Source organism: Loxodonta africana, chromosome 11, assembly GCF_030014295.1.
Source record: "Loxodonta africana isolate mLoxAfr1 chromosome 11, mLoxAfr1.hap2, whole genome shotgun sequence".
Taxonomy (NCBI): Eukaryota; Metazoa; Chordata; class Mammalia; order Proboscidea; family Elephantidae; genus Loxodonta; species Loxodonta africana.
This window is the reverse complement of record NC_087352.1, coordinates 28,151,698-28,223,786: the sequence shown is the minus strand read 5'-3', so window position 1 is coordinate 28,223,786 and position 72,089 is coordinate 28,151,698. Positions and strand designations below refer to the sequence as shown.

The 72,089-nt window shown below is 42.9% G+C and overlaps 2 protein-coding genes across 2 annotated transcripts in view; both read right to left on the bottom strand.

The window, feature by feature from the left end:
* Positions 1-16,080, bottom strand: part of LOC100671634 (extracellular calcium-sensing receptor-like) — a 20,819-nt gene extending 4,739 nt beyond the window's left edge. Inside the window, 4 exon segments of the mRNA XM_064293204.1 lie at positions 75-287; positions 3,750-4,580; positions 13,711-14,002; positions 15,821-16,080. Coding sequence (XP_064149274.1) covers positions 75-287; positions 3,750-4,580; positions 13,711-14,002; positions 15,821-16,080 — 1,596 coding nt within the window.
* A 14,724-nt stretch (positions 16,081-30,804) lies between these two features.
* Positions 30,805-62,761, bottom strand: LOC100671350 (extracellular calcium-sensing receptor-like). Its single transcript, XM_064293203.1, is given in 8 exon segments — positions 30,805-31,479; positions 31,481-31,710; positions 37,923-38,046; positions 39,404-39,616; positions 40,285-41,097; positions 59,787-60,078; positions 62,501-62,645; positions 62,710-62,761. Coding segments are annotated over 8 exon segments (2,544 nt in total).
* Positions 62,762-72,089: the final 9,328 nt, after the last annotated feature.

The window sequence follows — 72,089 nt, the reverse complement described above, 5'->3', positions numbered from 1 at the left end:
ACCATTGGCCTCTGAGTTCCTCTCTGATTCTAATACCCCAGGACTGGGGTCACCCATGCACCCAGGTGACTCACCTGCGGCTCTTCCTTTGTCCAGTGGATGGTCACTCTGTCCCCTGAAGAGGATCTATGGTCAGTGGTGCCGATGTGGACAAAGTGGAATAAGTCCTCAGGGGTTTTCTGCCCTTGGAGAATGTCAAATTCTGTAACTATATCTCCATTGGCATCAAAAATGATATCTTTCCCATCAGGGGTCTTGAAATGCACCTTCCTGAGGTGATGCAGAATCTGAAGGAAGGAAAGATGATGTCATTGATGGGCTGAGGCTGCCCCTGGGGTCTGTCCAAAATGGCTTAAGGCACAGGAGACTCAGGGCCCATGAAAATGAATACTTTAGGGGGCCCATGAAAAAAAATTTTTTTTAACTTCTTTTATAAGCAGAAGAAAAAATGAATAAAGTAGTATATTTGAATGTATGTTAATGAATCTAGCTGGGATTATATCTGTTTTGTATCAAGACAGTGGTAAAGTAGAGCGTTTTATATTTTTTAATGGAAAAAGTGATGCCCAGTTAAATTTGAATGTCAAATAAATTAATTTTTTTTTAGGTGTACATATAGCCTATGCAATGCTTTGGATATTCTTATAGTAAAAAGTTATTTGTAGTTTATTTGAAATTAAAATTTTGGACACATATTCAAAAAAAGTGTTCACTATTTATCTGATCAGTAGTTGGAAAATATGGCCTTGGTGATAGAAATGACCCCAGAGATTGAATGATAGAATTTTGCCAGACCAACAACTTCGTCTTTGCAAATACCTTTTTTCAACAGCATAAATGGCGACTACACACATGGACCTTGCCAAATGGAATACACAGAAATTAAATCACATACATCCGTGGAAAAGAGACAACAGAAAAGCTCAATATCATCAGTCAGAACACGGGAAGGCGAAAACTGCAGAAGAGATCATCAATTGCTCAAATGCAAGTCCAAGTTGAAGCTGAAGAAAATCAAAACGAGTCCATGAGAGCCAAAAGACGACACTGAGTATACCCCACCTGAATTCAGAGACCATCTGAAGAATAAATTTCATGCATTGAACACTAATGACCGAAGACCAGATGAGTTGTGGAATGACATCAAGGAGATCATTAATGAAGAAAGCAAGAGACCATTAAAAAGACAGGAAAGAAAGAAAAGACCAAAATGGATGTCAGAAAAGACTCTGAAACTTGCTCCTTAACATGGAGTAGCTAAAGTGATTGGAAGAAATGATGAAGTAAAAGAGCTGAACAGAAGATTTCAAAGTTCAGCTAGAGAAGGCAAAGTATTATAAGAAAATGTGCAAAGTTCTGGAGTTGGAAAACCAAAAGGGAATGACACACTCAGCATTTTCAAGCTGAAAGGACTGAAGAAAAAAATTCAAGCCTTGAGTTGCAATATTGAAGAATTCTATGGGGAAATTATTAAATGATCCAGGAAGCATCAAAAGAAGATGGACGGGATACACAGAGCCACTGTACCAAAAAGAATTGGTCAACTTTCAACCATTTCAGGAGGCAGCATGTGATCAAGAACCAATGGTACTGAAGGAAGAAATCCAGGCTGCACTGAAAGCACTGGTGAAAAACAAGGCTCCAGGAATTGATGGAATACCAACTGAGACGTCTCAACAAACGGATGAAACGCTGGAGGTGTTACTCATCTATTGTCTATGCTGAAAATTTGAAAGACAGCTACCTGGCAAACTGACTGGAAGAGATCCATATTTGTGCCCATTCCTAAGAAAGGTGATCCAACAGAATGTGGAAATTATCAAACAATATCATTAATATCACACATTAGTAAACTTTTCCTGAAGATCATTCAAAAGTGGTTGCAGCAGTACATCGACAAAGAATTGCCAGAAAGTCAGCCTGGATTCAGAAGAGAACGTGGAAGGAAGAATATCATTGCTGATGTCAGATGGATCCTCGTTGAAAGAAGAGAATACCAGAAAAATGTTTACCTATATTTTACTGACTATGCAAAGGGATTCTACTGTGCAGATCATAACAAATTAAGGATAACATTGTGAAGAGCGGGAATTTCAGAATACTTAATTATGCTCATGTGAAACTTGTTCACAGACGAAGAGGTGGTCATTCGAACAGACCAAGGAAAGATGTGCATCAGAATTGAATCCTTTCACGATACTTATTTGATCTGTGTGCTGAGCAAAGCAAATAAACTGAGAGACAGGACTGTATGAAAAAGAACTGGGCATCAGGATCAGAGGAAGACTCATTAATAACCTGTGATATGTAGATGACACAACGTTGCTTGCTGAAAGTGAAAAGGACTTGAAGCACTTACTGAAGAGGATTAAAGACTACAGCCTTCGGTATGGATTACACCTCAACATAAAGAAAACGAAAATCCTCTCAACTGGACCAATGCACAACATCATGATAAACAGAGAAGAGATTCAAGTAGTCAAGGATTTTATTTTACTTGGATCCAGAATCAGTGGCCATGGAAACAGCAGTCAAAAAAATCAAACTACGCATTGGCATTGGACAGGGCAAATCTACTGCAAAAGATCTGTTTAAAGTGTTAAAAAGCAAAGATGTCACTTTAAGGACTAAGGTGTGCCTGACTCGAGCTATGGCATTTTCCATGGCCTCCTATGCATGTGAAAGCTGGACAGTGAATAAGGAAGACCAAAGAAGAACTGAGGCCTTTGAATGATGGTGTTGGTGAGGAATATTGAATATACCATGGACTGCCAGAAGAAGGAAGAATTCTGTCTAGGAAGAAGTACAGCCAGAACGCTCCTTAGAAGCAAGGAATGTCAGACTTTATCTCACATACTTTGGACATGTTCAGGAGGGACTAGTACCTGGAAAAAACCCTGTGCCTGGAGAAGGACATTATGCCCTATTGGTGTAGTGGTTAAGAGCTTTGCTGCTCACCAGAAGGTCAGCAGTGCAAATCCACCAGTTGCTTCTTGGCAACCTTTTGGGGCAGTTCTACTCTGTCCTATGGGGTTGCTGTGAGTCAGAACTGACTCAACCGCTCCTAAAAACAACAATGTAGAGGGTCTGTGAAAAAGAGGAAGAAGCTCAACAAGATGGATTGACACAGGGATGATGCACGGCTGGGCAGTATTTCGTTCTGCTGTACACAGGGTTACTGTGAGTGAGAAGTGACTTGATGGCACGTAACAACAACATTTATTTGAAATTCAAATTTGGGATGGCTTTATACCCAAAATTTAGGAAGCCCTGGTGGTGCAATGGTTAAAGCGATTGACTGGTAACCAAGAGTCAGTGGTTTGAAACCACCAGTGGCTCCGAGATAGAAAGATGTGGTAGTCGTCGTCCATAAAGATTTACAGCTTTGGAAACCCTATGGGGTTGTGATGAGTCAGAATTGACTTGATGGCAGTGGGTTACACTAAAAAATTATCCACTGTTTATCTGAAATTCAAATTTGTGGCAGACATATCAAAAATTATTTGCTATTTATCTGAAATTCAGGTTTAACTGGGCACCCTGTCTTTGCTAAATAAAATAACTGTAAATAGAAGTGACTTGTCTGAGGTCATACAGTTAGAGTGGACTCCTCCTCCTGCGCTCTTTCTAACATGCCTCTCAGCTGTAAACATAAAGTATTCTCGATGAAGAGCCCTATCTGTGTTCTACCTCTGTGTCTGGTACAGAGGGAGCGCCCACTCCCTTGCTCTTCCCTGAATCATCCACACTTTTCCCTCTTACTGCCAGGGCTGAAAGCGTCGAGAGTCTACACATCGCCCATCATCATGCTCACAGGTGATCAGGTCCTGCAGAGCGTGGGCAACACAGTAGACTGCTGGGTATGTGGGGTGCAAGTTACTCACATTCTGGAAAGGGTACTTGTGGCCTGTTAGACTCTCATTCCCTGAGCAGAATCGGACCCCTCCTGCAGCTGTACTGTTCTCTGCTGGCCCTGGGCTCCTGTAGGGCCATGTCCATCCAAAGGTGACCTCCCAGAACCTCTGGGTGAGTATGTCTTCTGGTGTCCAGGCAGGGTGTAGGTGAGCGAGGAATTCCAGGAAGCCGGGGACCTGGCGGTGGTGCAGCAGCTTAAGGCCGAAGGAGCTCTGTAGGACCTGGGAGATGCCTGGGATTGCCAGGGCCAGCATGCTGTGCAGTGTGTCCTGGCTGACCCATATCCGGCCCACAACCCCACTTCCCAACAGCCCCTGCAGAACAAGTTGGAAATTTTTATTACTCAGGAAGACCAGAATGGCCTTTGCAGTGCAGGCTTTCATTCTGTGGACGATGGCACGGGTCTTCTCCAGGGACTCTTGGGAAGGGACATGGAGGTTGAACTCAATACATACGTGGGCCTGAACCAGTTCCTGGGTCGCTAGAGCACTGCCCTGCTGGCCATAGTTATCATCCTGGGCCAGAATGCCCACTCAGGAGTGTCCGAAGTGGAGCACCAGCTGGGCCACCATGTGGGAGCTCGTGAGGTCACTGGCCACTGTCCGCATGAAGGACGGGAACTGGGTCTTGTCGCTGAGGCCAGCCAGAGTGGAAGCGTAGCTGACCTGGGTAGGAAGGGGCCCAGGCAATAAGGATAAGAGGTGAGTATGAGGATGGACCCTGGAGTGGAAGCTGAATCATGGTTTAATTGTCTGGTTTAAATGAGAGAAGGAAGGTAGCAAGAACAGAGCTAGGGGACAACTCTTCCCACTTTGCCTGGGACTTTCCTTGCTTTAGCACTGAGAGTACTGAATCCCAAGAACACCCTCAGTCCTGGGCAATGGGGATGATTGGTCACTGTTATGGATTGAATTGTGTTCCCCAGAATATGTATTGACATTCCTAACCTCTATGCCTGTGGCGGAGCCCCGGTGGTGCAGTGGTTAAGAGTTTGCCTGCTAACCAAAGGTTGGCAGTTTGAATCCACCAGCCACTCCTTGGAAACCCTATGGGGCAGTTCTACTCTCAGGTGGAATCGACTTGACAGCAATGAGTTTGGTTTTGATTTTCTATGCCTGTGGTTATAACCTTATTTGAGAATGGGTAATGTTATGTTAATAAGGCAGGATTAGAGTAGTGTGTATCTTGAGTCGATCTCTTGGGATATAAAAGAGATTACACAAGCATGTAAAAAGTAGTGATGGGGGAAGACAGATGCCAAGCCACATGCAGACTGCCCAGGAACAGAAGCTCAGAAGAGACAAAGATCTTCCTCAGGGGCTGACAGTGAGGGAAAGCCTTCCCCTAGAGCCAGCACCCTGAATTCGGACTTCTAGCCTTCTATACTGTGAGAAAATTAATTTCTGTTTGTTAAAGCCACCGATTTGTGGTATTTCTGTTATAGCAGCACTAGATGACTAAGACAGTCACCCTATTGGAACAGAGCCTGATACATGATCATCTCTCAAGAAACATTAGCAGTTGCTGTTATATTGCCAGCTCCCTGAGTAGTGCAAACAGCTGTGCTTGGCTACTAACCTAAAGGTTGGCAGTTCAAACCCACCCAGCAGTGCCTCAGAAGAAAGGTCTGGTGATCTGGTTTTGTAAAGATTATAGCCAAGAAAACCCTATGGAGAAGTTCTACTCTTTTACATATTGGGCCACCATGAATTGGAATTAACTAGACAGCAACAGGTTTGGTTTGATTATTTTTTCGTTATATTGCATAGTCCAAAGAGCCTTTGCAGGCCGTGGGTGGTACAAATGGTGGAGCCCTGAATTACTAATCCAGAAGTTGATGGTTCAAACCCATCTACAGGCTCCTCAGAAGGAAGGCCTGGAGATCTGCTTTCAAAAGGTGACAGCATTGAAAACACTATGGAGCAGTTCTACTCTGCACACATGGGGTCACCATGAGTTGGAGTCAATACTGAACCACAACTACCACCACCACCAAATTGCTTTCAAAGTTAATGTGGTCATAGATCCCCTGAGACCTTTTTAAAGTGCTGATGCTGATTCATGAGGTGGCTGGTGTGGCCCCGGAGTCTTGGTTTCCAACCTTCTCCCAGGTGACACCTGTACTTCTGGACCTTGGTCTGCACTTTGATTAGCGAGGTCCCACTCCACTAGAGACACAAGGGAATCATGTAGGTAACATTAAAAAATACTGATGTTTTAACCTACTTCACCATCCTATTGTTCCCTCACTAATGAGATTGAGAAACTTTTGGCATGTGTGCATTCTCTCCTTGCATGAGATTATATTTTCAAATTTTTGAAACTGTTGCTCTGATAGTTATGGAGGCTCCACCAAGATGCCCAGGTGGCCTAACTTGCTCTTGCGTGTGTCACGGGCTGGTTAAGCCCCAAAACAACCCATCAGTAAAATGGAAATGATCGCACATCTACTTTATAGGGTTCTTATAAGAATGTGATGAGCTAATGGATGTACCGTGCTTAGAGTAATGCTCAGCTTGCAGAAAAGAGCCAAGGGGTGTAAGCTCTTACTGCTTTCCCTTGTGATGAAAAGCCGAGAGTTCAGACCCAGAAAAAAGGGATATAGCTCCAATTTCACAGCCCAGCTTTGTGCTCATTGCACTTATTCTAAGGTTTTCTTGTATGTGCGGTGAGTGATAATCAATGGCCCATTAACCACTTAGACACAATGATTCCTTTGTAACAATATAACTTCAAGTTTAAAAAAAAAGGATTTAAATAGAAACTCTCATGCACTGGAACTCTTATATACATGCTGGTGGGAATGTAAATGGTGCAGCTGTTTTTTTTTTTTTTTTTATTAACTTTTATTGAGCTTCAAGTGAACATTTACAAATCAAGTCAGTCTGTCACATGTAAGTTTATATACACCTTACTCCGTACTCCCACTTGCTCTCCCCCTAATGAGTCAGTCCTTCCAGTCTCTCCTTTCGTGACAATTTTGCCAGCTTCCAACTCTCTCTATCCTCCCATCCCCCCTCCAGACAGGAGATGCCAACACAGTCTCAAGTGACCACTTGATATAATTAGCTCACTCTTCATCAGCATCTCTCACCTACCCACTGTCCAGTCCCTTTCATGTCTGATGAGTTGTCTTCGGGGATGGTTCCTGTCCTCTGCCAACAGAAGGTTTGGGGACCATGACCGCCGGGATTCCTCTAGTCTCAGTCAGACCATTAAGTATGGTCTTTTTATAAGAATTTGGGGTCTGCATCCCACTGATCTCCTGCTCCCTCAGGGGTTCTCTGTTGCGCTCCCTGTCAGGGCAGTCGTCAATTGTGGCCGGGCACCAACTAGTTCTTCTGGTCTCAGGATGATGTAGGTCTCTGGTTCATGTGGCCCTTTCTGTCTCTTGGGCTCTTAGTTGTCCTGTGACCTTGGTGTTCTTCATTCTCCTTTGCTCCAGGTGCGTCGAGACCAATTGATGCATCTTAGATGGCCGCTTGTTAGCATTTAAGACCCCAGATGCCACATTTCAAAGTGGGATGCAGAATGTTTTCATAATAGAATTATTTTGCCAATTGACTTAGAAGTCCCCTTAAACCATGGTCCCCAAACCCCCGCCCTTGCTCCGCTGACCTTTGAAGCATTCATTTTATCCCGGAAACTTCTTTGCTTTTGGTCCAGTCCAGTTGAGCTGACCTTCCATGTATTGAGTATTGTCCTTCCTTTCACCTAAAGCAGTTCTTATCTACTAATTAATCAGTAAAAAACCCTCTCCCACCCTCCCTCTCTCCCCGCCTCGTAACCACAAAAGTATGTGTTCTTCTCAGTTTATACTATTTCTCAAGATCTTATAATAGTGGTCTTATACAATATTTGTCCTTTTGCCTCTGACTAATTTCGCTCAGCATAATGCCTTCCAGGTTCCTCCATGTTATGAAATGTTTCAGAGATTCGTCACTGTTCTTTATCCATGCGTAGTATTCCATTGTGTGAATATACCACAATTTATTTATCCATTCATCCGTTGATGGACACCTTGGTTGCTTCCAGCTTTTTGCTATTGTGAACAGAGCTGCAATAAACATGGGTGTGCATATATCTGTTTGTGTGAAGCCTCTTGTATCTCTAGGGTATATTCCGAGGAGTGGGATTTCTGGGTTGTAGGGTAGTTCTATTTCTAACTGTTTAAGATAATGCCAGATAGATTTCCAAAGTGGTTGTACCATTTTACATTCCCACCAGCAGTGTATAAGAGTTCCAATCTCTCCGCAGCCTCTCCAACATGTATTATTTTGTGTTTTTTGGATTAATGCCAGCCTTGTTGGAGTGAGATGGAATCTCGTCGTGGTTTTAATTTGCATTTCTCTAATAGCTAATGATGGAGAGCATTTTCTTATGTATCTGTTAGCTGCCTGAATGTCTTCTTTAGTGAAGTGTGTGTTCATATCCTTTGCCCACTTCTTGATTGGGTTGTTTGTCTTTTTGTGGTTGAGTTTTGACAGAATCATATAGATTTTAGAGATCAGGCGCTGGTCAGAGATGTCATAGCTGAAAATTCTTTCCCAGTCTGTAGGTGGTCTTTTTACTCTTTTGGTGAAGTCTTTATATGAGCATAGGTGTTTGATTTTTAGGAGCTCCCAGTTATCTGGTTTCTCTTCGTCATTTCTGGTAATGTTTTGTATTCTGTTTATGCCTTGTATTAGGGCTCCTAAAGTTGTCCCTATTTTTTCTTCCATGATCTTTATCATTTTAGTCTTTATGTTTAGGTCTTTGATCCACTTGGAGTTAGTTCTTGTGCTTGGTGTGAGGTATGGGTCCTGTTTCATTTTTTTGCAAATGGATATCCAGTTACGCCAGCACCATTTGTTAAAAAGACTATCTTTTCCCCAATTAACTGACTCTGAGCCTTTGTCAAATATCAGCTGCTCGTATGTGGATGGATTTATATCTGGGTTCTCAATTCTGTTCCACTGGTCTATGTGCCTGTTTTTGTACCAATACCAGGCTGTTTTGACTACTGTGGCTGTATAACAGGTTCTGAAATCAGGTAGAGTGAGGCCTCCCACTTTCTTCTTCTTTTTCAGTAATGCTTTGCTTATCCGAGGTTTCTTTCCCTTCCATATGAAGTTGGTGATTTGTTTCTCTATCCCCTTAAAATATGACATTGGAATTCGGATCGGAAGTGCATTGTATGTATAGATGGCTTTTGGTAGAATAGACATTTTTACTATGTTAAGTCTTCCTATCCATGAGCAAGGTAGGTTTTTCCACTTAAGTATGTCCTTTTGAATTTCTTGTAGTAGAGCTTTGTAGTTTTCTTTGTGTAGGTCTTTTACATCCTTGGTAAGATTTATTCCTAAGTATTTTATCTTCTTGGGGGCTACTCTGAATGGTATTGATTTGGTTATTTCCTCTTCGATGTTCTTTTTGTTGATGTAGAGGAATCCAAGTGATTTTTTATGTTTATCTTATAACCTGAGACTCTGCCAAACTCTTCTATTAGTTTCAGTAGTTTTCTGGTGGATTCGTTGGGGTTTTCTGTGTATAAGATCATGTCATCTGCAAATAGAGATAATTTTACTTCCTCTTTGCCAATCTGGATGCCCTTTATTTCTTTTTCTAGCCTAATTGCACTGGCTAGGACTTCTAGCACAATGTTGAATAAGAGTGGTGATAAAGGGCATCCTTGTCTGGTTCTCGTTCTCAAGGGAAATGCTTTCAGGTTCTCTCCATTTAGAGTGATGTTGGCTGTTGGCTTTGCATAGATGCCCTTTATTATGTTGAGGAATTTTCCTTCAATTCCTATTTTGGTGAGAGTTTTTATCATAAATGGGTGTTGGACTTTGTCAAGTGCCTTTTTGGCATCAATTGATAGAATCATGTGGTTTTTGTCTTTTATTTATGTGGTGGATTACATTAATGATTTTTCTAATATTAAACCAGCCTTGCATAAAAAAAATTTTTTTTTTTTTTATCCTTGCATAAAAAATCCCACTTGGTCGTGGTGAATTATTTTTTTGATATGTTGTTGAATTCTATTGGCTAGAATTTTGTTGAGGATTTTTGCATCTATGTTCATGAGGGATATAGGTCTGTAATTTTCTTTTTTTGTAATGTCTTTACCTGGTTTTGGTATCAGGGAGATGGTGGCTTCATAGATTGAGTTGGGTGGTATTCCGTCATTTTCTATGCTTTGAAATACCTTTAGTAGTAGTGGTGTTAACTCTTCTCTGAAGGTTTGGTAGAACTCTGCAGTGAAGCCGTCCGGGCCAGGGCTTTTTTTTGTTGGGAGTTTTTTGATTACCGTTTCAATCTCTTCTTTTGTTATGGGTCTATTTAGTTGTTCTACTTCTGTATGTGTTAGTTTAGGTAGGTAGTGTGTTTCTAGGAATTCATACATTTCTTCTAGGTTTGCAAATTTGTTAGAGTACAATTTTTCATAATAATCTGATATGATTCTTTTAATTTCAGTTGGGTCTGTTGTGATGTGGCCCATGTGGTTTCTTATTCGGGTTATTTGTTTCCTTTCCTGTATTTCTTTAGTCAGTGTAGCCAATGGTTTATCAATTTTGTTAATTTTTTCAAAGAACCAGCTTTTGGGTTTGTTAATTCTTTCAATTGTTTTTCTGTTCTCTAATTCATTTAGTTGAGCTCTAATTTTTATTATTTGTTTTCTTCTGCTGCCTGATGGATTCTTTTGTTGCTCACTTTCTATTTGTTCAAGTTGTAGGGACAGTTCTCTGATTTTGGCTCTTTCTTCTTTTTGTATGTGTGCATTTATCAATATAAATTGGCCTCTGAGCTCTGCTTTTGCTGTGCCCCAGAGGTTTTGATAGGAAGTATTTTCATTCTCGTTGCATTCTATGAATTTCCTTATTCCCTCCTTGATGTCTTCTATAACCCAGTCTTTTTTGAGCAGGGTATTGTTCATTTTCCAAGTATTTGATTTCTTTTCCCTAGTTCTTCTGTTATTGATTTCTAGTTTTATTGCCTTGTGGTCTGAGAAGATGCTTTGTAATGTTTCGGTGTTCTGGATTCTGCAAAGGTTTGTTTTATGACCTAATATGTGGTCTATTCTAGAGAACGTTCCATGTGCGCTAGAAAAAAAGTATACTTTGCAGCACTTGGGTGGAGAGTTCTGTATAAGTCAATGAGGTCAAGTTGGTTGATTGTTGTAATTAGGTCTTCCGTGTCTCTACTGAGCTTCTTACTGGATGTCCTGTCCTTCTCCGAAAGTGGTGTGTTGAAGTCTCCTACTATAATTGTGGAGGTGTCTATCTCACTTTTCAGTTCTGTTAAAATTTGATTTATGTATCTTGCAGCCCTGTCATTGGGTGCATAAATATTTAATATGGTTATATCTTCCTGATCAATTGTCCCTTTTATCATTATGTAGTGTCCTTCTTTATCCTTTGTGGTGGATTTAAGTCTAAAGTCCATTTTGTCAGAAATTAATATTGCTACTCCTCTTCTTTTTTGCTTATTGTTCGCTTGATATATTTTTTTCCATCCTTTGAGTTTTAGTTTGTTTGTGTCTCTAAGTCTAAGGTGTGTCTCTTGTAGGCAGCATACAGACGGATCGTGTTTCTTTATCCAGTCCGAGACTCTCTGTCTCTTTATTGGTGCATTAGTCCATTTACATTCAGCATAATTATAGATAAATAAGTGTTTAGTGTTGTCATTTTGATGCCTTTTTATGTGTGTTGTTGACAATTTCATTTTTCCACTTACTTTTTCGTGCTGAGACGTTTTTCTTAGTAAATTGTGAGATCCTCATTTTCATAGTGTTTGACTTTATGTTTGTTGAGTTGTTATGTTTTTCTTGGCTTTTATCTTGAGTTATGCAGTTGTTATACCTCTTTGTGGTTACCTTAATATTTACCCCTATTTTTCTAAGTAAAAACCTAACTTGTATTGTCCTATATCGCCTTGTATCACTCTCCATATGGCAGTTCTATGCCACCTGTATTTAGTCCCTCTTTTTGATTATTGTGATCTTTTATGTATTGACTTCAATGATTCCCTGTTATGAGCATTTTCTTTTAATTAATCTTAATTTGTTTTTGTGATTTCCCTATTTGAGTTGATATCAGGATGTTCTGTTTTGTGACCTTGTGTTGTGCTGGTATCTGATATTATTGGTTTTCTGACCAAACAATTTCCTTTAGTATTTTTTGTAGCTTTAGTTTGGTTTTTCCAAATTCTCTAAACTTGTGTTTATCTGTAAATATCTTAATTTCACCTTCATATTTCAGAGAGAGTTTTGCTGGATATATGATCCTTGGCTGGCAGTTTTTCTCCTTCAGTGCTCTGTATATGTCATCCCATTGCCTTCTTGCCTGCATGGTTTCTGCTGAGTAGTCTGAACTTATTCTTATTGATTCTCCCTTGAAGGAGACCTTTCTTTTCTCCCTGGCTGCTTTTAAAATTTTCTCTTTATCTTTGGTTTTGGCAAGTTTGATGATAATATGTCTTGGTGTTTTTCTTTTTGGATCAATCTTAAATGGGGTTCGATGAGCATCTTGGATAGATATCCTTTCGTCTTTCATGATGTCAGGGAAGGTTTCTGTCAGCAGATCTTCAACTATTTTCTCTGTGTTTTCTGTCCTCCCTCCCTGTTCTGGGACTCCAATCACATGCAAGTTATCTTTCTTGACAGAGTCCCACATGATTCTTAGGGTTTCTTCATTTTTTTAAATTCTTTTATCTGATTTTTTTTCAGCTATGTTGGTGTTAATTCCCTGGTCCTCCAGATTTCCCAGTCTGCATTCTAATTGCTCGAGTCGTGCAGCTGTTTTTGAAAACATCTGGCAGTTCGTCAAAAGGTAAAGCATAGAGTTACCATGTGACCTGGCAATTTCACTCCTAGGCACATACCCAAGAGAAAAGAAAGCCCACGTTCAAAAAAACCTTGCACGTGAATGTCCATGGTAGCATTGTTCATAATAGCCCAAACTTGGAATGTGTCAATCAGGCTATGAATGTATACATAGAACATAGTGTATCCATACAATGAAATATTATTTGTTGGTAAAAAGAAATGAAGTACTGACACATGTTGCCACATGGAGGAAACTTGAACACACTAGGCCAAGTGAAGGATGCCAGACACTAAAGGCCCTGTATTACTGCATTGGTATAAAATGTTCAAAATAGGCAAATCTGTATAGACCGAAAGTAGATTAGTAGTTTGCTGGGAGTTGGGAGGGTCAGGAAGACTGGGGCATGACAGCTAATGGGCACAGAGTTCCTTTTTGGAGCGAGGAAAACATGGAATTAGATTGTACTGGAAGTTCTGAATTAGATTGTAGTGATGGTTGCACAGCTCTGTGAATATACTAAAAACCGTTGTGCTCTATACTTCCACAGGGTGAATTATATGGCCTGTGAACTATATCTCAATAAAGCTCTCAAAAACATAGGAATGCAAGGAGAAAGGGTAGCACTTGGAGAGACAACCATCATGGGAATGGCCCCAAACATCTGAACTTTGGGAAACACTTCAGGGTACAGTGAGGCTGGTTGACCTTGAGCCCGGCTGCCTGGGTTGAAATCCTGGCTCCAGCCCCTCCTGGCTGGGTGAGCTTGAACCCACCATTCACTTTCTCTAAACATGTTTCTTTATCGGAACAATGGAAATTGTGGTTTCCTCATGACAAGGCATGGCAAGGAGTGAGAATATTGTCAGGCATGCAAAGTATTACCAGGGAACCTGGCCCTGTGGAATCAGGGTCTCAATATCACCATCACTGGTGGCATTACCATCATTATTGTTAGTGAGGGAAAAAGGCTTTGGCAAAGGAGACTCACCTGGGGGAATTTGTGGAGCCCCAGCAACCTGGCCAAGGGGATGGACACGGCAGACCGTGTGTCTCTGACCAGGGCAACTCGGGGAGGGCTGGCCTGACACGTGTAGTTGGGGATGGGTTCCTCCTGGCCCGTGAGGAAGGCCATGGCCTCGTGGAGGGCTCCAGACACCAAGTCCCCGGAGTTCCAGATGGAGAAGCCCAGTGTGAGGTTGGGCAGCAGGCGGGAGTCTCTGTTGATCTCCTCAGTGGCAAAGACCAAGCCCTGGGACACCAGGTAGCCCCATATGTTAAGGCTGAGGGAAAGAGACGTCCCTGTTCAGCTTTTGCTACTAGTGCAGGAGGTGATAAATGTGAAATCTTTTCTTCCTTTTTCAGATTCGCTGGTCTTATGGGTTGAATTGTGTCCCCCCAAAATGTGTGTCGACTTGGTTAGGCCATGATTCCCAGTACTGTGTGATTATCTATCATTTTGTCATCTGTTGTGATTTTCCTATGTGTTGTAAACCCTGCCTCTATGATGATGTTAATGACCCAGGATCAGAGGCAGTTATGTTAATGAGACAGGACTCAATCTACAAGATTAGGTTGTATCTTTTGTCAATCTCCTGAGATATAAAAGACAGAAGTGAACAGAAAGACAGGGACCTCATACCACCAAAAAAGTAGTGCCAGGAGCAGAGTGTATCCTTTGGACCCAGGGTCCCTGCACCGAGAAGCTCCTAGACCAGGACATGGATCTTCCTCCAGAGTCAACAGAGAGAGAGAAAGCCTTCCCCTGGGGCTGGCATCCGGAATTCAGACTTCTAGCCTACCAGACTGTGAGAGAATAAACTTCTGCTTGGTAAAGCCATCCACTGGTGGTATTTCTGTTATAGCAGCACGAGATAACTAAGGCAACAGGAAACACGACTTTGGCAAAGGAGCCCTGACTGCCCAATGGTTAAGCACTCGACTGCTAATCAAAACATTGACAGTTGGAACCCACCCTGTGCCTCCACAGGAGAAAGGCCTGGTGATCTGCTCCAGTGAAGTTCAAAGCCTAGGAAACCCTATGGGGCAGTTTTATTCTGTCATATGGAATTGCTATGAGTTGGAATCGACTGGATGGCACATAACAACAAGGGCTTAGACGTATTCACAAAGACGCCGCACAGACAATAACCCTGTCTCTTCTGCCCTTCATCACATATACAAAACATTTTTACTGACACTTATCTTTAATCTGTGCAGGTGCTCCAATTTTCTAAGTTGACTCTCCTTCTGATAAATTTAAGTTTTAACTGCTACATATATTTTGCCTCTGCCTGACTTGATAGAATCATAAAATGAATGACCAGCTTCAACTTCAAAGTAAAACGGGAAAAAGAATAAAAATGATTTGTTCTGTTTCATTTCTCCTTATTTTCTGTTACGAAAAAATCCTAGCCTGTCTTTTGGGGGAGAAATTTTCCTAGTTACAGGGAAGTTGCTGCCCATTCGTAGATCCGTAAACCAAATGAAATTTCAAATTATAACATAGCACAGATTTTCTTTTTTTTGACGGAAGAGAACAGAATGTTGTCAGTGATTCCTAGGTATATATCTAGGGGAATGGAGAAAAATGTCCACATAGAAACTTTTATGTGAATGTTCAGACCAGCGTTATTTATAATCATCAGAAAGGACTGCAAAGACTATCAGGAAACCCACACAGAAAAGGGTGCCGTGGACAGAAGGGAATCCTGGGGCTGACTAGTTCTTGAAGAGATTTGTTCACTCAACAAACATTTTTTGGAGACTACCATGTGCCTGGTACTGTTATAGGCACTGAGGGTCTGGCACTGAACAAGAGGGAAGAGCATTCTGGGTCTACAGTGTGGGGACAACACTGGTGACAATTAATTAGCCCATGTTTAAACAGAGACAAATACGAGCAAGAAAACACAGAATAGGAGATGAGGTCAGGTAGGGACCAAGGGATGGACAGATGAGCAATCTGACAAACAGGATAAACCCTGACCATCCAGTTGGGATTCTGAGAAACAGCAAGTGTCTGAGGTTTTAGAGAAAGACCTCTGAAGGTGCCCCCAGTCTTCAGAGACTCCCAACCTACTACCCTAGCAGCCAGTTACTTTGAGGATGCCAAGGCAGCTGGTGGAGAAGTAAACTTGAGCAGGGAGACTTCATCAAAGTAGAAGATGGCGAAGGTGCCTCCAACCACCACATCCCCAGGCTGTTCAAAGCAGAGCCTCTTCCCTGCTGATCCCCAGCTTGTTGGCTTAGAAAGTGACACCCCAGAGAAGGACTCCATGATGGCAAGGAGCAGGGAGTACAGCCACATGCCTGAGAAGGTGGCTGAGTAGCACCTGCAGGTGGCACCTGCATTCGCCATATTTGCCATGCCTCAAGAAGACTGGGCTTTTATCTGGGAGTTCACCCTTCACTCCTGCGCCTGGGGCCATGGACACATCTGGACTCTACCCAGCCTCAGAGGAAACCAAGGCAACCAGAGTTTGGGAGGAACAGGGGTGGTGGGGCCAGGACTGAGCAGCCACTACATCCCAGGGCCATTAAAGGTTTCATCTCTTGCCATTTGACCCCTTTTCCTGCCCCTAGGCCATAGCTAACAGCTCTGAGGCCTCATCTGTTGTCTTCAGGGAGGGGTTGGATTGGTCCTCAGAGGCTCCTCAAGCCTAGAAGCAGCTGTGCTCAAGTCTCCTGGTCAAGGTGTTTAGAGAGAGGCCCTGTGTGGGGATAAGTGGTAAGGAGTTTCCTGACCCACTCCTGCCACGACTAACAGTGTATAGAGATGGAGAATATCCCTAGAGCTGCAGGTGTCCATGGGCAGGCACCTCCCATGTTAGGGACACCATTTTCACTGAATGGAAAGCCCCAAGCAGAGACAATGCATTTTCAACTCCAGAAGGTGGCTCGAGGATTAGCACAGTTATTTGTCAGGAAGGCTAGTTCCAGGTATGAGAAAGGGCTGGGCTGTGCAGTTTCACAGAGGAAGCAATGTTGGGGTTCACAACCCAAGACATGTGACTGTCACAAGCTGTGTAAGAAGTAAACATGCTCAACATCATTAGCCATCCCGAAAAAGTAAATGAAAGCCACAATGGGGGACCACTTCATACCCACTAGGATGGCTATAAGAAAGTATTAACAAATGTTGGCCAGTAAGTGGAGAATCATGAACCCCCGTAAACTGCTGGTGGGAATGTAAAATGGTGCAACCGCTGTGCAAAACAACTTGATGGTTACTCTAAAGTTAAACATCGAGTTACTACATGCCTCAGGAGTTCCAGTCCTAGGTATACACCCAAGGGAAATGAAAATGTATGTTTACACAAAAAAGTATATATGAACACTCATAGCAGCATTATTCATAATAGCCAAAAAGTGGAAACAACTCAAATGCCTATCAATGAATGAATGGGTAAATAAATTGTGGTATAGTCAAATGAATATTATTTAGCTATAAACGAATGAGGTACTAATACATGCTGCAACATGCATGAACCTTGAAAACATTGTGTTAAATGAAGTCAGTCACAAAAAGCCATTATGGCTTTTTGTGACTGACTTCATTTAGCACAATAAGGATTCTGTTTTGGGCAAAATAAACAAATCCATAGAAACAGAAAGTAATTATTGCCAGTGTCTGTGGGAGAGGAGAATGGATACGAGGTTTGTTTTTGGGGGTGGTGAAAATGTTCTAGATGTAAACCACGATTGTGTTTGCATAAATCTCTGAGTATACTAAGAATTGTATACTTTTAGAGAGCAAATTTTATAGTATGTGAAGCCTATCTCAATAACACTGTTATGAAAGGAAAAATAAGAAGTAAAGACAAAGCAAATTGAATTAAAGATGAACATTCTAGAGCTTACCATGTTGGAGGAGACATCTGCACTGGAGGAATGATCTCCAGTAGGACTAGCCACCAAGGAGGCACCCATGAGGCTTGCTAATTGTCTGCTTGCCTATTTCTGCTGCCTCTGTTAGTATCTGGGGACAACACGTCTGTCCACCCCAGAGGAAGCAATGGGGTCCAGGGAGATGATTAGTTTGTATGCAGAAGGCATTAGTTACAATTCAGAAATTTTACACTACGTTAAGGTTACTCAACCTCAGCACTATGATCATTTTGAAATGGATAAGTCTTTGTCATGAGGAACTATAGAATGTCTTATATGCCAGTTAAAATCATCATCGCCACCACCACCATCATCATTATTACCATGAGAATCAGAATCATGACCACCACTATCACCATCACCATCATCACCACCGTCATCGTTGTCATTACCACCCTGATCATAATCATAATCACCACTGTCATCATCACCACCACCACTACTGTCATTCACACCATCATCATCATATTATTGCCATAACTGGTCCAACAGTGCTCTCATTTCTAATTTTCCAATGTTGTAACGTTGCAAAAAACACCTTCACACTTAACACACATACTTTTTGTATGTTTTTTCCATGAACCATTCTAGAAAAGGTCTTAGGAGAGTCACAAATGGCCTAATTAACAACTCAGAGGGAAAAGCAACACAGGAACCAACAGAACTGCTTTACAAGTAAAACTCGATACTTATGTCATAGTGATTTTTTTTTTCTTCACCATTAGCCCTAAATTAACAAAGGGTATAGCTTTAGAAGATAATTCAAAAATGGTTGTAGAAGTACACCGATAGGGAACTGCCAGAAATTCAAGTCAGATTCAGAAGAGGTCATGAGACAAGGGATATCATCGCTGATGTCAAATGGATCTTGGCTGAAAGCAGAGAATACCAGAAAGATGTTTACCTGTGTTTTATTGACTATGCAAAAGCATTCGACTGTGTGGATCATAACAAATTACGAATAACATTGTGAAGAATGGGAATTCTGGAACACTTACTTGTGCTCTTGAGGAACCTGTACATAGACCAATAGACAACTGTTTGAACAGACAAGAGGATACTGCATGGTTTAAAATCAGGAAAGGTGTGTGTTAGGGTTGTATCCTTTCACCATATTTATTCGATCTGTATGCTGAGCAAATAATCTGAGAAAACGGACTATGTGAAGAAGAACAGGACATCAAGGTTTGGAGGAAGGCTCATTTACAACCTGCAATATGCAGGTGACAAAACCTTGCTCGCTAAAAGTGAAGAGGACATGAAGCACTTACTGATGAAGATCAAAGACCACAGCCTTCAGTATGGATTACATCTCAACACAAAGAAAACAAAAATCCTTAGAACTGGATCAATAAGTAATATCATGATAAAGGGTGAAAATACTGAAGTTGGTCAAGGATTTCATTTTCCTTGGATCCATGATCAATGTCCACGGAAGCAGCAGTTGAGTAATCAAACGACATGCTGCATTGGGCAAACACACTTCAAATGAACTCTTTACAGTGTTGAACAGCAATGATGTCACTTGGAGGACTAAGGTGTGCCCAACTCAAGCCACGGTGTTTTCAATTGCCTTATATACATGCAAAGCTGGACAGTGAATAAGGAAGAGAGAAGAAGAATTGATGGCTTTGAATTATGGTGAAGAATATTGAATACACCATGGTCTGCCAGAAGAACGAACAAATCTGTCTTGGAAGATGTATAACCACCATGCTCCTTAGAAGCAAGGATAGTGAGACCTTGTCTCAAGTACTTTGGGCATATTATCAGGAGGGATCAGTCCTTGGAGAAGGACATCATGCTTGGTTAAGTAGAGGGTCAGTGAAAAAGAGGAAGAATATCAACTAGACAGATTGACACAGTGGCACAACAATGGGCTGAAACATAGTGATAATTGATTGTGAGGATGGCACAGGACCAAACAGTGTTTTGTTCTGTTGTAGATACAAGGTAGCTATTAGTCAGAACCTCCTTGATGGCACCTAACAACAGTACCATTGTCAACAACAACAATAACAAGAACATACCTTTAGAGATATTAACTTTTGATGGGGAGGGACGGTGGGCTGAACCCAGGCGCTGAAGGCAGCAGTCAGGTCAAGGAGTTCACCAGGATAAACTCTGATGCCTTCTAGACAGTTATCGCACCAAAGGGCTCTCCAAGAAGAAATGTCGTCACCAGGAAGACCCAGGTCTCCAAGGTTCCAGGATGGTTCATAAATCATCCTGTAGTAAGGAGTGGTATCAGCCAGAGAAACTCAGAGATGTAATTTCCAGAAAGATTTTGGTTTCTCATATTGTTCTTAGACCACTCTGGTATTGGGCTTTTCTGTCCTAACAGAGAATCAGGCTGAAAAAAAAAAAGCTTCTTCACTTTAAGAAGATGCTTGGTTCAGAGCAGTGTGAAAGCTGCCAGGCCTAGGCCTGGGAATTGGGAGGCAAAGGACATGGTGGGGACAATCCACTTAGGCGCGACTATAACTTACTTCCAGCCCACGTCTGTGTGAGCAAGTTCAAGCTCACCAGTGCTGAATGTTCTGAGCTGGGGGACAAGTCAGATATCCAAATTCTCTAATTCAGGTTCTTAACTGAAGACAGTTTTACTCCCCAAAGGACACTTGGCCATGTCTGGAGACATCTTTGATTATCAAAACTGGGGCAGTGGTGGGCCAGGAATGCTGCTAAACATTCTAGAGCTGCTTGTGTCAAGGACTTATCTAGTCCAAAATGTCAATAGTGCTAAAGTTGAGAAACGCTGATCTAATGTTAAATTTCCCAGTTTGTAAGTAATGCCTTCTATAAGTAATGCCCAAACCAATTATTTCCGTGGGCCTCTTTTGTTACATCTGAGGTGGAGGGACACGTGGTCTCCAGATACTAACAGGGGCATCAGGGCAGGTGAGCAGGCAATTAACCAGCCTCATGTGTGCCCCCTTGGCAGCCCCCTCATTCTTCAACTGCAAATGTTTTCTCCAACATGATAAGTTCTGGAATGTTCTGCTTTAATTCAATTGTCTTCTCTTTACTTCTTATGGAAACCCTGGTGGCACAGTGGTTCAGTGCTAGGGCTGCTAAGCAAAAGGTCAGCAATTCGAATCCACCAGGCACTCCTTGAAAACTCCAGGGGGCAGTTTTACTGTGTCCTGTACGGTTGCTATGAGTCGGAATTGATTCGACGACAACAGGTTTTTTGGTTTTGTTTTTACGTCTTCTTTTTTCAATGACAGTTTTACTGAGATATATTTAATACACATAAAATTCACCCTTTTACACCAGACTTAATGGTCTGACTGAGACTGCAAGGACCCTGGTGGTCATGGCCCCCAGATCTTCTGTTGGCCCAGGACAGGAACCATTCCCAAAGCCAGCTCGTCAGACATGGAATGGACTGGACAGTGGGTTGGAGAGGGATACTGGTGAGGAAGGAGCTACTTGGATCAGGTGGACACTTGAGACTATGTTGGCATCTCCTGCCTGGAGAGGAGATGGTAGGGTAAAGGGAGTTAGAAGCTGGCAAAATAGACACGAAAAGAGAGAGTAGAAGGAGGGACTGGGCTGTTTCATTGGGCAGAGAGTAATTGGGAGTATGTAGCAAAGTGTATTTTCGTTTTTATGTGAGAGACTGACTTGATTTGTAAACTTTCACTTAAAGCACAATAAAAACTATATAAAAAAATTCACCCTTTTAAAGTGCAAAATTCTTAGTATATTCATAGGGCTGTGCAACTATCGTTAGTAGGCAGTTACAGAAAGAAACCCTATACCCATTAGCAGTCACATGGATGGTCACTGACTCTTTTTATATATTGCTGAAAAATTTCACAGTTAAAAAAGTTTGAAAAAGACTTATCAAGGCTTAGTGAAGACAAAAACAACAGATAATAAGTTTCGGTGATGACCTGTAAAAGTGGTAACCCTCATCCAGGGCTGGTGGAATGTAAAATGGTGCAACAACTTTGAAAACAGTCTGGCAGTTTCTCAAAAGTTAAATCTAGAGTTAGGAGTCACAATCAAATCATCAGCAATGGGTTTTGTTTGTTTGTTTTTATTTAGAGTTACCATATGGGTCAGCAATTTCACTTTTAGGTATATATAAAAAAAAAAAAATAAGAGAAATGGAAACCTATGTCCACACAATACCTTATACACATATTGCCCCATATGATTTTCTAGGCTGAAATCTTTAATTGGAGCAGATTGCCAGGTCTTTTGTCCTGCAGAGCGGCTGGCTATACAGAAACAAAAACTTATTTGTGATTACCAGGTGTGGGAGAGAGGGGGAATGAGGGCGTTTTGGCTTAGGAGGCATTGAGTGTATGTTAATGGTGGTGGAGTGGTTTGGAAGAAGTTAGTGAGAATGGTTGCTCAACTTGAAGAATGCGGTCAGTGTCACTGAATTATAGATGTAGAACTTACTGAATTGGTGGATGTCTTGTTCTGTATGCTTTCGCCACAATAGAAAAGAAAAGTTCTAAAGTACTAGCACATTTACCATAAGTCATTTTTAGTATAAGCATGTCCCTTAGTATAAGTATGTCCCAGAATAAGATTGCCAGATTTTCAAATAAAAGTACAGACTCCCAGTTAAATTTGAATTTCAGATAAACAACAAACTTTTTTAGTATGTGTCTCATATTTAGTGTATTTTTAATGCTTTTTATGTAAACATATTTAATAAAAGTATTATTTCATATATCTCTAATATAACCAATAGTATATCTGGGACATACTTATACTTCTTATACTGCATAGTAATACTAAATAGTAATAGTGTATTTTTGTATGCATATGTCCCAATAGCATGTTTGGGACACTCGTACTGAATACTAATACCAAACGAAGTACTATAGTATATTTTAGTATAAGTGTGTCCCAGTAGCAGATTTGGGAGATACTTGTACTAAAATATTATTTATTGTTTAACTTAAATTGAGATTGAGGTGAAATAATGTGTCAAGGAAGTGCCAGTTCCCTGGGACTGAGCTTCAGGGTGTCTTGAGCTGCCAGTGCTGAGATGGGGAGGTGGGAGGCTGTGAGAGTGTGGGGAAAGGTAAGGAAAAAGATGAGTACCCCACTTCCAGGGCCCGGGATTGAGTGCCATTCATCCACTGGACAGCTGTTTATTGAGCGCTTTTGTGTACCAGGCACTGTTCCAGGTACCGAGAGTGCGGGCTACTCCAGCAAGACTGGTGTGATTTTGACCCTCGGGAGCCCACAGTCTAGTGGGAAAATACAAGTAAACAAATCAATTGGTTCCTTACAGGAAGTATAAATGCTTTAAGAAAATAAAACTAGGTATGGAAATGGGAAGTCTCAGGAGCGGCCCAGAGGGTCTACCTTAGTTTCGTACTAGGGGTCTCATTTTCCACAGCTTACTGGTTCCTGGAGTGGCACGTATGAGCGCCCACTGTGTGAAAAGGCCACATGTGGGAAACTAAAATGAGGGTGCTAAAGCTGTGCTATTCTCCTTCTTGTAAATTGGGCACTTGTAATGATACAGGTACCCTGATACCTTGGTCTTGGTTTTAGTAGCTGAAATTGGCCTGGCCTTCTGGGGTAGCAAAGACCCATTTGTTTGTTCATAACTGTGACTCAGCCAGGGAATTGTCCTTGAGAGACTGTTCATATAGTTCATCTCTAGAGTCATCATGAAAGAGGCCGGCACAGACCACTTGAATTCTGGATACACAGGAGCCAGCCCTGCACTAGACAGAGAGCTCTAATCTTCCTGTAAGCAGTAGACATCTTTGCCCTGAGTGAAATCTTACTCAAAACCTCAATTTTACAAAGAAATCAGACAAAGAAGAACTGTGCAGTTTCAAGGGGCTGGGAGGAAGAGAATAAGGAGAGTGACTGCTAATGGGTACAGGGTTTCTTTTTGGGGTGATGAAAACGTTCAGGAATTAGATATTAGTGATCAATGCACAACACTGTGAGAAACCAGGACTGTGCCAACTAATTCTGTAGTGAGATCCTTAATGACAGACAAAGTAAATTAACCTTTAAAAGGTTTTTAGAGTGGCATTGGTCGCATAATCATCCCTCCATGGCTGTAGGTTAATATTATCTTCATTATCAGTACCACCACCACCATCATCATTACCATCATGATCAGAATCATAATCATCACCATCATCATCATCACCATCATCACAACCATCATCAGCACCACAATTATCATCACAACCATCTTATCATAATAATACCCACCACCATCTTCATCACCACCAGCATCGTCATGAGCATCACATCATTGCAGTAGTTGCTCCAACAGTGCACTCATTTTCAAGTTTTTGCCATTATAAACGTTGCAATAAACATCTTCAGACAGAACATGCATATTTTACATTTAGTTTTTCCATGAACCCCTCTAGATAAAGGTCTTGAGAGACTTAAAAATGGCCTAATTAACAACACTGAGGAAAATAAAACAAACACAAATAAAAAAAGCCCTCAAGAATCAAAAGAACTTGTTTAAAAACTTAACCAGGGACTTTTATAGCAAGAATTTTTTTCCTTCACCATTAATCTGAAATTAGCAGTGGTATATCCTTAGAGATGTTGTCTTTTTAATTGACAGTGAAAGTGGCATAGTGGGATCCAGAATTCTCTTCTTCCTCATGGGCTGAATCAGGCACTGAAGGCAGCCGTCAGGGCAAGGAACTCACCAGGGTAAATAGCCTCTGATGCCCTCTGGACTGTTATCACCCCAAAACGGCTTTCCAGGAAGAAATGACACCACCAGGAAGACCCAGGTCTTCAAGGTTTCAGTGTTGTTCATAAATCATCCTGTAGTGAGGAGTTGGATCCTCCAGATAAACTCGAAGAACAAATTTTCACAAAGATTTTCATTTCTCCCATTTTTATTAGACCTCTCTGTTGTTGGGCTTTTCTGTCTCAGTAGAGAATCAGGTAAAAAAAAAAAAAAAAAAAAAATTCTTCGCTTTAAGAAGTTGCTTGATTCAGAGCAGTTTGAGGGCTATCAGGCCCAGGCCCCACTGTGGTACAGGAGCAGGAAGGCCATCCAGGAGCTGCAGAAGAGCAGCATGCTGAAGGTGAGGAACTTGGTCTCATTGAAAGCAACAGGATGTGGTGAGCCAAATAGCACAGTCCACTAAGGGGGAACTACGAATCAGTCCCAGTCCACGTCTGTCTGAGCAGGTTCTAACCCAGTGGTGCCAAAACATACACCACTCCGACAATTTCTAAATATGTCATTCAGTGACACTGATTACATTCTTCAAGTTGTACAACCATTCTCACTAACCTTTCCCAAATTATTCCACCACCATTAACATACATTCAATACCGCCTAAAGCAGAAACTCCCTATTTCTCCTTCCCTCCCGCTCCTGTTGTTGTTAGGTGCCATGGAGTCAGTTCCAACTCATTGTGACCCTATGCACCACAGAACGAAACAGTGCCCGGTCTTGTGCTGTCCTTACAATTGTTATGCTTGAGCTCATTGTTGCAGCCACTGTGTCAATCCACCTTGTTGAGGGTCTTCCTCTTTTCCACTGACCCTGTACTCTGCCAAGCATGATGTCCTTCTCCAGGGACTGATCCCTCCTGACAACATGTCCAAGGTATGTAAGATGCAGTCTCACCATTCTTGCTTCTAAGGAGCATTCTGGTTGCACTTCTTCTAAGACGGATTTGTTTGTTCCTTTGGCAGTCCATGGTATATTCAATATTCTTCACCAACACCACAATTCAAAGGCATCAGTTCTTCTTCGGTCTTCCTTATTCATTGTACAGCTTTCACATGCATATGATGCGATTGAAAATACCATGTCTTGGGTCAGGTGCACCTTAGTCTTCAAGGTGACATCTTTGCTCTTCAACACTTTGAAGAGGTCCTTTGCAGCAGATTTACCCAATGCAATGCGTCTTTTGCTTTCTTGACTGCTGCTTCCATGGCTGTTGATTGTGGATGCAAGTAAAATGAAATCCTTGACAACTTCAGTCTTTTCTCCGTTTATCATGATGTTGCTCACTGGTCCAGTTGTGAGGATTTTTGTTTTCTTTATGTTGAGGTGCAATCCATACTGAAGGCTGTGGTCTTTGATCTTCATTAGTAAGTGCTTCCAGTCCTTTTCACATTCAGCAAGCAAGTTTGTGTCTTCTGTATAACGAAGGTTGTTTATAATTCTTCCTCCAATCCTGATGCCCCGTTCTTCATATATCCAGTTTCTTGTATTATTTGCTCAGCATACAGATTGAATAGGTATCTTAAAAGAATACAACCCTGACACACACCTTTCCTGACTTTAAGCCAATCAGTATCCCATTTTTCTGTCCAAACAACTGCCTCTTGATCTTTGTAAAGGTTCCTCATGAGCACAATTAAGTGTTCTGGAATTCCCATTCTTCGCAATGTTATCCATAAATTTGTTATGATCCATCCACACAATCGAATGCCTTTGCATAGTCAATAAAACACAGGTAAATATCCTTCTGGTATTCTATGCTTTGAGCCAGGATCCATCTGACATTAGCGATGATATCTCTGGTTCCACGTCCTCTGCTGAAACCGGCCTGAATTTGTGGCAGTTCCCTGTCGATATACTGCTGCAGCTGTTTTTGAGTGATCATCAGCAAAATTTTGCTTGCGTGTGATATTAATGATATTGTTCTATAATTTCCACATCCGGTTGGATCACCTTTCTTGGGAATAGGCATAAAAAGTCAGTTGGCCAGGAATCTGTCTTCCATATTTCTTGGCATAGACGAGTGAGTACCTCCAGCGCTGCATCTGTTTGTTGAAGCATCTCAATTGATATTCCATCAATTTCTGCAGCCTTATTTTTCACCAATGCATTCAGAGCAGCTTGGACTTCTTCCTTCAGTACCTGATCGTATGCCACCTCTTGAAATGGTTGAACATCGACTAATTCTTTTTTGTATAATGACTCTGTGTATTCCTTCCATCTTCTTTTGATGCTTCCTGTGTCATTTAATATTCTCCCCATAGAATCCTTCACTATTGCAACTCGAGGCTTGAATTTTTTTTTCAGTTCTTTCAGCTTGAGAAAAGCTGAGGGTGTTATTCCCTTTTGGTTTTCCATCTCCAGCTCTTTCCACATGTCATTATAATACTTTACTTTGTCTTCTCAAGCTACTCTTTGAAATCTTCTGTTCAGTTCTTTTATTTCATGAATTCTTCTTTTTGCTTTAGCTGCTCGACGTTCAAGAGCAAGTTTCAGTGTCTCCTCCAACATACATCTTGGTCTTTTCTTTCTTTCCTCTCTTTTCAATGACCTCTTGCTTTCTTCATGTATGATGTCCTTGATGTCATTCCAACTAGTCCAGTCTTCGGTAACCAGTGTTCAATGCATCAAATCTTTTTTTCAGATGGTCTCTAAATTCAGGTGGGACACTCAAGGCCACATTTTGGCTCTCATGGACTTTCTCCGATTTTCTTCAGTTTCAGCTTGAACTTGCATATGAGCAATTGATGGTCTGTTCCACAGTTGACCCGTGGCCTTGTTCTGACTGACGATATTGAGCTTTTCCATCATCTCTTTCCACAGATGTAGTCAATTTGATTTCTGTGTGTTCCATCTGGCGAGGTCCATGTGTATAGTCGCCGTTTATGTTGGTGAAAGAAGGTATTTGCAATGAAAAAGTTGTTAGTCTTGCAAAATTCTATCATTCAATCTCCAGGATTGTTTCTATCACCAAGGCCTTATTTTCCAAGTACTGATCCTTCTTCTGCATTTCCAACATTTGCATTCCAATCACCAGTAATTATCAATGGATCTTGATTGCATGTTTGATCAAGTTCAGACTGCAGGAGCTGATAAAAATCTTCTATTTCTTCATCTTTGGCTCTAGTGGTTGGTGTATAAATTTGAATAATAGTCATATTAACTGGTCTTCCTTGCAGGCTTATGGATATTATCCTATCACTGACAGCGTTGTACTTCAGGATAGATCTTGAAATGTTCTTTTTGACTATGAATGCAACACCATTCCTCTTCCAGTTATCATTAGCAGCATAGTAGACTATATGACTGTCCAATTCAAAATGGTTAATGCCTTTCAGAAGTAGATTGCCGGGGCCTTCTTCCTAGTCTGTCTTAGACTGGAAGCTCAGCTGAAACCTCTCCTCCATGGGTGACCCTGCTGGTATCCGAATACTGGTGGTATAGCTCCTAGCATCACAGCAACACGCAAGCCCACACAGTATGACAAACTGACTGACATGTGGGGGCCCACTCCTGGTAACCACAAATAATTTTTGGTTTCTATATATTTGTTTGTTTCCTTTTTTTAAAATATATTTGCTTATTTGACGTAAGCGAGATAATGCTGCATTTGTCCTTTTGCTCAGTGTAATGTTTTCGATCTTCCTCTGTGTTTTACCATGTGTCATGGATTGAATTATGTATTCCCAAAAACGTGTGTATCAACTTGGTTAGGCCATGATTCCCAGTATTGTGTGGTTGCCAGCCATTTTGTGATTGTAATTTTATGTTAAGAGGAGTAGAGTTGGATTGTAATGAGACAGGAACAGAAGGCTGGACAGCCTCAAGACCAGAATAACAGGCCCACTGATCTAGGACAGTATCCCGTGGGTAATGTTACAAGACAACCCACACAAGCAGCCTGTGACTCACAAAGTCCTACATATCTCTTTCAAGTTGTTTTTCAGGACCCCACTATGGGGTTGGGATCTTACATCTCTCTCTCAAGTTGCTTTTCAGGACCCTACTATGGGGGTGGTGTCCTGCATATCTCTCCTGTAAGTTGCTTTTCAGGACCCCACCAGAGGGGGTGGTGTTACAAGATAACCCAAATCCAGGACTCTGACACATGAAGTTCCACATATCTTCCCTACAGGCTGTTTTCCAAAGATGAACAGAATCAGCTGATGCCCAGGGCATGTGCAGTGAGAATGGGTGGAACCTTACACTCTTGTCAAGTGGGTACCAAGACTGTGCAGTGGTGAAGTGACATTGTCCGAACTGACTCCACCTTGGATTCCAGAAGTGCAGGCACCTAATTTCTTAACCCCTGTATTTCTTAGAAAGCCCCACCTTTTTCTCCAAAAAGCAATGAATAAAACATGAGATCCTTCCTGCCGAAAAACCCTTATAAACTCCAGGAAAACTTCCATTCAGGGAGAGACTGGAGGCTAGCGTGGGCAGAACCCCCTGTCCGTCCCTCCCTTGAGAGCCTTTGCTTTTTTTTTCTGCCACAAATAAACCTTTTTCCTGTGGAACTGAGACAGATAGGGTTAACTGTGCTGGTGGAACAAAAGAGCTGCTAAAAGATTACCATCTAGAAGTTAGGTAAACAGGAACCATGCCCTGTCAACATGAGATATGGCTGAAACAACCAGTGAATTACTATCTCCTTCTTACTGTTTTTCTAGTCCCTTCCCACTTTATAGGCTCCCAAATGTGCAGAACAAGTTGTGACCACTGTTTAACCTTCCTTATCCTTCTGAAGATGGTGATGTAGTGCCAAAGATCAGTGCACTTGCGCTATATTCCATAATAAGTGATGCCAAGGGCTGCCGAGAGGACTCCATCTTGAATATTAGCGGGTTCCATCTTGGATTCCAGATGCATGCGCAACCTAATTAACAAGCACTGCCATTCTGAGAAGTACCCGGTCCTTGAAAGAAGCCCACTAAATATTCATTACTCTGTTGTCTCCACTGAACCCATATAAGCCCTAGTCTTGCTTCCCTTTTCCAGTCAGTCTTTTGGAGAGGCTTAGATCCCCGCTGACACCTTTTGCTTGACTCAAGCAAAATAAAGCTTGCTGAAGATAAAGTTTGTCTTTTGCGTATACTCTTACTTGGGAAAAGACAAGGACCCTTTGTGTCAGACTGGCAATTGATAACAGAACCTCTGAGCCTCTCCTGGTCATTCTTGGTCAGTAGAAGAAAAGAACTTAAACAGGACTTGGTCAAAGCTGGGAAGTGTTGCCCTGCAACAGTAACACCACCCTTACTCAGGTTGCCTCCCTGATCCAAATGTAAATGGAGTTTCCCTGGGGAGTGGCCTACACCACGTTTTATCTCTCAAGAGATAAAAGGAAAGGGAAGCAAGCAGAGAGTTGGGGACCTCATCCCACCAAGAATGCAGCACCGGGAGCAGAGAGCATCCTTTGGACCCAGGGTCCCGGCATCTGAGAAGCTCCTTGACCATGGAAAGATTGAGTACAAGAACCTTCCTCCAGAGCTGACAGAGGGAGACAGCCTTCCCCTGGAGCTGATGCCCCGAATTTGGGACTTTATCCTACTTTACTGTGAGGAAATAAACTTCTCTTTGTTAAAACCATTCACTTGTGGTATTTCTGTTATAGCAGCCCTAGATAACTAAGACACCATGTGTCAGTACTTTATTTATTTTTATGGCCAAATAGTACTTTTTGTATGGGTATACTACGTTTTGTTTACTCATTCATCAATTTATGAGTATCAGGTTCCACTTTTTGGCTATTATGAATAATGCTGGTACAAAAATGTATACAAGGTTTTGTGTGGACATAGGTCTGAATTTCTCTTTAGTAGATACCTAAAAGTGGAATACCTGGGCCGTATTGTAATTCTGGAGCCCTGCTGGTGCAGTCGTTAAGCACTGGATTTCTATCTTAAAGACTGACATTTCTAACTCAGCAGGCATTCCACAGGAGAAAGATGCGGCAGTCTGCTTCCTTGAAGAGTACAGACTTGAAAACCCTATGGGGCAGCTCTACTCTGTCTTTTAGGGTTGCAATGAGTTGGAATTGATTCGATGGCACAAGGTTGTTTATGGCAATTCTAGGTTGAACTGTTTGGGAACAGCCAGACTTTTTCGAAGTGTGTGCACAATTTCACATTCCTACTAGCCCTTGATTGGGGTTCAAATTGTTACACATTTTCACCACAACTTGTTATTTTCTGGTTATTTCTTTAAATAATAGCCTCATAAGTCTTTTTCAATTGTGAAAAATTTCAACAATACATAAAACAAGCCAGTAACCATCCACATGCCTGCCATCTTGATCTAACAGCTGTTAAGGTTTTGCTCAAAGTGCTTCATTTCTCTCTTGCTCTGTCTTTTAAGTCTTTTTCAATCCACAGGAAAACAATGAGCATAGATTCTGTGGCTCGAATGTCTCCAGTCAGACTGACTCTGAGGCCATGTGGTGATGGCCTCGGAGAAGCTTGCCCTGGAGCTCCTCACTCTGTCCCACTAAGTCTGGCGTCTACTCTTCAGGCGGGCTGGAGTGTTCCACTCAGGCCTCAGCAGGATGATGTAGCACTTGGGCAGGAAGATACCGCACAGAAGCCCCGCGGTGGAGGCCAGGATGGAGAAGATCTCCACAGCCACGGTGGCCTTGCCGCGGGCACTGTGGTAGAGGGGCAGGAAGGCCACCCAGACGCTGCAGAAAAGCAGCATGCTGAAGGTGAGGAACTTGGTCTCGTTGAAGGCATCAGGAAGACCTCTGGCAAAGAAGGCCACCAAGAATGTGCCCCCAGCCAGGAGGCCCAAGTAGCCCAGCACATAGGAGAAGGCGGCTCTGGAGCCCTCATGGCACCGGACAGTGACTTGGCTGGGCTCAGAAGCCATTTCCCTGTACGGGAATGGTGGGGAGGTACCCAGCCAGACTCCACAGAGAATCACTTGGACCAAGGAGACTGTGAGGATGACAGAGGTGGAGGCACCAGGTCCCAGGCACACCTGCACCCTGCCCCCTGGCCTCGTGACCCTGAAGGCCAGGACCACTGTGAGGGTTTTGGCCAGGACAGAAGAGACAGCCACGGTGAACACGACTGCAAAAGTGGTCTGGCGGAGGAGGCAGGTGGCAATGGTGGGACGACCAAGGAAGAGCAAGGGGCAGATGGCACAGAGAGCGAGAGAGGCCAGGGAGCGTGTAGCTGAGAGCCCTGTTGTTGGCCCTGACCACAGGTGTGTTCCTGTATTTCAGAAACACCACCAGGACCAGCAGTGCCAGGCTGGCTAGTGTGACTGCTGCTGAGATCATCATGAGCCCCAGGGGCTCATCAAAGGCTAGGAAGTTCTCAGTCCTGGGGAGGCAGTGGTCTCTGGCACGGCTGGAGTACTGTTCCATGGGGCAAGGAAGACACTGCTTCATGTCTGTGAGAGACACAGGACCCACATTTATAATGTGTTCTTAACACCACCAGCTACTTGAAGGGATGAGTTCTATATAGCAGCACTCTTAAGAGCATTGCATGTGTATTAATTCATGCACGAATTGTTAGTACCTATTTTTTTGTACTAGTGCTGGGATGGGCCACGCTAGAGCCTGAGGCATGAGGAAATATGTGTGTCCCTATATACATGATTTTATGTTGTTATCATTTTTTAAAATTCATTCTGGTGAAAATATACATGACAAAACATGCTATCTCAACAATTTCTACATGTACAATTCAGTAACATTGATTACTTTCTTCCAGTAGTTCGACTATTCTTGCTATCTTTACCCAAATCATTTCACCATCATTAACATAAACTCAATGCCACCTAAGCAAAAACTTCACCTTGCCCCTCCCTCTCACCCCTGGAAACCACTAATAATCTTTGCTTTCTATGTATTTGCTTATTTCATACAAGTTAGGTCATACAGTATTTGTCCTTTGTGTGCTATTTATTTATTTTTACTTTTGCGTGTGCTTTTTATTTTAATAGCTAATTTTCTCAAGAAGTAGTAGTAGCTATTGTTATTAGCAAATATCACCAATTCTGTCACCCTTCCTTTTTTTGAATCGCAAGAGGTACAACCAAGCCCTGCCAGAATGGCTGAAATGGAAAATCCTGACAATCTCAGGGCTCTTAAGGATGGGGACTGTAGTAGGCTGAACAGCGCCCCCAATGATGTCCATGTCCTAGTCTCTGGAACCTATGAATATGTTACATTACATGGCAAAAGCCACTTTGCAGATGGAATTAAGGTTGCTAATCAGCTGAATTTAAGATTGGAAATATTCTGGATAACCTGAGTTGGCCCAGTGTAACCACAAGAGCCCTTAAAAGTGGAATGGGTGTGTCTCATTTCTCTAGTGCTGGTATAACAGAAATACCACAAGTGGATGACTTTAATAAACAGAAGTTAATTTTCTCACAGCTTAGGAGGTTTGAAGTCCAAATTCAGAGTGCCGGCTCTAGGGAAAGGCTTTCTCTCTCTGTTGGCACTGCAAAAAGGTCCTTGTCTCTTCAGCTTCTGTTTTCTGGTTCCCTAAAGATCTCCACGTGGCTTGGCATCTATCTTTCCCCATCTCTGCTTGATCGCTTACTTGTTTAATCTCTTTTAGATCTCAAAAGAGATAGATTTGAGACACTGGACACCAATTCTGCCTTATTAACATAACAGACAACCCATTTCCAAATCGGCTTATAACCACAGCTATGGTGTGTTTTATAGAGGTTAGGATTTACAGCACATATTTTGCGGAGTCACAATTCAATCCATAATGGGCTGGAAAAAGTGGAAGTGTCCATCAGTGGATGAAGGGTAAACAAAATGTGGTATGTTTACACGATGGAATACTATTCAACCATTAAGAGAAATGAAGTTCTGATGAATGCCACATGAATGAACCTTGAAAACATCATTCCAAGTGAAATAAGTCAATTGCAAAAGGACATAACTGTATAATCTCACTTTCGTGGAATAAGAAAATATATAGAAACCAAGGACTATTACAGTTTGCCAGTGGTGGAAGGCAGAGGGAAAGGGGAAGTTTTTGCTTGGAGGGCGTTGAGTTTATGTTAATGGTGGTGGAATATTTTGCAAAAGGACTGCAATAATGGTGGCACAACAAGAAAAATGTCATCAAAGTCATTAATTGCAAATGTGGAAGTGTAACCTGACTTAGGAATGCTAGTAAATTTCCATTAGTCAAAAACCAAAACCAAAGTCAACCCAGTGTCGTTGAGTCGATCCTGACTCAGAGCGACCCTATAGGACAGGGTAGAACTATCCCATAGAGTTTCCAAGGAGCACCTGGCGGATTTGAACTGCCGACCCCTGTGGTTAGCAGCCTTATCACTTAACCACTATGCCGCCAGGGTTTCCTTAGTCAAAAAAGACTGCCTTAAACCTAGCCCAAGCCAGATTTGGCCCACCCCACAAGAGCAGAAGGGCCAGGTGTGACCGTTAATTGACCTCAACAGCGGATACAGCAACAGGTGGAACAAATCAGAAGGAAAATCATCACCCGGACCCCATTCTGAAGCAAGAGGACCAACAAGAACCACTTTACCTCCTGTTTCCTGGCTGCCGTAATTCCTGCAATGTCTTCCTTCTAGAATTTTCCCTCCCCAGTACGCCTGCCTGGTTGTGATCTTGCTGCCTAAATCATATATAAGCCCTGCTTCCAGTAGCTCTGTGTATAGAGTTGGGGTTTAGGTCGATTCACCTGGAGGTGTAGGCCTGGTTCCTGGCCTGATACCAGCTGCTTTGGGCCTTCTGGCCTTGGTGCTGGTGGCCCTTGTGCCCACTGCAGAGGTGGTGCCCACTATCCCTTTGGTGGAACCCTCCACCACCCCTCTGACAAATTGTTCACTAGTAAGTCAGAAACTCTGGGTCCTGTCCAGGGAAGAGTCTCAGAGCACACAACTGTAATGGGGTGCTGTTTGGCCAGGGATTCACTCAAGTCTCTTCAGGGCAGTTTCCACTGAGACAAATGCCTGCTGGACTGGATCACAATGGTCAGCCTGGAGGTTTTATCTGGGTCCATACATTGTTCTCTACCTCTGACCTGTATAATTGGAGATGACCCAAAACACACAGAAGCTTTGTTCGTGTCCCCCCTTACTGGACTGTCAGTCCACTCATAAATGTTCTTTTAACTTCAGAGGAATGGAAGGTGGTCTTAGAAAAGGGATGCCAAACTGTCAACAGGTTGCATAACCTCCGCTCTCAGAATGGTATTAGACTCCCGGCAGCCCAAGCTGTACCTGCCGTAGATCCACACTGGGACTCCAATAATCGACTGGGGGCAGGGCACCTAGAACATTATGAAAAACTGTTTGATAGTTAGTTTAAACCCTGAAGACCCAGAGAATGCTAGGTTAATCAATATGACTTTTGTCAGCCAGAGGACCTCTGTCATGAGGTGGAAATTCAAAAGTTAGAAGGAGGACTAGGAATGAATACTTCACAACTTGTTGAGGTTGCCTTTAAGGTCTTCAATAATCAGGACCAGGTATAAGAAAAAAAGGAAAATCAAAAAATGAAACAACTGGCTGTGCTTCTGGAAGCAGCTCTCAGAGGTAACCCACCACCCAGGCAGACCTTGAGCAGGGTAAGTCCTTGTGGACCCCAAAAGGGCTGGTGGCCAACCCAAGGCCCCTTAAGCTAGCAGAGTGGATAGCTGCCAAATTCAGGCAGGAGAGTAAGGAGGGGGGAGAACTTGCACTCGGGAAGAGGGAGAGGCAGGGGGTGGTGACATTCCTCAATAAGATGGTCCCTGGGTAGTTAAGGAAACCCTGGTGGTGTAGTGGTTAAGTGCTACGGCTGTGAACCAAAGGGTCGGCAGTTCAAATCCGCCAGGTGCTCCTTGGAAACTCTATGGGGCGGTTCTACTCTGTCCTATAGGGTCGCTATGAGCCGGAATCGACTCGACTGCACTGGGTTTGGTTTTTTTGGTTTAGGTAGTTAAACTTTAAGCCAAGGAAATGATCTCTATAGGGGTCCCTAACTTGATAAAGTCCCTAACTTGATAAGGTCCCTAACTTGGTAATAAAACCTTAAGCCAAGGAAATGGTCTCTATAGGGATCCCTGTCTTCACTGTTAAACGTTAACAGGGAGAGATAAGAGACAAGAAGAGTGTGAAACCCTAAGAGAATGACTATCGGGGTACTCAGGCTCTTTCTTTGTCTGAGTAGCCTGCTTGACGCTCTCTAGTCGAGTGTATTTTCTCTACTAAGCCTCTGCTTGCCAATAAACCTCTGCTCGCTTGGCACTATTTGTCTCAGTGTTTGAATTCTTTTCTACACTGAAGACAAGAACTGAGGCCATTCTCCAGTAACAGGAGCAGCACACAGCTTCAGGGTGTGGCGAGATAGTCACCATCCTCACCTTGTTCCAAACCCTGGCAGGCCTGTGGCAGCAAAGAGCATCTTGGGTGGTGTGACTAGAGGAAAGAAAGCCTACGAGAGATGCCTTTTTGATGGTCAACAGAGGTGGTGGTTATACACTGCCCTGAGCACCAGAAAGGACAGTCTCACATAATTAAAGGATCAGGTGGCCAGACAAGCTGCTAGAATGAAACTTCGGCCATTTGCTTTGCTTTATTTCCTAACCTTCAGCTACCAGAAAACCCCCAGTATACTAAGTGCGATATAAAAAGAGTTTGTGGATGGGGCTTTGACCTTAATAGCAGAGCAGAAGATGGGTGGTTGTACAATACTGGAACATCTGATGCACCCAATAATAAAGGCAGTTCATGGCTGGGATGCTATGTGTCACTGGTTAGCCAAACTGATTAAAGGGCCTAATCTGCAAAAGGTTATCCAGAAGGTAGTGCAAACAGGCCCACTACCTCCTATACCTGCGGTACAAGCCCGTGGAACTGGGCCTGGAGAAGACTGGAAAGTGGACTTCACAGTTATGTCAACAGCTACAGGACGTTTCAAATGTTCCTCTACTAGATGGGTAGAAGTCTTCCCCTGCAGAATGGAAAAGCCATCCAAAGTAAACAAAGCTCTCCTCAATGAAATCATTCCTAGATTTGGCAACTGGAAGTGATAATGAGGAGCCTTTGTATCCAAAGTCACCCAAGAGGTTCCAGGACATTTAGGAATTCGGCGGAAGCTACATGCTCCCTGGAGACCACCGTCAACTGGGAAGATAGAGAAGTTGAACCACACCCTAGAGAAGACAATAGCTAAACTATGCCAAGAGACCAACCTGCCCTGGGTTAAGCTGCTACACATTGTCCTGTTGAGAGTCCAGGTGGCCCCTAGAAGCAGGCTCCAATTGAGCCCCTACAAAATTCTGTATGGGAGATCTTTCCTTAAGGCCGCCTGGGGATGTAGTGCTTCGGATGGTCCTAAAGTAATCCAGGAACTTAGTGTTTCCAGGTATCTCAGGGCTTATTTGCAAGCCTTTAACCATTACGCTTTCAGTGGTATGTTCTTTCCCACAGATACCCCTCTTCGTCTCATAAACAAGTGGGACAACCATTGTCTTCTTAACTACCTTCAACCCAAGTTCTTGTAGTCACCCACGCCTTGGTGAATGTAGCTGAAGTCAAGCCTCGGACCACTACACCAGGGTGAAGTACCTGCCGGTTGCTCCAGATGAGCCTTTAAAGACTTCATTCACCAGCATTGGTCCCCAAGGTGCAGACTATTCATGGGATCAGAAAGACAGCCAACTCCCAGAACCTTTAAAACAGAAGTGGGAGTGCAAGCCTCTGGAAGACTCAAGACCCAAATTACAGATAAGTGACCTCTTTCTGCTAGTAGCCTGTTCCACTTTTAAGTCTTTTTTGCCTGCTACCACCAGGAAAATATACCTTGGTCCCTAAAACTCTCCCCCATGTCAGCAGAAAGTAACCAGATGGATCACCGATCCTCAAGGAATTGCTATAATTCAAGGGGGAGAGTAATCTGACCCTACAAATGCCACTAAATTTCCATTAGTCAAAAAAGACTGCTTTAAACTAGCCTAAGCCAGATTTGGCCCACTTTACATGCACAGAAGGGCCAGCTCTGACCGTTAATTGACCTCAACAGTGGATATAGCAACAGGCGGAATGAATCAGATGGAAAATCACCACCTAGATCCCATTCCAGAGCAAGAGGTCCGACAATAACCACTTCACTTCCTGTTTTCTAGCCACCCTAATTCCTGCAACATCTTCCTTCGGGAATTTTCCCTCCCCAGTATGCCTGCAAGGCCACCATCTTACTGCCCAAATCATATATAAGCCCTTCTTTTTTTTTTTTTTTTTCCCTATAGCTCAGGGTGTCAGATCTGAGGAACTTCCTCACAGCTCCTTGTTCTGCGCATTGCAATAAAGTTACTCTCTCTCTCTCAAAGACTGGTTTCCGGATCACTGGCAAATCTGAGTGTGCAGGAGGTCAAGGACCCAACTTCCTGGGTTCAGCAATAGAAGTTGTGCTGGTGAATGTTTGGTTTGATTATTTTTTCCAAAATTAAAAAAAAACAAAAGAGAAATTCGCCCGAACACAATTCTAAAAATGCCCTTTTTAGGTCCATGACAGCTACCACACTCGAAGCCCTGAGACCACAGTGACTTCCAGGATCGGAATTTTGAGGTGCTGGTGGTGCCTTGATGTCCTCTGGGATTCAGCCTTCAGGAGCACTCACCTGTCTGGTTTGTAAACTGCCCCTCAGGGCAGGGTCTGCACTCAAAATAGCAGTGAGGGGCGCCCTGTTGGGGGATCTGGCTGAAGCCCGGGGTACAACTTGTGCTGCAGACAGAGCTGGGGACCTGAGGACAGAGGAATAGGTGGGTCACCAGTGGCCAGGCTGGAACATGGCCCTGTCCTGACCCAGAGAAGTGATGCCAGTATGGCTTCGTGCACAGGAAAATGAGGCCCCTTTGGGGGACAATTTCGGTAACATTAGAGAAGAAACAGTGGAAATTGATCCACAGAAGTATGTTGTTGTTGGGTGCCGTGGAGTCAGTTCAAACTCATAGTGACCTTACATGACAGAATAGAATTACCTAACAGGGTTTCCCTGGCTGTATTCTTTACAGAGCTGCTGGGTGGTTTTGAACTGCCAAACTTGGGGTTAGCAGGTGAACATTTAACCATCGTGCCAGCAGGAATCCTTCCATACAAGTATAAATGAGGTAAGTCTCTGGAGGACACCGCCTGGCTCCCCTGTCTCCTTGGCTCCCCTCAGCCCCTCACTGGGTGTAGGAAAGCTTAGTAACGTGGTGTCAAAGGGTATTTGTTCTGTCTCTCTGAGGCTCCTACATTGAGACCTGTAAGAGTTGCTACTTTCATACCCCTGTTGTAAACCCTCCTGTCTTGCAGGAGTTGCAAAGGGATGTTTTTGCCTTCCTCAGCCCACCTCCCACCTCCAGGCAGTCGTGATGGAGAGGGAGCCTGGGGATGAGAATGCCTTTGAGAGAAGTGTGAGAAGCTGGACTTCCTCTACCCGCAGAGGAGAGTAGGGTGCCCTCCGTAGCTCAATCTAGTTTAAAGGGACTTCAAGAGGATCCTCTGAAAACTTGGTTTGTATGCCCTGGATTTGAGGGGTTCAGAGACAGGAGCCAGACTCTAAAGGCCAACACCATCCATAGGTGCCTCTGAGAACACAGGACAGTGAAATTTTAGTGGAGGGGCCTGATAGCCAGGGTGGGGGTTTCTGTTGGCCAGGATGGAAACCTGGACAAACATTTCCTAAGACTGCAACTACGTTTATTAATAAACAAAATGAAAACACCTGTCCTGCCCGCCCTTCTCCTGCCCCAATCAAGAGCTGTATAGGAACACTTTTGTTGAAGTGTAAGGCTGTCCCCCCAAGTAAATCCTTCACCCCCTTACTGAGCAGATCCCTGAATATGAACATGAAGAGCGCTGTAGTGGAAACTCCTGATGGAAGCTCTACTTTGACTACTGTGGCCTGATAGTCTCATTTCTGATATTGAATAAATGCATTTTCTCCCTTCAGGGAAGGGTCTGAAAGGCTCAACGGTATGGACGAGTTGCACATGGCTCAATTGAGAACTTCACCCATTTCACGATTTCAAGAGATGCTTGGACCATTGGCCTCTGAGTTACTCCCTGATTCTAATACTCTAGGACTGGGGTCACCTGTGCACCTAGGCGACTCACCTGGGGCTCTTCCTTTGTCCAGAGGATGGTCACTCTGTCCCTGGAAGAGGCTCGCTGGTCAATGGTGCCGATGTGGACGAAGTGGGATATGTCCTCAGGGGTTTTCTGCCCATGGAGAATGTCAAATTCTGTAACTATATCTCCATTGGCATAAAAAATGATCTCTCTCCCATCGGGGGTCTTGAAATGCACCTTCCTGAGGTGATGCAGAAGCTGGGAAAAGGAAGGATGATGTTGTAGATCAGCTATGGCCACCCTGGGGTCTGTCCAAAATATCCTACAGCACAGGAGGCACAAGGCCCGTGACAAGGAATATTTTCAGGGGCCCATTAAAATGCTTTTAACTTCCTTTAAAAGCAGAAGAAAAAAATGAATAAAGCAGTAATGACTATATGATAATGAATCCAGCTGGGATTATATCTGTTTTGTAGCACAGCAGAAGTAGAATTTTCTATATTTTATTAGTGGAAGAAGGATGTCCAGTTAAATTTGAATACGAAATGAATTATTTCTATAGGTCCTGCTATGCTTGGGGTTCCATCTTGTAATCCTAATTTGGGAATCGTTTATACTAAAAATTTGTTGTTTATCTGAAATTCAAATTTGGGGCACACATTAAAAACTTATTTGTGGTTTATCTGAAATTAAAATTTAACTGGGCATCTTGTCTTTGCTAAATCAAATAACTATGTGGAAGTGACTAGTCGGCATTCGTACAGTTAGAGTGGACTTCTCCTCCTGTGCTCTTTCTAAGAGGTCTCTCAGCTGTAAACATAAGGCATTCTCGATGAAGAGCCCTATCTGTATTCTACCTCCTTGGCTGGTACACAGACAGCGCCCACTGCTCTCTTCCCTGAATCATCCACACATTTCCCCCTCACCTGCCAGGGCTGAAAGTGTTGAGTGTCTGCACATGGCCCATCGCCATGCTCACAGGTGACCAGGTCTTGCAGAGCGTGGGCGACACTGTAGACCGCCGAGTATGCGAGGTGCAAGTAACTCACATTCTGGAAAGGGTACTCCTGGCCTGTTAGGCTCTCATTCCCTGAGCAGAACAGCACCCCTCCTGTGCTGTTTCCCTCTGGCCCTGAGCTCCTGCTGGGCCACATGCATCCAAAGGTGATTTCCCAAAACCTCTGGGTGAACATGTCTTCTGGGGTCTGGGCGGGGTGCAGGCGAGCAAGGAATTCCAGGAAGCTGGGGACCTGGCGGTGGTGCAGTGGCATAAGGCTGAAGGAGCCCTGCAGGACCTGGGACACACCTGGGATTGTCAGGGCCAGCACGCTGTGCAGTGTGTCCTGGCTGACCCATACCTGGCCCAAGACCTCGCTGCCCAGCAGCCCCTGCAGAACAAGTTGAAAATTTTTATTGCTCAGGAAGACCAGAATGACCTTGGCAGTGCCGACTTTTATCCTCTGGACGATGGCATGTGTCTTCTCCAGGGACTCCTGGGAGGGGTTGTGGAGGTTGAACTCAATACAGACTCTGGCCTGAACCAGCTCCTGGGTCACCGGAGCGCTGCTCTGTTGGCCATAGTCATCATCCTGGGACAGAATGCCCACCCAGGACCATCCAAAGTGGAGCACCAGCTGGGCCACCATGTGGGAATTTGTGAGGTCAGTGGGCACGGTCCTCATGAAGGATGGGAACTGGGTCTTGTCGCTGAGGCTGGCCAGAGTCGATGCGTAGCTGACCTGATCAGGAAGGGGCCCAGGCAGTAAGGATAAGAGTGAATATGTGGATGGACACTGGAGTGGAAACTGAGACATGGGTGATTATCAGGTTTAAATGAGAGAAGGAAAGTAGCATGAATAGAACTAGGGCAAAACTCCTCCCAGTTTGCGTGGGACTTTTCTTGTTTTAGCACCGAAAGAACTGAATCCCAAGAACACCTTCCGTCCTAGGCAACAGGGATGGTTGGTCACTATCATGGATTGAATTGTGTTCTCCAAAAATATATGTTGTAGTTCCTAACCTCTATGCCTGTGGTTATAATTCCATTTGGGAATGGTTTCTCTTTGTTATGTTAATGAGGCAGAATCAGTGTAGGGCCAATCTCTGGATACATAAAAGAGTTTAAAGAAGCATTTGAAAAGTAGAGATAGGAGACGAGAGATGCCAAGCCACATAAAGATTGCCCAGGACATTTATACAAAGCCAACATCCAACATCACCCTAAATGGAGAGACCCTGAAAGCATTCCCACTGAGATCGGGAACCAGACAAGGATGCCCTTTATCACCGCTCTTATTCAACACTGTGTTGGGGGTCCTAGCCAGAGCAATTAGGCTAGATAAAGACATAAAGAGCATCCAGATTGACAAGGAAGAAGTCAAAGTATCTCTATTTGCAGATGACATGATCTTATACACAGAAAACCCTAAGGAATCCTCCAGAAACTACAGAAACTAATAGAAGAGCTCAGCAGAGTATCGGGATATAAGATAAACATACAAAAATCAGTTGGATTCCTCTACACCAACAAAAAGAACATGGAAGAGGAAATCACCAAATCAATACCATTTACAGTAGCCCCCAAGAAGATAAAATAGGAATAAATCTTACCAGAGATGTAAGAGACTTATACAGTACACTTCTGCAAGAAACCAAAAGAGACTTACATAAGTGGAAAAACATACCTTGCTAGTGCATAGGAAGGCTTAAGGTTACAAAAATGTCTATCCTACCAAAAGCGACCTATGCATTTAATGCAGTTCTGATCAAAATCTCAACGACATTCTTTGATGAGATGGAGAAACAAATCACCAACTTCATATGGAAGGGAAAGAGGACCCGGATAAATAAGGCATTACTGGAAAAGAAGAACAAAGTGGGAGGCCTTACTTTACCTGATTTTAGAACCTATTATACAGCCATAGTAGTCAAAACAGCCTGGTACTGATACAACAACAGATACATGGACCAATGGAACAAAATTGAGAATCCAGACATAAATCCATCCACACATGAGCAGATGATATTTCACAAAGGCCCCAAAACAGTTAAATGGGGAAGACAGTCTTTTTAACAAATAGTGCTGGCATAACTGGATATCCATCTGCAAAAAAAATGAAACAAGACCCATATCTCACTCCATGCACAAAAACTAACTCAAAATGGATCAAAGACCTAAATTTAAATCTAAAACGATAATGATCATGGAAGAAAAAATAGGGACAACGTTAGGAGTCATAATACATGGCATAAACAGTATACAAAACATTAAGAATGCAGAAGAAAAACTAGATAACTGGGAGCTCCTAAAAATGAAACACCTATGCTCATCCAAAGACTTCACCAGAAGGGTAAAAAGATTACCTATAGGCTGGGAAAAAGTTTTTAGCTATGACATTTCAGATCAGTGCCTGATCTCTAAAATCTACATGATACTGCAAAAACTCAACTGCAAAAAGACAAATAACCCAATTAAAAAATGGACAAAAGATATGAATAGACACTTCATTAAAGAAGACATTTAGGTAGCTAACAGATATATGAGGAAATGTTCACGATCATTAGCCATTACAGAAATGCAGATCAAAACTACAATGAGATTTCATCTAACTCCAACGAGGCTGGCATTAATCCAAAAAACACAAAATAATAAATGTTGCAGAGGCTGTGGAGAGATTGGAACACTTATACACTGCTGCTGGGAATGTAAAAAGTTACAACCACTTTGGAAATCAATTTGGTGCTTCCTTAAAAAGCTAGAAATAGAACTACCATAGGATCCAGCAATCCCACTCCTTGGAATATAACCTAGAGAAATAAGAGCCTTTACACAGACAGATATATGCACACCCATGTTTACTGCAGCGCTGTTTACGATAGCAAAAAGATGGAAGCAACCAAGGTGCCCATCAATGGAAGAATAGATAAATAAATTATGGTATATTCACACAATGGAATACTGCACACAGATAAAGAACAGCGAGGAATCTGTGAAACATTTCATAACATAGAGGAACCTGGAAGGCATTAAGCTGAGTGAAATTAATCAGTTGCAAAAGGACAAATATTGTATAAGATCACTATTATAAGAACTTGAGAAATAGTTCAAACTGAGAAGAAAACATTCTTTTGTGGCTACTGGGGTGGGGGAGGGAGGGTGGGATAGGTGCATTCACTAATTAGAGAGTAGATAGGAACTACTTTAGGTGAAGGGAAAGACAGCATGCAATACAGGGGAGGCCAGCACAATTGGACTAAACCAATAGCAAAGAAGTTTTCTGAATAAACTGAATGCTTTGAAGGCCAGCGTAACAGAGGCAGGGGTCTGGGGACCATGGTTTCAGGGAACATCTAAGTCAATTGGCATGATAAACTCTATTAAGAAAACATTCTGCATCCCACTTTGAAGAGTGGCGTCTGGGGTCTTAAATGCTAGCAGACAGCCATCTAAGATGCATCAATTGGTCTCAACCCACCTGGATCAAAGGAGAATGAAGAACACCAAGGACACAAGGCGATTACGAGCCCAAGAGATAGAAAGGGCCACATGAACCAGAGACTACATCATCCTGAGACCAGAAGAACTAGATGGTGCCCGGGTAAAACCGATGACTGCCCTGACAGGGAATGCAACAGAGCACCCCTGAGGCACCAGCAGAGCAGTGGGATGCAGACCCCAAATTCTCATAAGACCAGACTTAATGGTCTGACTAAGACTGGAAAGACCCTGGTGTTCATGGCCCCTAGACCTTCTGCTGGCCCAGGACAGGAACCATTCTTGAAGCCAACTCTTCAGACATGGATTGGACTGGACAATGGGTTGGAGAGGGATGCTGGTGAGGAGTGAGCTTCTTGGATCAGGTGGACACTTGAGACTATGTTGGCATCTCCTGCCTGGAGGGGAGATGAGAGGGTGGAGAGGGTTAGAAGCTGGGGAAATGGACATGAAAAGAGAGAGTGGAGGGAGAGAGCGGGCTGTCTTATTAAAAAAAAAAAAATTTTTTTTTGTCTTATTAGGGGGAGAGTAATTGGGAGTGTGTAGCAAGGTGTATACGGGTTTTTGTGTGAGAGACTGACTTGATTTGTAAACTTTCACTTAAAGCACAAGAAAAATTATTAAAAAAAAATTGCCCAGGAGTTGATCAGAAGAGACAAGTACCTTCCTCCAGAGCCAACAGAGAGAGAAAGGCTTCCCCTAGAGCCAGCACCCTGAATTTGAACTTCCAGCCTCCTAAATGGTGAGAACCCCTATGCATCTGTCAGTTTGTCATATGTGGGGGCTTGTGTGTTGCTGTGATGCTGGGAGCTATGCCACTGGTATTCAAATACCAGGAGTGTCACCCATGGTGGATAGGTTTCAGCTGAGCTTTTAGACTAAAGCTAGGAAGAAGGACCCGGTGGTCTACTTGTGAAAAGAATTAGCCAGTGAAAACCTTATGAATAGCAGTGGAACATTGATATAGTGTGGAAAGATGTGCCCCTCAGTTTGGAAGGCATTCAAAAGATGACTAGGGAAGAGCTGCCTCCTCAAAGTAGAGTCCACCTTAATGACATGGATGGAGTCAAGATTTCAGGTTCTTCATTTGCTGATGTGGCACAACTCAAAATGAGAAGAAACAGTTGCAAACATCCATTAATAATCGGAACCTGAAATGTATGAAGTATGAATCTAGAAAACTTGGAAATTGTCAAAAATGAAATGGAATTCATAAAGATCAATATTCTAGGCATTAGTGAGCTGAAATGGACTGGTACTGGTCATTTTGAATTGTGCAATCATATGGTCTACTGTGCCAGGAACGACAACTTGAAGAGGAATGGCGTTATCTTCATTGTCAAAAAGAACATTTCAAGATTTATCCTGAAGTACAACGCTGTCAGTGATAGGATAATATCCATATGCCTACAAGGAAGACCAGTTAATGTGACTTTTATTCAAATTTAGGCACCAACCACTAAGGCCAAAGATGAAGAAACTGAAGATTTTACCAACCTTTGCAGTCTGAAATTGATCAAACATGCAATCAGGATGCAGTGATAATTACTGGTGATTGGAATTCGAAAGTTGGAAATGAAGAAGGATTGGTAGTTGAAAAATTTGGTCTTGGTGATAGACATAATACTGGAGGTCGCATGATTGAATTTTTTGAGACCAACAACTTCTTCATTGCAAATACCTTTTATCACCAACATAAACAACGACTATATACATGGACCTCGCCAGATGAAATACACAGGAATCAAATCGACTACGTCTGTGGAAAGAGACTAACTTGGGATCAGACCATCAATCACTCATATGTAAGTTCAAATTGAAACTGAAGAAAATTAGAACAAGTCCACAAGAGCCAAAGTACAACCTTGCGTATATCCCACCTGAATTTAGAGACCATCTGAAAATATATTTGATGTGTCGAACACTGATGGCTGAAAACCAGACGAGTTGTGGAAGGACATTGTACATGAAGAAAGCGAGAGGTCATTAGAAAGACAGGAGAGAAAGAAAAGACCTAGATGAATGTCAGAAGAGACTCTGAAACCTGCTCATGAATATTGAGTATCCAAAGCGAAAGGAAAAAGTGATGAAGTAAAAGAGTTGAACAGAAGATTTCATAGGGCAGCTCGAGAAGACAAAGTATTACAATGACGTGTACAAAGATGTGGAGATGGAAAACCAAAAGGGAAGAACATGTTCTGCATTTCTAAAGCCGAAAGAAGTGAAGAAAAAAATTCAAGCCTCGAGTTGCAATACTGAAGAATTCTACAGGGAAAATATTAAATGATGCAGAAGACATGAAAAGAAGATGGAAGGAACACACAGAGTCAGTATACCAAAAGAATTGGTCAATGTTCAACCATTTCAGGAGGTAACATATGATCAGGAACCTATGGCACTGAAGGATGAAGTCTAGGCTGCACTGAGGGCATTGGCCAAGAACAAGGCTCCGGGAATTGACGGAATACCAATTGAGATGTTTCAACAAACGGATGCAGCACTGGAAGTGCTCAATCATCTATCCCAAGAAATTTGGAAGACAGCTACCTGGCCACCCGACTGGAAGAGATCCATATTTATGCCCATTCCCAAGAAAGCTGATCCAACAGAGTGCAGAAATTATCAAACAATGTTATTAATATCACACGCAAGTACGAAGCTCTTTAGCTCCACCAATATATGCTCAGAGGCACCCCATTCTAACAGTAAGCCTCGGCTCAAAGGCACTCAGTTCCCTTGCTCCATGAGTTGGCAAGCCTAGCTCCACCAGTAAGTGCCTGGAGGCACCCCACTTTGCCAGGAAGCCTCCTGTTCAAATGCAATCAGCTCTCTCACTCCATGGGTCAGCACTCCTACTGTATGCACCTCACTTCATGGGCCAGGAAGCCCACTGGGCTGTCTCCTGCTGCATTTCTTTGCCACTGTTTCTCATCATCTCTTGCTGTCTCAGGTGTTACAACTCCCCTCTCTCAGTCACCTGGGTCTAGGAGGTTCTCAGTGCAGGGATCCCGGGTCCAAAGGATATGGTCCACTCCCCTTCTCCATCTCTGGGGTGGCTCATTTTAAGCCTAGGGAGATGAGAAAATTGACCAATTCCCTTGTTAGGGTTCCATACACCTTATTTGCACGGTTCCACCCCCCAAATGGTGCCATGCACCTTATTTGTAGTATTAGCAAGCTGTCCAATCCCCTTGGTGGACCACAAACAACTTATTTGCATAGTATAACCCAGTAATTTGGTGGGAGTTACAAGACCATGGTGAGAAAAGCCATATACAAGCAATCCATCACACGGAGGCCAGCCCCTAGCTTTTCCAGCCTTTGATCTTTAATACTTGGAGGATAACTTCTACCTGCCAATCACTCTACCATCCAAAACAGTCATTAACAATTAGTCCTTCAGTAGGACAAAGAATTCTCAGGGTGAGGTTACCAGCCATTCAGACCTGCTATAGGTATCCATCTGATCTGGTCAAGTTCTCCAAGGCGTCTCATCTTCACTCTTTCTGGCTTCCGATAAAATCTAATTGAGGGAAGACTATTTCTTTGTTTTGAGCCTCATGAGGTATCAGCATAACAAAACCTTGAAGGGACTTTAGGTTTGGCCACTGTACTCCAATCCAGTAGTGCCTCCCTCTTTGTCCACTCTCTCACAGCTACTGCTTCTACAATTATAGCTTTTGCAATCACAATTAACCCTGTTAACAATCAACACTCACAACTGAACCATATAATCCTATCGCTATTTTTCCCCACTCAGTCCTCCCAGACCTATCAGGAAAAAAGGAATTCTATTCAGTGGGGATCCTTCCTTTTCCCCCTCATTTTGAGTGAAAGCATACCCACAAAACTGTGTAAGCGAGCTCCTTCATGCCTTTATCTCCCCTCGCTTTAGATAGCCAGTTTCTCAGTTGTCTGTCCCTATCAAATCAGTACCATGAGGAGACAAACAACTGCCTTGATCTGAAGAGTCTTCTGTTTCAGTTGGAACTTTGAGCATCTGCATACATAAGCAAAGTCCAGTCCAGAGCAAGCCATCAAATTGCAGCAATTTACATCAGCTTGTGGTGTCAAACATCTCTTTCTCTCTTCGGTCAGTCAGGTTCTGGTCAGCTTGTCACTAGCCCCCATGTGCTAGGTCAATGGATATCATCCATAGGCTCAGGAGTCCATATAACTCCCTGCGCTTCAGACCAGCCAGCCCCTTCTCTCTCTCATCTCTAGTGCTCATGGGCTAGGTCAACAGTTGCCAACGGAACATGTCCATACTTGGCCCATCTCTTATTGCTGCACTTCCACCACTTCCACTCATCTCACGGCCCCAGGTGATCACCTCAAGTGAGCGTACCAGGCTGTCTCCAAGAGGGCTTCCTTTACCTTCTAGTCCTAGAAGGCAGTTTTTCTGACAGGCACTGACTTTTCCTGCCTCCTTGCATCCAATGGCAAACAGCTTACTTGAAATTCAAAAGGAAATCAGTCATTTTTTTCCCCTGCAAGTCTTTCATATGCAAAGTTCCTGCCCTCCCAGCAGTTCTGAGTGGGTCTAAGTGTTTTTTCCAATGCAAATTTCCTAAGTCTGAAGGTTCAGGGCAAGGCTCAGTTTTTTGACCTAAGCTGCAAATACTCTATACACAGGGGTTCTGCATTCAAACCAACAGCCTGTGTTCTTTTGGGCAAATCCTTGTTCCCCGTGTAGCATATCCAATCAAGTATTGGCTGAAGGTGGAGTTACATGCTCTGTGTTATCTATAATAGCCAATATTCACTTTCTTCATACATGTAGGTCTGTTTTACAACACTAGGTAGGTGAAACATTCAAACTGTCCCCTAGGGTTTCCAAACAGCAACTGGTGGATTCAAACTGCTGAATTTTCTGTTAGCAGCCGAGCTCTTAACCACTGTGCCACCAGGACTCCTCAATATCCATAGCACATTTAAATGAACACATAACCTTTTTAAACGTTCTCTTTTCATCTTCTCCACCCATTGACTACCTTCCCATTCATATGCACATGGCCTTGGACCTCTGGCTGGGTGGAACCAAAAGATCCTGGTCCCCTATCAATCATCTTCTTTAACTGGCCTGGCTTTTCTCCAAGCCACTGTAGGTATGGCTTTTCTCCCCTCAGCTGCAGCATAATATCTCTTACTTTCCTTGCAGACATTACAGGTAACGACAGCCAAAGTAACCATCTAAGAATCAAAAGTTTCACTTCCCACGCCTCTTCATTCTTTCTCTTACTAAGTCCCATGCTTCCATGAGTCTGGAGCCATTGCAACATATCCCACATCTGATGTCACCTGTACTAATGTTGTCATGGGGGCACCGAGCCTCCTAGTCTAACCTCACAAGGGGCAGGAGTGAGAATCAAGATCAACATCAGCCCAAGGCTAATTCCTGTGAAGAAGGGGTCAGATATACTTCCCTTCTCCAACCTTTTTACCAATTCTGACACCAGCTGTCCTTCCATGGAACTCTCTGTTTCTCTCTTGGGTTTGATAATTCATTGCAGTGGCCACCCAGAACTCACGGACAATAGTCATGATTCTGGGGCTTATTAGAGAAGTGACAGTTTACAATCCAGGAACGACTCATGATTCAGTTCTTTGACCAGGACAACCTCTTCTCAGCCATGGTTACAGGCAGGCTTGTCTCTGGCCCTTGTGCTCTCTGCCCCTCAGACCCTTGGCCTCTCAGCATGTCCTCTGTCCTGCCTGGGCAAGTGTTACGAAACTCTTTAGCTCTGCCTACACATGTCTGGAGGCACTCCACTTGGCCAGAAAACCTCCTGTCCAAAGATGCTTATTTCTCTTGCCAGTGGGTCAGCACTTGCACTGTAGCCACCTTGCTCTGTGGGATGCAAAGCCCATTGCATCATCTTCTGCCAGTCTCCTGGTTCTGCTGCCAGTGTCTGTGCCACACTTCTCACCACCTCTTGCTGCCTCCAGTGTTACAGCTCTCTGTCTCTGTTGCCTGGGTCTAGGAGTTTCTTAGTGCAGGGATCCTGGGTCCAAAGGATGCGCTCCACTGCTAGCTCTTCTTTCTTGGTGGTAGTGAGGTCCGGTCTTTTCCACCTCTGGGATGGCTCATTTTAAGCCTAGTGGAATGGCCAAACTGACCAATCCCCTCGTTAGTATTCCATACATCTTATTTGCATGGCCCCACCTCATTACTGGAGATCGAAATGTAAAAGCTGGAAACAAAAAAGAAGGATCGGTAGTTGGAAAATATGGCCTTGGTGATAGAAACGATGCTGGAGATTGCATGACAGAATTTTGCAAGACCAAGGACTTCTTTATTGCAAATACCTTTCTTCAACAACATAAACAGTGACTATACATGTGGACCTCATCAGATGAAATACACAGGAATCAAATCGACTACATCTGTGGGAAGAGACAATGGAAAAGCTCAATATCATCAGTCAGAACAAGGCCAGGGGCTGACTGTGGAACAGATCATCAATTGCTCATATGCAAGTTCAAGTTGAAGCTGAAGAAAATTAGAACAAGTTCACAAGAGTCAAAGTACTACCTTGAGTATATCCCACCTGAATTTAGAGACCATCTCAGGAATAGATTTGATGCATTGAATACTAATGACTAAAACCAAATGAGTTGTGGAGTGACATTAAGGACAGAATACATGAAGAAAGCAAATCAAACCGTTGCCATCGAGTCGATTCTGACTCATAGTGACCCTAAAGGACAGAGTAGAACTGCCCCATACAGTTTCCAAGAGCACCTGGTAGAGTTGAGCTGCTGACCTTTTCTGGTTAGCAGCCATAGCTCTTAACCACTATGCTACAAGGGTTTCCGAAGAAAGCAAAAGGTCATTAAAAAAACAGGAAAGAAAGGAAAGACCAATTTGGAGGTAGGAAAAGACCCTGAAACTTGCCCTTGAACATCCAGTAGCTAAAGTGAGTGGAAGAAATGATGACATAAAACAGCTGAACAGAAGATTTCAAAGGAAGGCTCAAGAAGACAAAGTAACGTATTATAAGGACATGTGCAAAGACCTGGAGTTAGAAAACCAAAAGGAAGAACCTGCTCGCCATTTTCAAGGCAAAAGAAGTGAAAAAAAAATCCAAGCCTTGAGTTGCAATGCTGAAGGATTCTATGGGCAAAATATTGAACAAAGCAGGAAGCATCAAAGGAGATTGAAGGAATACACAGAGTCACTGTACCAAAAATAAGAGGTTGACATTCACCCATTTCAGGAAGCACCATATGATCAAGAACCGATGGTGCTGAAGGAGGAAGTCCAAGCTGCATATAGACATTGGGGAAACACAAGGCTCCAGGAATTGATGGAATACTAATTGAGGTGTTTCAGCAAACAGAAGCAGCACTGGAGGTGCTCATTTGTGTATGCCAAGAAATTTGGAAGAGAACTACCTGGCTAACTGACTAGAAGAGATCCATATTTATGCCTGTTCCACAGAAAGGTGATCCAATGGAGTGCGGAAATTATCGAACAATATCATTAATATCACACACAAGTAAAATTTTGCTGAAGATCATTTAAAAGTGGTTGCTGCAGTATGTCGACAGGGAACTGCAAGAAATTTGAGCTGGATTCAGTTGAGGGTGTGGGACGAGGGATATCATTGCTGCTGTCAGGTGGATCCTGACTGAAAGCAGAGAATACCAGGGGGATGTTTACCTGTGTTTTATTGACTATGCAAAGGCATTCGACTGTGTGGATCATAACAAATTATGGATGACATTGCAAAGAATGAGAATTTCAGAACACTTAATTGTGCTCATGGAGAACCTGTACATAGACTAAGAGGCAGTCGTTCAAACAAAACAAGGAGACACTGTGTGGTCTGAAGTCAGGAACTGTATGTGTCAGGGTATGTCTTTCACCATACTTATTTAATCTGTATGTTGAGAAAATAATCCAAGAAGCTGGACTATATGAAGAAGAACATCAGGATTGGGGGAAGACTCATTAATAACCTGTGTTATGCAGATGACACAACCTTGCTTGCTGAAAGTGAAGAGGACTCGAAACCCTTACAGATGAAGATCAAAGACTACCGCCTTCACTATGGGTTACACCTCCATATAAAGAAAACATAAAACCTCACAATTGGACCAAAAAGCAACATCATGATAAATGGAGTAAAGATTGAAATTGTCAAGGATTTTATTTTACTTGGGTCCACAATCAATGCCCATGGAAGCAGCAGTCAAAAAATCAAGCAACACATTGCAGTGGGCAAATCTGCTGCAAAAGACCTCTTTAAAGTGTTAAAAAGCAACTTTCCCAACTAAAGTGCCCCTGATCCATGCCATGGTGCTTTCAATCACCTCCATGCAAAAGCTGGACAATGAACAGGAAGGCTGAAGAAGAATTAAAGCCTTTGAGTTATGGTGTTGGCGGAGAATATTGAATATACCATGGACTGCCAGAACAATGTACAAATCTGTCATGGAAGAAGTACAGTCAGAATGCTGCTTAGAAGCAAGGATGGCGAGACTTTGTCTCACATACTTTGGACATGTTATCAGGAAGGACCAGTCCCTGGAGATGGACATCATGCTTGGTAAAGTAGAGGGTCAGTGAAAACGAGGAAGACCCTCAACCTGTTGGATTGACACAGTGGCACCAGCTATGGGCTAAAAGAGAAAATGATTGTGAGGATGGCGTAGGACTGGGCAGTGTTTTGTTCTGTGGTACATAGGGTCAAGATGAGTCAGAACTGTCTTGAGAGCACCTAACAAATACAACAACTTCCACAAGGGTGCCATGCACCTTATTTGTATTGTTAGCAAGCTTTCCAATCTCCTTGGTGGGCTACAAGCCCCTTATTTACATAGTCCCACCCCTTCATTTGGTGGGAGTTAGAAGAGCATGACAAGGAAGGCCACAAAAAAGTGATCCATCACACTGCAAGAGCTATAGAGAAAGTCTCTATCATCTTAGGGAATACATATGGCCCAAGCAACAGAATATTGCTAGAATTGTGGCTGTTAAATGCGCTTCTGATGAGGCTTTAAAAGGAAATAATGAACATGTGATTGGACAATGGAGGAAGGACGATGCTTTTATGCATTGGCAAACAACTTGGCTGAACTATGTCCAAATATTCGGTGGAAGGTACAGCTTGTAAGTGATGAACTTGGATACCTGGCTGAGGAGATTTCTAAGCAGGTCTTAAAGGGGCTGTGATTTCACCTTGCCACTTACAGTAAAATGTGAGAAGAAAGAGATGGACTTGAAAATGAACCATGCAAAATGAAAACAGAACTTAAGGATATGGAAATTCTGTTGTACAAACTAAGGACATGTGTCCCAGAATGTTCACCAAGGATGTGGCTGCACAACTTTTTACTAAAGAGATCAAGCCTGGGATTGATGGCTCTAACCAACATTAGACTGAAGCGGGCAGAGAAAGAATGAAAGGAAAGAACGCTGTCTGCTTCTTGGAATTCTACAGGCAGGAAACAGGCCAAAGGAGCTATCGGTTTTCCTCCAAGAAAAGAAAAGGATCATCCCTGGGGCAGCTCGAAGATCAGTAGATCTGTTAGAAGGAGAGCGGTAAACAGGGCCTTCTCAGTTTCAAAGAGTTGGGCCATGGTCTCCTGGATCTCAAAGGGTGGGTCCACAGCCCCCCAGGTTTCAGAGTTGGTTCTTTATCAATTAGGTTCTAGAGTGTGGAGTGCCAGGGGGATGGGCCACCTCCGAAGCCGAGGGGTTGGTGCTGTGTTGCCCAAGAGACAAAAGAACAGCACCTGCAGGGACCAAGAGCGTGAGGTCGCTACTCAGATGGTCTAGGAGAATGAGGCCACCCAAAGCTGAGGGAGAAATGGTCCTGTAAGGTTGAGCTGAAGCCCAGGGTTGTGAGATCTCCACCCAGAATCCAGAGAGCATCCCAATACCAAGAGATTGGAGGATAGGGAAGTTGGCAGATGGCCTCAGAGAACGAAGGATTATTTCCAAGCCTTGAGAGTCAATGTAAATTGTTTTGTTGAGTTTTGGATTTGCCTTGTGCCTGTTATCCCTTCTTTCCCTCTGATATTTCCCATTCATGATGGAAATGTCTATCTTGTGCCTATTCTATCACAGTACTTTGGAAACAGATAACTTGTAGTCCAGATTTCATACATTCACAGATGAAGAATTTTGCCCCAGGATGGGATATGCCTAATGTTTCACCCATACAGCCATGTGTCACTTAACATCCATGACACTTTCTGTAAAATAGGGCTTTATGTGATTTGAGCATTTTGTAAACACCATATTATATACATGCAGTTCCTGGATTATGAAAGTCTGACTTATCAACAACTTGTACTTAAGAACAGACTGTCATGAAGTCTATTTGCATTGAAAATTTGAGTTAAATATTATTATTATATACTGTATTATTATGTTCAAGAAGTTTTAGTGTTTTTAGAAGTGTTTCTTAAGTGTTTTATATGCATAAAAATGTTAAATATGTACTACATACTAAGACAAACATTTGACTAACTGAAGCTAAATAAGAACCGCATGTACCTGTTCTGACTTACCTACAAATTTGACTTAGTGACAAACTTAGGAAGGGATCTTGTTTGTAACCTGTGGACTACACGTATAACCTTATGACACTAAGGATGTATATGGAGTCATACGTTGCCGAAATGGACAATATGCGGCACCTGACTGTAGTTGATTTACACAATTCAGAAGATGAGATTTTGGACTTGGAGTTGATTTAAGACTTCTAGGATGATATGATGGGGTAAAGGTGTTTTGCATGTGGGAAGGACATGAATTTTTTTTGACCAAAGTGTGGAATGTTACAGATTGAATTGTGTTCACCCAAAATAGTTGTAATTCCTAATCTTTTTATGCCTGCGGTTATAACCACTTTTGGGAATGAGTAGTCTGTTATGTTAATGAGGCAGGATCAATGTAAGGTGTGTCTTGAGTCACTCTCTTGAATTATAAAAGACATTAAACAAGCATGTGAAAAGTAGAGACAGAAGACTAGAGATACCAAGCCACATGAAGATTACAAAGGAGCAGAAGCTCAGAAGAGGCAAAGGCATTCCTCCAGAGCCAACAGAGAAAGTCTTCCCCTACAGCCGGCACCCAGAATCTGGACTTCTAGCCTCCTAAACTGAGAGAAAATAAATTTCTGCTGTTAAAGCCACCCATTCGTGGTATTTCTCTTATAGCAGCACTAGATAACTAAGACAGTCACCCTACTTAGAGCAGAGCCTGATACATGATCATCTCTCAAGAAACATTAGCAGCTGCTGTTATATTGCCAGCTCCCTGAGTGGTGCAAGCAGTACACTTGACTACTAACCTAAAGGTTGTTGTTTGAACCCACCCAGCAGTGCTTCCAAGGAAGGCTTGGCAATCTGCTTTTGTAAAGGTTAGAGGCAAGAAAATCCTATGGAGCTGTTCTCCTCTGTCACATATTGGGTTGCCAAGAGTCGGCATTGACTTGGTAGCAACAGTGTTTTTTTTTTTGTTGTTGTTGTTATATTGCATAGTTCAAAGCGTCATTGGAATCCTGGGTGGTGCAAATGGTTAAGCACTGGACTACTAACTCAAAGTCTGGTGGTTCAAACCCACCTAGAGGCTCCTCAGAAGTGAGGCCTGGTGATTTGCGTTTGAAAGGTTACAGCCTTGGAAATCCTATGGAGCAGTTCTACTTTGCACACATGGGGTCGCCATGAGTTGAAGTCAACTGAACTGCAACAACACCAAATTGCTTCCAAAGTTAATGTGCTTATAGATTCACTGGGACCTTTTTCAAGTGCTGATGCTGATTCTTGAGGCTAGGAGTGGCGCCTAAGAGCCTGCATTTCTAACCAGCTCCTAGATGATACTCTACTGCTGGATCTTGGTCCACACTTTGATTAGCAAACTTCTAACCTACTAGAGACACAATGAAATCATTTAGGTAACGTTAAAAAATACTGGTACTTCTACATGAGAAAATGCTCCCGATCATTAGCCATTAGAGAAATGCAAATTAAAACTACAATGAGATTCCATCTCACACCAACTAGGCTGGCATTAATCCAAAAAACACAAAATAATAAATGTTGGAGAGGCTGCGGAGAGATTGGAACTCTCATACACTGCTGGTGGGAATGTAAAATGGTACAACCACTTTGGAAATCCATCTGGCATTATCTTAAACAGTTAGAAATAGAACTACCATACAACCCAGAAATCCCACTCCTCGGAATATACCCTAGAGATACAAGAGGCTTCACACAAACAGATATATGCACACCCATCTTTATTGCAGCTCTGTTTACAATAGCAAAAAGCTGGAAGCAACCAAGGTGTCCGTCAACGGATGAATGGTTAAATAAATTGTGGTATATTCACACAATGGAATACTACGCATGGGTAAAGAACAGTGACGAGTCTCTGAAACATTTCATAACATGGAGGAAACTGGAAGGCATTGTGCTGAGCGAAATTAGTCAGAGGCAAAAGGACAAATATTGTATAAGACCACTATTATAAAATCTTGAGAAATAGTAAACCTGAGAAGAACACATACTTTTGTGGTTACAAAGGGGTAGGGAGGGAGGGAGGGAGAGGGTTTTTTACTGATTAATTAACAGATAAGAACTGCTTTGGGTGAAGGGAAAGACAACACTCAATACAAGGAAGATCAGCCCAATTGGACTGGACTAAAAGCAAAGAGGTTTCCGGGATAAAATGAATGCTTCAAAGGTCAGCGGAGCAAGGGCGGGGGTCTGGGGAACATGGTTTGAGGGGACTTCTAAGTCAATTGGCAAAATAATTCTATTATGAAAACATTCTGCATCCCACTTTGAAATGTGGCGTCTGGGGTCTTAAATGCTAACAAGCGGCCATCTAAGATGCATCAATTGGTCTCAACCCACCGGGAGCAAAGGAAAATGAAGAACACCATGGTCACACGACAGCTAAGAATCCAAGAGACAGAAAGGGCCACATGAACCAGAGACCTACATCATCCTGAGACCAGAAGAACTAGTTGGTACCCGGCCACAATCGATGACTGCCCTGACAGGGAGCACAACAGAGAACTCCTGAGGGAGCAGGAGATCAGTGGGATGCAGACCCCAAATTCTCATAAAAAGACCATACTTAATAGTCTGACTAAGACTAGAGGAATCCCGGCGGCCATGGTCCCCAGACCTTCTGTTGGCACAGGACAGGAACCATCCCCAAAGACAACTCATCAGACATGAAAGGGACTGGTCAGCGGGTGAGAGAGAGACGCTGATGAAGAGTGAGCTAATTAAATCAGGTGGACACTTGAGAGTGTGTTGGCAACTCTTGACTGGAGAGGGGATGGGAAGATAGAGAGCGAGGGAAGCTGGCAAAATTGTCACGAAACGAGAGACTGAAAGGGCTGACTCAATAGGGGGAGAGCAAGTGGGAGAAGGGAGTAAGATGTATGTAAACTTACATGTGACAGACTGATTGGATTTGTAAATGTTCACTTGAAGCTTAATAAAAGTTAATTAAAAAAAAAAAATACTGGTACTTCTACTTCACCATCCTGCTGTTCCCTCACTAATGAGTTTGCTAAATCTGTGTCACGTGCGCATTTCATCTTTGTATGAGATTATATTTTTGAATTTTTGAAAATGATGCTCTAACAGTTATGGAAGCTCCATCAAGATGCCCAGGTGGTCTCTCTTGCTTTTGTGCACGTCACAGGCTGGTTAAGCCCCAACTCAAACCAACCCATGTATAAAATGGAGATAATCAAACACATGCTTTGTAGGATCCTTGTAAGAATCTGATGAGCTTAAAGCAATGCTCAGCTTGAGACAAGAGCCAAGGTATTGTCATAGTTAAAAACCACTCAGACCTTGAAGGGGAAGTTCAGAGTATTTATTCAGCATTAAAGATCCATTCAAATAGAGGAGATCAGCAGCTCAAACAAGTGAAAAGTAGTGAGTTGGCAAGACAGTCCCAAGCAGGGACAGATACAGGGCAAGAAACAAAGTGATTAAAATCTTTGATTGGCTAATCTCTGATTGAGGTCACAAAAGGGAGGGTTAAGCTAAGTGGGGAGAGGCTTCCATTGAATACAGATGCTTCCATATGCTTAGGTGGGCTACAAAGATTGACAACCATATTCACAGAATGCTTACAATGCATAATTACTAGAACAGATTATAAAAATATCTGGGTTGATGTAAAACATTTCTTGGGACCAGAGCTGGTGATAAAAGTTAGCGCCAAGACCACTCCCTTAGCAACTGCTTGCCCAAGTGAGACTTTTCTCGTTACCTAGGGTACTTAGATAATAATTGGCTGTTCAAGGTTTCTTGCTGAGACTTTACTTCTACATCCTTATTATCAAGGCCCCTTTACAGAGTTACGTTTGTCAAGACCCCTTCCTTAGAGTGCATTCTTTCTATATCCTGGCTCAATCACAGAGAAAACATTCCCTTAGTTACTCATGGTTGCTAACCAGATAAGAAGCCTAAGGACAGGCATCTGAGAACTGCTCCATAGAGTTTCCAAGGAGCGCCTGGTGGATTTGAACTGCCGAGCCTTTGGTTAGCAGCCATAGCACTTAACCACTACGCCACCAGGGTTTCCAAAAACAGCAAAACTTAGGTTTAATTCCAGCATATTACTTTCAATCAAAGGTTTTAGAAAAATCTCTCTTTTACAGAGTGTAAGCTTTTATGGCTTTCCCTTGTGAAAAAGAACCAAGAGTTCAGATCCAGAAACAAAGGACTTAGCACCAATTTCACAGCCCAGGTCTGTGCTCATTGCACTTATTGTAAGGTTCCCTTGTATGTTTGAGGAGTGATAATCAATGGCCCGTTTACCACCCATGAATAATGCCTACTTTGAAAATATATACCTTTACGGTTAAAATGAAATCGCTTTAAATTGGAACTCTCATGCACTGGAACTCTTATATACATGCTGATGAGACTGTAAATGCAGCTACTTTGAAACATCTGGGAATTCCTCAAAAGGTAAAACAGAGTTACTACAGAGTTACTATATGACCAAGTAATTCCACTCCTACGCACATACTCAAGAGAAATGAAAGCATATGTGCAAATAAAAACCTCACACCAATGTTCACGGCAGCATTATTCGTAATAGCCAAAAACTGAAAACAACCCAAATGTCCATCAAAGCATGAATGCATACATAAAATATACTATATCCACACAATGGAATATTATTCTGCAATAAAAAGAAATGAAGTACTGAACATGCTATAAGATGGATGAAAGTTGAAAACATTATGCCAAGTGAAGGAAACCAGACACTAAAGGCCACATATTGTATGACTCCATTGATATGAAGTGTCCATAATAGGCAAATCTATAGAGACAGAAAGTAGATGGTGGTTTGCCAGGGGCTAGGTGGGACAGAAAGACTGGGATGTGACAGCTAATGGGCACAGGGTTCCTTTCTGGGGTGGTGAAAATACTGGAATTAGATTGTACTGGAAGTTGTTCTGGAATTAGATTGCAGAGAGAGCTGCACGACTCTGTGACTATACTAAAAAACCACAGAGCTCTATAAATTTATGGGGAGAATTACATGGTCTGTGAACTACATCTCAATAAAGCCCTTGAAAACATGAGGAACAAAAGAAGAAAAGGTGGCGCTTGGACAGACAAGTATCATGGGAATGGCCCCAAATGCGAGAACTGTGGGAAACGCTTCAGGGTGGAGTGAAGCTGGTTGACCTTGAGCCTAACTGCTTGGGTTCAAATCCTGGCTGTAGCCCCTTTGTTTCCTCATTGGTTCAGTAGGGATTATAGTTCCCTCACCACAAAGCATGGCGAAGAGTGAGAATATTGTCAGGCATGCAAAGTATTACCAGGGAACCTGGCCCTGTGGAAGCAAGGTCTCAATATCACCACCACTGGTGGCATTACCATCATTCTTGTTAGTGAGGGGAAAAGGCTTTGGCAAAGGAGACTCACCTGGGGGAATTTGTAGAGCCCCAGCAGCCTGGCCAGGGGGATGGATAGGGCGGAACGTGTGTCTCCAATTAGGGCAGCTTGGGGAGGGCTGGCCTGACACATGTAGATGGGGATGGGTTCCTCCTGGCCTGTGAGGAAGACCATAGCCTCATGGAGGGCTCCAGACACTGAGTCTCCAGGGTTCCAGATGGAGAAGCCCAGTGTGAGGTTGGGCAGCAGGTGGGAGTCCCTGTTGAGCTCCTCGATGGCAAAGACCAAACCCTGGGACACCAGGTAGCCCCATATGTTAAGGCTGAGGGAAAGAGAAGTAGATGTTCAGAGTTTGCTACTTGTGCAGGGGGTGACAGAGTCACTGGAACTAGGATTTGGACAAATGAGCCCTGATGGCTCAATGCTTAAGCATTCAGCAAAAGAAAGGCCTGGTGATCTGCTTCTGTAAAGACTACAGCCTAGGAAAACCAATGGGACAGTTTTATTCTGTCACATGGGGTCGCTATGAGTCAGAATCAACTGGATGACACCTAACAACAACAGGGGCTTGGACATATTCACAAAGGTGCCTCACACACAATAAACCTGGGTCTTTTGCTCTTCTTGATAGACACAAAACATTTCTGTTAACACTCGGCTTTAATCTGTGTATGCTCTCCAGTGTTTTAGTTGACTCTCTTCTTCTTCTGACCAGCATAAGTTTTTTTTTATTAACTTTTATTGAGCTTCAAGTGAACGTTTACAAATCAAGTCAGTCTGTCACATATAAGTTAATATACATCTTACTCCTTACTCCCACTTGTTCTCCCCCTAATGAATCAGCCCTTCCAGTCTCTCCTTTCATGAAAACTTTGCCAGCCTCCAACTCTCTCTATCCTCCCATCCCCCCTCCAGACAGGAGATGCCAACACAGTCTCAAGTGTCCACCTGATATAATTAGCTCACTCTTCATCAGCATCTCTCTCCCACCCACTGTCCAGTCCCTTTCATGTCTGATGAATTGTCTTCGGGAATGGTTCCTGTCCTGTGCCAACAGAAGGTTTGGGGACCATGACCACCGGATTCCTCTAGTCACAGCCAGACCATTAAGTATGGTCTTTTTATGCGAATTTGGGGTCTGCATCCCACTGATCTCCTGCTCCCTCAGGGGTTCTCTATTGTGCTCCCTGTCAGGGCAGTTATCGATTGTGTCCGGGCACCAACTAGTTCTTCTGGTCTCAGGATAATGTAGGTCTCTGGTTCATGTGGCCCTTTCTGTCTCTTGGGCTCTTAGTTGTCGTGTGACCTTGGTGTTCTTCATTCTCCTTTGCTCCAGGTGAGTTGAGACCAATTGATGCATCTTAGATGGCCGCTTGTTAGCATTTAAGACCCCAGACGCCACATTTCAAAGTGGGATGCAGAATGTTTTCATAATAGAATTATTTTGCCAATTGACTTAGAAGTCCCCTTAAACCATGATTCCCAAACCCCCGCCCTTGCTCTGCTGACCTTTGAAGTATTCAGTTTATCCTGGAAATTTCTTTGCTTTTGGTCCAGTCCAGTCCAGTTGAGCTGACCTTCCATGTATTGAGTGTTGTCCTTCCCTTCACCTAAAGCAGTTCTTATCTGTTAATTAATCAGTAAAAAACCCTCTCCCTCCCTCTCTCCCTCCTCCCCTCGTAACCACAAAAGTATGTGTTCTTCTCAGTTTATACTATTTCTCAAGATCTTATAATAGTGGTCTTATACAATATTTGTCCTTTTGCCTCTGACTAATTTCACTCAGCATAATGCCTTCCAGGTTCCTCCATGTTATGAAATGTTTCCCAGATTCATCACTGTTCTTTATCGACCAGCATAAGTTTTAACTGCTCTGTATATCTTGCCTTTTGCCAGACTTCACAGAATGGGGATAAAAATGAATAACCAGCTTTTAGTTCAAAGTAAAAAAGAAAAGAAGGAAAAGAAAAAAGCACTTTTTTTCCCTTCCTGGTTTTTTCCCCCTATTTTCTGTTATCAGTGTAAATTCCTAACCTGTCTTTGTTGGGCGAGCACTTTTCCTAGTTAAAGGGAAGGTGCTGCTCATCCATGGATTTATAAATGAGATAAAACTTCAAATTATAACATTGCTCAGATTTTCTTTTTTTGACAGAAGAGAACAGCACGTTGTCATTGACTCCTAGGTGTATTTCAAGAGGAATGAAGACAAATATCCATGCAGAAACCTGTATGAGAATGTTCATACCAGCATTATTCATAATCTCCAGAAAGCAGTAAGTCAGTGAGCCTGTCTGCAAAGACTCTTAGGAAACCCATTAGAGAAAAGGGTGCCGTGGGCAAACAGACGATGGGTAGAAGGGAACCCAGGGGCTAATCAGTTCTTGAAAAGATTTGTTCATTCAACAAAATTTATTGGAGACTACTGTGTGCCTGGTGCTTTTCTAAGGACTGAGGATCTGGCAGTGAACAAGAGCAAAGATCATCTTAGATGAGCAAGGTGGGGACAGCACTGGTGACAGTTAGTTAACCCATGTTTAGATGGAGACAAGGAGAACAAAGACCAGGAGACTTGGTGAGGTAGGGCCTGAGAGACAAACAGACGAGCATTCAGACAAACAGAACAAACCCTGACCATCCATTTGAGATTCTGAGAATCAGCAACTGTCTGAAGTTTTAGAGAAACACCTCTGAAGTTAGTCTCAGCCTTCAGAGACTTGCAATCAACCACCCCAGCAGCCACTTACTTTGAAGATGCCACGGCAGCTGGTGGAGAAGTAAACTTGAGCAGGGTGACTTCATCAACGTAGAAAATGGTGAAGCTGCCCCCAACCACCACGTTCCCAGGCTGCTCAAAGCAGAGCCTTTCCCTGCTGATCTCCAGCTTGTTAGCTTAGAAAGTGCAGCCCCAGAGAGGGACCCAGGAGCGCAGGAAGCAGGGAGCACAGCCACATGCCTGAGAAGGTAGCTGAGCATACAGTGGCACTGCGGCCTCCTTGTTTGGCCATGCTGCAAGAGGACAGCGCTTTTATCTGGGAGTTCACCCCTCACTCCTGAGCCTGGGGTCAGGAACACATCTGAGCCCTACCCAGCCACAGGGGAGACCCAGGCATCCAGAGCTTGAGGAGAACAGGTGAGCTTGGGTCCAGACTGGGCAGCTACTAAATCCCAGGGCCATTAAAAGTTTCACCTCCTGCCATTCTGGTCCCCTTGGCAGCCCCCAATCCTGGCTAACAGCTCTGAGGCCCCATCCATATACTTCAAGGACAGCATTGTGAGTACTCATGCGTCCTCAGAGACTCTTCAAGCCCGGAAGCAGCTGTGCTCATGTTGTCTGGTCAAGGTGTTTAGAGAGTTCCCATGAGGGGATAAGAGGTAAGGAGTTTCCTGATCCACTGCTGCCACAACTAACAGTGTTTAGAGATGAGGAATGTCCCCAGAGCTGCAGGTGGCCCCGGGCTGCCGCCTGCCACCCTAGAGACACCATTTTCACTGAATGGAAGGCCCCAGGCAGAGACTAGGCATGTTTAGCTCCAGAAGTAAGCTTAAGGCCTGGCCCAGGTGTTCTTCCTGGAGGCCAGTTCCAAGTAGGGGAGGGACTGGGCTGTGCTGGCCCCATAGAGGAAGCAAGGTTGGGACTCACAACCCCAAGACATGTGACAGCCACACTCTGTGTAAGAATTAACATGCTTAACATCATTGGCCATCCTGGATGTGTACATCAAAGTCACAATAATTGAGCACCTCATACCCGCTAGGATTGATATAAGACAGTCACATATTAACAAATGTTGGCCATTAAGTAGAGAAACAGGAACCCTCATAGACTGCTGGTGGGAATGTAAAATGGTGCAGCCACTGTGCAAAACAGTTTGGCGGTTACTTAAAAAGTTAAACATAAAGTTATGACATGATTCTGGAGTTCCAGTCCTACGTATACACCCAAGAAAAATGAAAACATATGTTCGTACAAAAATGTGTATATGAATGTTCTTAACGGCATTATTCATAATATCCAAAAAGGAGAAACAACCATGCGGTATGATGGATCACTTTTGCGTGGCCTTTCTAGCCACGGTCTTGTAACTCCCACCCAAGTGAATGGTGGGACTGTGTAATAGTATAATTGCTGCTCACCAAAAGGATTGGTCAGTTTTACTATCCCGCTGGGCTTGGAATGATCCATCCCAGAGGCGGAAAAAAGAAGATGCCACTACCACCAAGGGAGGAGAGACCAGCAGGAGAGACCCACAGGAGATGGCACAGTGGACTTACGGGCCCACAGAGCAAGAAAGCTGAGTGCCTTTGGGCAGAGACTAAGGGCCAGGAAGAAGTGTGCTTGTAAGGACAACAGGGAAGAGGCTGCCCTGATGGAAGAACTGTATCCTGAGCATTCCTCAACCTGAATTATTACCTCCTACTTCCATAATAAACCCCATAACCGTGAGTATAGTCTGTGAGTTCTGTGTGGCTATTGCAAAGAATTATCAAACCCAGCAGAGAAGTAGAGAATGCCGTGGGAGTGATGGTTGGTGTCAAAATTGGTAAAGATGGCAGAGAGAGGAGACATGTCTGGCCCCTGCCTCATAGGAAACAGCCTTGGGCTGTTGGTCTTGATTCTCCTTTCCCCTCGTGAATTTACAGGAAGTCAAACGCTGCCGCCATGCTGTTTTTATAAACTCAAATACCTACTGAAGAGGCAGTGGATAAAGAAATTGTGTTATATCCATATGATGGAATATTATTAGGCCATAAAAATGAATGAGGCACTGATACATGCTGCAACATGGATGAAGCTTGAAAACATTGTGCTAAATGAAAGAATCCAGTCACAAAAGGCCACAGAAATATTCTGTTTAAATGAAATGTGCAAAATAAGCCAATCTGGAGAGCAAAAATTATTACTGGTTGTCAGGGGCTTTGGGTGGGGAGAATGGATATGGAGTTCCTTTTAGGGGTGATGAAAATATTCTGAAAGTAGATAGTGGTGATGTTTGCACAAATCCCTGGATGTAGTAAGAATTGTACACTTTAAAAGGGCAAATTTTATGGTATGTGAAATATGTCTCAATAAAGCTGTTAGTAAAAGAAGAAGAAGTAAAGAAGAGACAAATTGAATTAAAGATGAACATTCCTGACCTCATGATATTGGAGAAGAGATCTGCACTGGAGGAATGAGCTCCAGTAGAACTGGCCACCAAGGGGGCACCCATGAACCTGGTTAATTGCTCGCCTGTCCCTGCCAGTATGTGGGGACAGAGGTAGCACCCCGGAGGTAGTAAATGGGGTCCACAGAGATGACTGATTTGTCTGCAAAGGGCATTACTTACATTTGGGAAATTATACATTAGTCAGTGTTTCTCAACCTTGTCACTATGGACATTTTGAAATGGGTAAGTCTCTGTCATGAGGAGCTGTAGAATATTTTATTTGCCAGTTAAAATCATCATCATCACCACTGCCATCATGATTACCATCACGATCAGAATCATAATCACCACCATCACAATCATCATTACCATCATCATTACCACCACAACCCTCATCACCACGATCATCACTACCACTACCACCACCACCATCATCATATTATTGTCATAATTGATTCAACGGTGCTCTCCGTTCTAATTTTTCAATGTTAAAAATAACATTGAAATATACATCTTCATACACCACACCTAATTTTTGTATGGCTTTTTCATGAACCATTCTAGAAAAAGGTCTTGAGATACTTATAAATGGCCTATTAACACAGAGGAAAAAAAAAGACCCAAGATCCAACAGAACTTGTTTATAAATAAAACTGCAGAGTTTTATCATAGTGATTTTTTTTCTTCTCCATTAGTCATAAATTAACAATGCGTATATCTTTATATCTTTAAAGAAGCCCTGGTGGAACGCTGGTTCAGAGCTCAGGCTGCTTGCCAAAAAGGTTGGCAGTTCGAATCTACCAACTGCTCCTTGGAAATCCTGTGGGGCAGTTCTACTCTGTCCTATAAGTTCGATAAGAGTTGGAATCAACTCAATGGAGAAAATTAAAAAAGAGTTGCAGAAGTACATTGACAAGGAACTGCAGAAATTCAAGCCGGATTCAGAAGAGGACGTGGAATGAGGCATATCATTGCTGACGTCAGATGGATCTTGGCTGAAATCAGAGAATAACAGAAAGACGTTTGTTGTCGTTGTTGTTAGGTGCCCACGAGTCGGCTCCGACTCATAGCAACCCTATGCACAACAGAATGAAACACTGCCTGGTTCTGCGCCATCCTTACAATCGTTGTTATGGTTGATCCCATTGTTGCAGCCACTGTGTCAGTCTACCTCCTTGAGGGTCTTCCTCTTTTCAGCTGACCCTGTACTTTGCCAAGCATGACTTTTCTCCAGAGACTGATCCGTCCTGACAACACATCCAAAGTATGTAAGACGCAGTCTCGCCATCCTTGCTTCTAAGGAGCATTCTGGTTGTACTTCTTCCAAGACAGATTTATTCGTTCTTCTGGCACTCCATGGTATATTCCACATTCTTCGCCAACACCACAATTCAAAGGCGTCAGTTCTTTGGTCTTATTCATTGTGCAGCTTTCACATGCATATGATGCGATTGAAAATACCATGCCTTGGATCAGGTGCCCCTTAGTCTTCAAGGTGACATCTTTGCTCTTCAACACCTTAAAGAGGTCCTTTGCAGCAGATTTACCCAATGCAACGTGTCTTTTGAGTTCTTGACTGCTGCTTCCATGGCTGTTGATTGTGGATCCAAGTAAAATGAAATCCTTGACAACTTCAATCTTTTCTCCGTTTATCATGATGTTGCTCATTGGTCCAGTTGTGAGCATTTTTGTTTTCTTTATGTTGAGGTGCAATCCATACTGAAGGCTGTGGTATTTGACCTTCAAGTCCTCTTCACTTTCAGCAAGCAAGGTTGTGTCATCTGCATAATGCAGATTGTTAATGAGTCTTCCTCCAATCCTGACACCCCGTTCTTCTTCCTAAAGTCCAGCTTCTCGGATTATTTTCTTAGCATACAGATTGAATAGGTATGGTGAAAAAATACAACCCTGACACACACCTTTCCTGACTTTAAACCAATCGGCATCCCCTTGTTCTGTCTGAACAACTGCTTCTTGTTCTATGTAAAGGTTCCTCATGGGCACAATTAAGTGTTCTGGAATTCCCATTCTTCACAATGTTATCCATAATTTGTTATGATCCACACAGTCGAATGCCTTTGCATAGTCAATAAAATACAGGTAAACATCCTTCTGGTATTCTCTGCTTTCAGCCAGGATCCATCTGACATCAGCAATGATATCCCTGGTTCCACATCCTCTTCTGAAACTGGTCCAAATTTCTGGCAGTTCCCTGTCAATATACTGCTGCAGCCATTTTTGAATGATCTTCAGCAAAATTTTACTTTTGTGTGATATTAATGATATTGTTCTACAATTTCCACATTCAGTTGGATCATCTTTCTTGGGAATAGGCATAAATATGGATCTCTTCCAATCAGTTGGCCAGGAAGCTGTCTTCCATATTTCTTGGCATAGACAAGTGAGTACCTCCAGCGCTGCATCTGTTTGTTGAAACATCTCAATTGATATTCCATCAATTTCTGCAGCCCTGTTTTTTGCCAATGCCTTCAGAGCAGCTTGGACTTCTTCCTCAGTACCATCGGTTCCTGATCATATGCCACCTCTTGAAATGATTGAACATCGACTAATTCGTTTTGGTATAATGACCCTGTGTATTCCTTCCATCTTCTTTTGATGCTTCCTAGGTCATTAAATATTTTCCCCATAGAATCCCTCACTATTGCAACTCGAGGCTTGAATTTTTACTTCAGTTCTTTCAGCTTGAGAAAAGCTGAGGGTGTTCTTCCCTTTTGGTTTTCCATCTCCAGCTCTTTCCACATGTCATTATAATACTTTACTTTGTCTTCTCAAGCTACCCTTTGAAATCTTCTGTTCAGTTCTTTTATTTAATGAATTCTTCCTTTTGCTTTAGCTGCTAGACTTTTGAGAGCAAGTTTCAGAGTCTCCTCTAACATACATGTTGGTCTTTTCTTTCTTTCCTGTCTTTTCAATGACCTCTTGCTTTCTTCACGTATGATGTCCTTGATGTCATTCCACAACTTGTCCGGTCTTTGGTCACCAGTGTTCAATACATCAAATGTTTTGTTTAGATGGTCTCTAAATTCAGGTGGGATACACTCAAGGTCACATTTTGGCTCTTGTGGACTTTCTCCGATTTTCTTCAGTTTCAGCTTGAACTTGCATATGAGCAATTGATGGTCTATTCCACAGTTGGCCCGTGGCCTTGTTCTGACTGACGATATTGAGCTTTTCCATCATCTCTTTCCACAGATGTAGTCAGTTTGATTTCTGTGTTTTCCATCTGGCGAGGTCCATGTGTATAGTCACCGTTCATATTGGTGAAAGAAGGTATTTGCAATGAAGAAGTAGTTAGTCTTGCAAAATTCTATCCTTCAATCTCCCGCATTGTTTCTATCACCAAGGCTATGTTTTCCAACTACTGGTCCTTCTTCTTTGTTTCCAACTTTCGCATTACATACACCAGTAATTATCAATGCATCTTGACTGCAAGTTCAATCAATTTCAGACTCCAGTAGCTGATAAAACTCTTCTATTTCTTCATCTTTGGCCCTAGTGGTTGGTGTGTAAATTTGAATAATAGTCGTATTAACTGGTCTTCCTTGTAGGGATATGGATATTATCCTATAACTGACAGTATTATACTTCAGGACAGATCTTGAAATGTTCTTTTTGATGATGAATGCAACACCATTCCTCTTCAAGATGTCATTCCCAGCATAGTAGACTATATGATTGCCCAATTCAAAATGACCAATACTAGTCCATTTCATCTCACTAATGCCTAGGATGTCGATGTTTATGCATTCCGTTTCATTTTTGTTGATTTCCAATTTTCCTAGATTCATATCTTGTACCCAGGTTCCTATCATTAATGGATGTTTGTAGCTGTTTCTTGTCATTTTGAATCGTGCCACATCAGCAAATGAAGGTCCCGAAAGCTTTACTCCATCCACGTCATTAAGGTTTGACTCTACTTTGAGGAGGCAGCTCTTCCCCAGTCATCTTTTGAGTGCCTTCCAACCTGGGGTGCTCATCTTCCAGCACTATATCAGTCAATGTTCCGCTGCTATTCATAAGGTTTTCACTGGCTGATACTCTTCAGTAGACTGAAGAGTTCTTCTTCCTAGTGCGCCTTAGTCTGGAAGGTCAGCTGAAACCTGTTCTCCATGGGTGACCCTGCTGGTATTTAAATACAGGTGGCATAGCTTGTAGCATCACAGCAACACACAAGCCCCCACAGTATGACAAACTGACAGACACATGGGGGAAAGATGTTTACCTGTGCTTTATTGACTATGCAAAGGCTTTTAATTGTGTGGATCATAACAAATTATGGATAACATTTAGAAGAATTGGAATTTCAGAACTCTTAATTATGCTCGTGTGGAACCTGTACATAGACCAATAGGTAGTCTTTTGAACAGAACAAGGGAATACTGCACAGTTTAAAACCAGAAAATGTGTGTGTCAAGGTTGTATCTTTTCACCATACTTATTCTATTTGTATGCTAAAGCAAGTAATCTGAGAAACTGCCATATATAAAGAAGAATACTGCATCAAAACTGGAGGAAGATGCATTAACAACCTGCAATATGCAGATGACACAACCTTGCTTGCTGAAAGTGAAGAGGACTTGAAGCTCTTACTGATGAAGATCAAAGACCACAGCCTTCAGTATGGATTATACCTCAATATGATGAAAATAAAAGTCCTCACAATAGGATCAATAAGCAACATCAAGACAAATGCAGAAAATATTGAAATTATCAAGGATTTCTTTTTACTTGGATCCACAACCAATGCCCATGGAAGTAACGGTCAAGAAATCAAAGGACGTATTGCATTGGGCAAATTGCTCCAAAAGACTTTTTTAAAATGTTAAAAAACAAAGCTGTCAATCTGAGGACTAAGGTATGCTTGACTCAAGCTATGTAGTTTTCAATTGCCTCGTTTGCATGAATAAGGAAAACGAAAGAATAATCGATGTCTTCGAATTATGGTATTGGTGATGAATATTGAATATACCAGGGTTTGCCGGATGAATGAACAAATCTTTCTTGGAAGATGTAAAGCAAGAATGCACCTTAGAAGCGAAGATGGTGAGTCATTTTCTCACATAGTTTGGACATTTTATCAGGAGGGACCAGTCCCTGAAGAAGGACATCATGCCTGATAAAACAGAGGGTCAGTGAAAAAGAGACCTTCAAGGAGATGGACTGACATAGTGGCTGCTACAAATGGCTCAGACATAGCAACTATAGTGAGGACTTCACAGTGCTTTCTCTTGTCGTACATAGGGTCACTATGAGTTGGAACTGACTTGATGGCACACAACAACAACAACTAATCTTTAGAGATGTTAACTTTTGATTGTGAGTGAAGGTGGACTGAAGCGATGTGCCGTAGGCAGCAGTCAGGTCAAAAAATTCACCAGGATAACCTCTGATGCCTTCTGGACAGTTATCGTGCCTTAAGGGCTTTCCAGGAAAAAATGACACCACCAAGAAGACCCAGGTCTCCAAGGTTCCAGGATGGTTCATAAATCATCCTGTAGTAAGGAATGGTATCAGCTGTAGAAACTCAGAGGATGAATTTCCACAAAGGTTTTTGTTTCTCATATTGTTCTTACACTACTCTGCTGTTGGGTTTTTCTGTACTAATAGAGAATCATGTAAAAAAAAAGTTTCCTTACTTTAAGAGTAGTGTGAAAGCTGCCAGGCCCAGGGCTGGGGATTGGAAGGCAACAGGGTGTGGTGGGGACTGTGGTGAGCCAAACAGCACATTGCACTCAGTGGCAACTACAACTCAGTCCTAGCCCATGTCTTTCTGAGCAAGCGCAAGCCCAGAAGGGCCAAATCTTCTGAGCTGGGGGAGAAGCCAGATAAGTGAATTTTCTAATGCAGGTTCTCAGCTGAAGATAATTTTACTCCCCAAGGGACACTTGACCGTGTCTGGAGACATCACTGGTTGTCACAATTGGGGGAATGGTGTGCTACTGGCATCCAGTGGGTAGAGGACAGAAATGTTGCTAAACATTCTACAGCTCCTCATGACAGTATTTATCCAGTCCAAAAATATCAATAGTGCTGACGTTGAGAAACCCTGATCCAGTGTTAAATTTCCCATTTGTAAGTAATGCCCTCTGCAAGTAATGCTCAAACCAATCATTTCTGTGGGCCCCATTTACTCCCTCTGAGGTGAAGAGATATGTTGTCTCCAGATACTAACAGGGGCATCAGGACAGGTGAGCAGAGAATTAGCAAGCCTTATGGACGCCCTGTTGGTGGGCAGTCTTACTGGAGCTCATTTCTCAAGGGTAGATGTTTTCTCCTACATGATAAGCTCTGGAGTTTTTCACTCTAATTCTATTTATCTTCTCTTTACTTCTTCTTTTTTTAATAGTAGCTTTGTTGAGATATATTTAACATACCATAAAATTCACCCTTTTAAAAGTGTGCAAATCTTAGTGTAATCATAGAGTTGTACAACCACCATTGCTAGGTATTTCCAGAAAGAAGCCCTATACCCACTAGCAGTCATTTGGATGGTCAAGGACTCTTTTTAGATATTGTTGACAATTTTCACAATTAAAGTTTCAAAAAGACCTATCAGGCTAGAAAACAAAACCAGAACCATATAGTAACAAGCCTTTGGTGACAGTGTGTAAAAATTGTAACCCACATCTAGGGCCGGTGAAATGTGAAATGGTGCAGCCACTTTGGAAAACAAGCTGACAGTTTCTCGAAAATTAAACCTAGAGTCACCAGATGGCCCAGAAATTGAACTTTTAGGTATATACTGAAGAGAAATTCTAACCTATGCCCACGTGAAAACTTGTACATATGTTCGTAGTATTATAGTTCAAGACATTAAAAAAATGGAAAGTGATGTTCATTCACTGATGAATGAGTAAACAAAATATAGTATAGCCATTTGTTGTTATTAGATACCGTCCAGTTGGTTCCGACTCATAGCGACCCTACGTGCAGCAGAACAAAACACTGCCCGGTCCTGAGCCATCCTTACAACTGTTGTTATGCTTGAGCTCATTGTTGCAGCCACTGTCTCAGTCCACTTCATTGAGGGCCTTCCTCTTTTCCGCTGACCCTGTACTCTGCCAAGCATAATGTCCTTCTCTAGGGACTGATCCTCCCTGACAACATGTCCAAAGTATGTAAGATGCAGTCTTGCCATCCTTGCTTCTAAGGAGCATTCTGGCTG